Source organism: Rhopalosiphum maidis, chromosome 1, assembly GCF_003676215.2.
Source record: "Rhopalosiphum maidis isolate BTI-1 chromosome 1, ASM367621v3, whole genome shotgun sequence".
NCBI lineage: Eukaryota > Metazoa > Arthropoda > Insecta > Hemiptera > Aphididae > Rhopalosiphum > Rhopalosiphum maidis.
Window position 1 is genome coordinate 25,234,806 of NC_040877.1, and position 53,919 is coordinate 25,288,724.

At 27.4% G+C, this 53,919-nt stretch overlaps 5 protein-coding genes across 8 annotated transcripts in view; 4 read left to right on the top strand and 1 right to left on the bottom strand.

Moving 5' to 3' along the window:
* The window catches only part of LOC113547885 (eukaryotic translation initiation factor 2 subunit 1), a 2,619-nt gene extending 2,197 nt beyond the window's left edge, over window positions 1-422 (bottom strand). Inside the window, exons 1-2 of one of the 4 annotated variants that reach the window (XM_026948452.1) lie at window positions 357-422; window positions 1-144 (exon numbers count right to left, since the gene is read on the bottom strand). The exon at window positions 1-144 is cut by the window's left edge and continues 103 nt beyond it. In XM_026948452.1, coding sequence (XP_026804253.1) covers window positions 1-135 — 135 coding nt within the window. In that variant the 5' untranslated portion in view covers window positions 136-144; window positions 357-422. Of the gene's footprint in view, window positions 145-216 lie in introns of all 4 variants that reach the window. The other 3 variants (XM_026948454.1, XM_026948451.1, XM_026948453.1) reach the window with 3 other exon arrangements.
* Window positions 423-8,678: 8,256 nt separating this feature from the next.
* On the top strand, window positions 8,679-12,480 carry LOC113548004 (protein daughter of sevenless). Its single transcript, XM_026948631.1, has 6 exons — window positions 8,679-8,897; window positions 9,597-9,725; window positions 9,851-10,028; window positions 10,091-10,987; window positions 11,053-11,204; window positions 11,921-12,480. Exons 1-6 carry the CDS (start codon window positions 8,805-8,807, stop codon window positions 12,248-12,250), a joined length of 1,779 nt encoding a protein of 592 aa, XP_026804432.1. The 5' UTR covers window positions 8,679-8,804; the 3' UTR covers window positions 12,251-12,480.
* Window positions 12,481-16,151: 3,671 nt separating this feature from the next.
* On the top strand, window positions 16,152-24,973 carry LOC113560501 (sarcoplasmic calcium-binding protein). Its single transcript, XM_026966407.1, is given in 7 exon segments — window positions 16,152-16,184; window positions 18,904-18,927; window positions 19,446-19,565; window positions 21,343-21,510; window positions 22,871-23,014; window positions 24,175-24,255; window positions 24,809-24,973. Coding segments are annotated over 7 exon segments (735 nt in total).
* A 3,761-nt stretch (window positions 24,974-28,734) lies between these two features.
* LOC113559954 (endothelin-converting enzyme homolog) lies at window positions 28,735-44,142 on the top strand. The gene is given in 16 exon segments (XM_026965752.1): window positions 28,735-29,406; window positions 39,257-39,364; window positions 39,455-39,653; window positions 39,800-39,924; window positions 39,926-40,004; window positions 40,425-40,705; window positions 41,626-41,724; window positions 41,937-42,107; window positions 42,218-42,366; window positions 42,447-42,669; window positions 42,739-42,862; window positions 42,923-43,079; window positions 43,138-43,316; window positions 43,474-43,620; window positions 43,680-43,822; window positions 43,881-44,142. Coding segments are annotated over 15 exon segments (2,361 nt in total). The 5' UTR covers window positions 28,735-29,406; the 3' UTR covers window positions 44,058-44,142.
* Window positions 44,143-45,591: 1,449 nt separating this feature from the next.
* Window positions 45,592-51,597, top strand: LOC113550222. The gene is made up of 6 exons (XM_026951931.1): window positions 45,592-45,732; window positions 47,226-47,617; window positions 48,479-48,875; window positions 49,096-49,286; window positions 49,944-50,235; window positions 51,394-51,597. Exons 1-6 carry the CDS (start codon window positions 45,592-45,594, stop codon window positions 51,595-51,597), a joined length of 1,617 nt encoding a protein of 538 aa, XP_026807732.1.
* The last annotated feature ends 2,322 nt before the right edge of the window (window positions 51,598-53,919 follow it).

The window sequence follows — 53,919 nt, forward strand, 5'->3', positions numbered from 1 at the left end:
TATCATACCCTCGATATTGTTGTATTCCAGAAGATGTACATAAGCACCCATCTCTTCAATACTACGAACGTTGACCATGACGACATCGTCAATTTCTGGATAGCGTTCCGCATAAAACCGACACGACAACGGCATTTTAACCTACTAACAAAAACAATATTAAAATTTGTATTCGATTTTGTGTAAACAGATACCTAATTCTCATCAATCACATACTTATTTGAAATTGACAAATACACTAGGTTCTTGTTCGTATATTATAAAACTAATAACTATAAATATTCTATTTCTTATACAAAACAAAATCGACCTAATATCGCAAGGTAAAAATAAAGAAATTTAAATAAAATTAATACCTGAGATTTACTCCCGAATCCTAAATTCCTGACGCAATCACAAAAAGATTAAATTCTAAAAACATAACCTCACATTCACACAGACACTATGGTCATAGTATCACGTGATATGTGTTACGGTTTCGTATGATTTCTTCCATGATTATTCTCATGTTAGCACTTAATTTGAGGGCCGGGCTGCAATTACCTGCGTATAGAAACTAGACATATCGGCCAAATTGGGTGACTCTACAGTCTACAGATACATAAGAATTTGTATATATGTATTAGTATTTTTATATATCAGTGGGTGACTATATTGTTCAGTGATATTACCATTCTGCACATGAAATAAAACCCATTAGCAGGGCCTGATTTAATAAAATTAGGGCCAAGTGCATAATTTTTTTTGAGGCTCTCAAGTCAAAAAAATGTTATAGAAAAATTCTACATAGGGGGGGGGAGGGAATTTTAAAAATAAAAAAAAATATATTTATATGTTAAATGTGTTAAATACCAAAATACCTATCCCAGAACTCATAAAATATTTGTACATTATTTCATGTACTATAAATAGAATTTAATTACTTGGTCTAGTAAATTAAGGACAATGAAAAGACAATACTAATTTAATAACATAACAAAATTATACATTATTCAATTATCAAAAATATTTAAGGATTTTATTATATAAATTTAAATTAAAATAAATTAATTTCAATCTTCCATAAAATTATAAAAATGAAAAATAACTTATTAATATAACAATTTATTCTATATAATTAAAATTAAATAAAAAATGACAAATTTCTATTTACATTTTATCATAAAAGAGTTTAAAATTTAAAATTAGTTATTAGGTATCAAATATTTCTGATGTTCAAACAATTTTCTATTATTATTATTTTAATATTTTGTGATGGTAACTTATTAGCACTGGGGTATGGAATGACAAAAATAACCAAAATTCAACCGACAATTTAATGATAAGAATATACTAAAGTCTGAACATTGACAGTTGGTATTACATTTTATAAAATACATTTTTGTGGAATTAATTAAAAAAAATAATTTTCTACAACTTACAGAGCCCTGGGCCCCCAGAAATTTGGGACCAAGAGCAAGTGCTCTATCTACACTTGCATAAATCAGGGCCTGCCCATTAGTGAATCTGGCCATAGGATTGGTGTATACATCTGGAGCGAAAATTTAAATTTTTACAGATTTTTTCTTAATATGGTATAAGTAATAGATACTCATAATATGGTAACAAACAGTTTAATATTTAATTACATTTCATAGCAGGGGCGTAATTAAGGGGGATGAGAGGGATAAATCTCCTTAAAGCCTTATTTTACTAATATTTATCTATACTTTTAATTTAATAGTAATCCTAATATAATATTATAAATAAGAAGTGTAAATAGAATTTATTTAAGGTTGTTTTTGCTTTTTTTGGAACGAAATAAAGTTTACACTTTTGCACTTAAAAAAAATATAATCCCCCCTCACTCCACAGACATATTCTTAAGACATAACACTTAATTCTAGACATAGTCTATCCACTGAAGTAGATACCTAATACCTTTTAAGTATATCGCCATTGGAAAACAACGAAATCACAAATTAAAAATTTCCAAAAAGAAAATAGGTAGGTCCAATACATTGTAGTTATAATTAAATGGTTAATGCATCACAACTTGTAGACTTGATGAAATACTTTTATAATTTTAAAATTGAATTAGTAATGTTAATGTTTTTCCATAATTTAATTTTTATTGTTTGTCTATCATATTTTATTTTATATATTTCATACGGACTGTCTAATTACAATCATATCATAATATAAATTACATAATAAATCATTTAAAAATTTTAACTGCTAATTTAACATTACTTTTAAATTCATATAAGCTATTACAAATGAAACTATGTTATACTTATTAGTTATTAGCTAATATTATCATGTAATTTATTACTAATTTAGTGATTTTGACATTAAAATAAAAATAAAAATAAACTATTATTGATAATAGTTCAAAACTGCATATAACTTTAAATATAATTTATTAGATTATTATGACGTATTTCTATAAAGTCCAAATTTAAACAATTAAGTAAATGTACATACAATGAATGTGGAACTCTATAAATATTACAATTAAAAAATACAAATCGTAAAAATTGTTTTTTTTTATGTACAGTGAAGCGAGAAAGGAAATAAATAATAATAATATATTTGTACCTACACTAATGCATTTGCTGGTGTCAGTAAGCGACACACGTGTTTACATTTATAATAACGCTACTCAGTACTCATCATAGTTTATTCTTCATAGATTCTCCAAGCAGATCCCTTCTATGGAAGTATCACTTCAATTCACTTTACTTTTAATGCTTTTAAATTATACTACCAAGTGCCAGTTATCTGCACAATAAGTATTATAAGTACCTATTGTGGGAAAATTGTATACAATAATTCTTACCTATACAAATAATTATTTGACAATCCATAACGATATTTAAAAAATATATTACAGTCGTGGATTTTTGAGATGTTTTATATTTATTTTTGTTAAAGCAATGATTGCATTTTTTAAGACCTACAGGCTAGAAATATTAATATTAATCTATTTACACTATACTGGAATTGCAATATGTTATTTAAAAACCAATAAATAAGCTGAAACACTTAAATTTGCAATTAGTATTAATTAGCTAATTATTGTTCTGGGATCCGGGAATATATACGATTTACAAACATATTATTTAAAATACTGTTCTGGACGCTCTGGTCCCCAAAATGGAAACTGTACACTAACATAGAATGTTGTCCGGCGTATAGTATAGGCGAAGTAGGTTACGTTACTGTCATTTTTTAGTATATTTGGTGTATTTTATTCATTTTCGTACTTTTTTTTACATAATATATTTGCATTTTTCTTGTTGAAAGTTACATTTTATTTTTATTGTAACATATTCATTATCTTTATCGTTTTTTGTCGTGTAATATATGTTGTCGTATAATATTATACGTCTATAAAAATAATATTTATAACGAGTGTGACATCGTATACTCGGTTGTGTCTCAATGTATACAAGGCACCAAACGTTTATAATGCAAAAAATTCAACCACAAGATAGGCGCAATGACAATGATTATAGTTCATAAGAGCACTTAACAATCGCATATTAAAAGGCGACCGAATTCCCAAGTCGTACGCTCCGCGACCGCCTACCGTATCCAAGTTGCCAGCTAGAAGGACCCATCGACAATGTTTATTCACATGTGCGTCACGCGGTCACCACTTGCATCGTTATGGTTGTTTCCAGTATCTCTGGTTGAGCGACGATGACATCCAAACTTAGGTAAAGTTGATTAGCGTTAAGGATGTGCAGAATAAACTGCTCTCACGTACGAAAAATGCAACGATAATTGATAGAACTTCCGAAAAACGAAAACACGATCTTATCGTCCTGCTTAAAAACCGCCATCTTCAGTTATAAAGAAAACGCAAGGTGCAGAGGATCTGGTGGAGCTAGTCAAAACCATCTGTTAATTACAATATAAAATATCATCATCAAAATAGGTATGTTGAGTATGAGTAATATGATAAATGAGAGTGACCGTCTTTTTTTTTCATCCCGCTTTATACGAATACAATGATATTAATTTTGGAGTTGTAATGAATGATCCTAGAATAGCGCGTGGCACAAGACCCAAGTTCACCCTAAACAATTTTTTGTTTATTGTGAAATAATAATAATAATCACTACATATTATTCGTGGTTTTAGACTTCTTGTCTTTTACTAATTATTATTATTTGTTGTTGTTATAATCTACTTTTCCGGTGCCATCTGCTAATAATAATACCGTACATCCAGTACAGTACTACAGTAGATTAAACTAATTTTCTCAAAAAAAAAAATCGTATATATGCGTATCATATTAATTCGTAAGAAAATAAATTTTCGCCTACTATGAAAAAAAAAATGGAAACTATAAAGTTTGAATCTAATTTTTAACTGTGGTAAGAAAAACTTAAGAGAAACCTTGTAATAATTATCAAGATTTTTTACTCAAATAAAAGATATAGGTAACTTTAGGTATTTATTTAAATTATTGTCGATAAACAAATTTCCCTGAGTCTAAAAACTTAAAAATTGAACGAAAGATTCCACACAAGTTTTATGTACATATAATTTTATATGAATTAGAAGTTTAAATATTAACAAAGTTCAAGTATATTTTGGTAAGAAGTTGAAACTTTTATGAATATTATTATTTATTTTATTAGCGGCATGTTCCCGTGTACTTTATTGCGCGTAAAAATGCATCAGTGTTCAATATTGTTGCCTAATGCTAAACATTTAGTGTAACCCGAGTGTATAAACAATAATTTCAAACGAAATGAGGCGCCCATATATAGATTAGTTGTATTTTGATGTGGTACAAATTGCATCTATATTCGAAAAATATAAATATTCATTTAAATACTAATTTTTAATAATAATTATTAATAATCGTTTTTTTCATCTATATTACTAAGGTAACCTACAAATCAACAAGACTAATTATGTTTATATTTATTTTAATAGGTACGTAAAAACCATTTTTTGAGAATCGCAATGGGCTATTGAAGAATTACAATTAATATACATATAAACGTTTTCCGGACTCTGCGAACCATTTAGTAAACAAACCGTGAAAATAGGTCTAATAGGTCCTGAGTCTATGTTAATCTAGGACGGATAAACCAACATCCATTTTTATATAATATGTAAGATATACACAATGACAATTTGTAAAATATGCAGATTAATTTTAAAGCTATTGCATATATTTAAACCATGAACCTGTCCACATTGTTTTACATTAAGGTGATATTATATTATAAGTTAAAAGTTAATAACATATTAATTTAATATAAATAAATACTATTATAATAATTAATAATTAAATATCAATAATATGATAATGCAATGTTTTCAACAAAAATTATACAAAAATAAATTACTTCGACAGGATTATAAAAAAAAAACACATCATGAAATAATATATACTTGAATAATATAGCAAGTTGACTGTTCAGATATCTCTGTTCAGAATGTTTTTTTGTATAGAACGATATTATAAATCATTGAATTCAAAAATACGATACCGTTATAGTGACCCACTCGACACCTATATACTGTACAGTAGAGAGATACCTTGCACTAGAGCACTAGACCACCTTTCTTATTACTGCGGTTTCGGTGGTTGATGGACTTACCAGTCTTTTGCTCCGACGCGATTTTCGTCTTGCATTTACTTAACAGCTTTAAGCGAATATGGTGGTCTTTATGCTGGACTCTGAGATCGTGTTTTTCGGACGTTCTGGCAATCGTCTTCGAATTCTTCGTATTACGTGAGAGCAGTCGATCCTGCAACTCCTTCGTGTACATCAACTCCATGTAAGTTTGGACGTTATCGTAGTTCCACCAGGGATACTTGATACAGCCATAACGCTGCGAGTGGCTGCCGCAGGACGCACATATAGACACGCGTTGTCGGTGGATCTTGCTGGCCCACAACCTGAACACGGCGGACGGTCGCGACTGTAAATGTTAACCATAATATACATATTGCTTTTTATTAGAGTTTAAATTATTGCTGAATGTTAGGTTGGACAGTGGCGTATCCAGAGGGGAGCGACAGGGGCAATGGCCCTCCCCATTGGCCGTATTTGTTATTTTTTTTTTAAAGATTTATATTTTTTATTTGTATACATGAACGCATACAGTGTGTGCCCCACGTTGGCTGCCACATGGCCACCGGCGACCTAAATAATTTTATTTATTGTAAAGCTGATAGGGTGGTCAGTGACCTAAACTGAATTACTTTTCAGAGGCCGCTTGAGTCGCCGGCTATCAAATTCGACATTATCTTAAATGGACTTTATTTTAATTCGACTTTGAGATAGAAAAATAAAGTTTTTCCCGTAGCGTAGACAACAAAAAGTAAATAGTTTTTAAAAAAGATGATTAAAATATAAATTATGTAAAAATATTGTGCTTTGTGCTTTGAAATGACTTAGGTCGCCGACGGTCATGTGGCAGCCAACGTTGATATTATCGAATATTATCTATGTTTGTAATGCAAATACAAATGTTCATTGTAGCTATAATACAAATTATACTTCAATAAAAATAATTTATATAATACATAAAAATATATAATAAAAAGGTACGGTTTTTATATTTTTAGTCTTAGTCTTAACGGCATGTGCTAAGCGTTGACTGTTTTACACATGCGTAACATATTAAAATTTATAATAAAATTAGAGTAAATTGATTAATTATGTACAAACAATTAGTGTACAATTTAGTTAAGATTATTATCTAGGGCATTTCGGAGTCGGAACTTACTTCAAAATTAAAATATCAATAAAACATTCCAATATGACTGGATAATAATTTTATCTTAATTTATAAATTTACTCTAGTTTTAAAATAACATTATTAAATGGATTATTCTGAATTCAAAATTTCCCATGTTACTCGTGTGTGAGATAGAGTGATAGAGACAACAATTGCGGATTTTGTTATAGATTTTAAAATGTAGTCGGCAAATTTATAAATTTATATCTCTCCCCCCCAACAATATTTGCTAACCTCAGCCGTGGATATACATCGTAACGTTTTCCAATGAAAATGACTACGTTGAGCTGTTAATATTAAATAACATAGGCAGTCAACTAAACTTTAACTGATAATCAGTGTTCAACAAATGTATCTATCTGGGAATACTGTAAGTTATAAAAATAATATTTTTGAATATAACGGGAATTAATATAGTATAAATATGGCATACTAACGATCTATATTAATGAATAATCTAGATATATGCTATAATAAGTAATTTGAATAGATCGTTTGACGTTTGGGTATAATGTATAATCTAATTGCCTCCGCGAAAACACCCGGAGGTAATTTGAGAGAAAAATGTTACCTACCTACCAATATTTGGGGCTCTGGGAAGCTATCGGGAGTCCGCATACAGCAGTGGTGAGAGGCCAACCTGACGAGGAATGAAAAAAAGAGAAACGTTATAGATCAGCAGTCTGCGGCTCTTAAACTTTTGTGAAATACGAACCCCAGATGAAAATTTTTTTTAAATTGTGGACCCTCCATTATCAATTTCTTTCCAATACATTTTTTTTACAAAATATCTCATTTTAGATATGTATCAAGACTGGAACCACTATAGGTCACCGCGGACCTTTGGCATGAGTACCCCACTGACCCCCAGAAGACCACATACCACAGATCACAGTTTATGAACCATTGATATTTGTTATAGACAATTATGTATAATATAATTTTTCTTAATCTAAACACTGTTTACAATTAGTATCTAATAAAAGTAAAAAAAACTTCCAAAACATTAAGTAGTCATTAACACAACAATACATCTAAATATCCGTAAAGAGTAAAAACATTTGAGTTATTGGATACAGAAGTAATGCTAGTACACTTATACAGAAAGACTAGAAAGTAAAGTATACATATTTGTATACTTAAAGAAATAGTCTTTAAAGCATATCTTGCTTTAAGTTTAAATAATGTATTATAAGTTATTACATTTTACATTATTAACACGAGAAAATATATTCATATTTTTATAATAATATAATATAATATATTTTTTTATATATATTTGTTATGATTATTATATAATATATAGCTGAATAACCCGGCTTCGCCCGTGTGTAGTTTTTGCTTTCTCATAATTAAATTCTTAAATCAACACACATTGTTGTGTTTTAAAGACGAAAAAAATTTATTTTATAATTTATAGAATAGAATTGAGCATTGAGCTAGTCGGTTAGGTGTTTTACGCTTCTGAACAATTCATATCTACACGCCGATAAGATACACACACACAAAAAAAAAGGGTCAGGTTACAGGTAGCTGGAAACTCTCGGGAAGCCGTGCCGTACTGTTATTCCCATTTTCACCGATTTCAAACCTTTATAATCAACATTTTGGAAATCCGGCGACGTGGCGACACTCAGACAGGTATTTGAAACAACTCTGTGAATTAAAATTGGAAAAAGTTAATTAGCGTCGTCACAAAATTGGTACATAAAAATAACCTGTTCTTTTATATATATAAGGATATAAGGATATTATCTATGTTTAAAGCAGATATCAGCTGTAACCGTGGTTATAATTGTTGTCGCAATGTCGCCAAACCTTACTCGTTATCTACATCAGCTGATTAGACTACACTGTAATTTTACATTGTGACCAACACCAATATTGATATCGTCAGAAATTTCCAAGAAATGTTTTTTTATTTTATTTTTTTCATTTCAGAATTTGCGTTCTTTGCTTTAAAATTGTGACATGTTATGATGTCAACCAAAACATGTAGTTATGTTTAAGTAACAAATGGGACTGAACATCAACGGTCTCGTCTGACCATGTCTTCTGAAAATCTGGAAATTGTACACGAAGGATGGTTGACAAAATCACCTCCTGCAAAGAGAGTCCTAAAAGCAGTCAGTGTAAAATTGGTAAGTTCAATTATTCACTTTTATTTTTATTAGTATTTATATATTTACAATATAATTAATTGCTTCTTATTTGCTTCATGTTTTTTTCTCACACTAAGCAATTGATTGGCATATACCTACGATTAGTTCTAAAAAATAATAGAAAATGTATCTTCTTATACATTTATAACTTAATTAAATTAAGTAAATTAATTCTTTGATGAATATGTATATGTCTCCTGCTAAAGCGCTGGAAGACATCAGTAATAAGTAACCACTAGGAAAGGAAATAGATATCTGTAATCTAAAAAACTAGATTTATAAAGATACTTTTGTTCGAGTAATTTATTGAATCATTATTATAAAATGTAATACTAGTCAATAACAGTACTTATTCACTAAGAGTCATATAGTTCAAAGAATTGAGAAAAAATAAATAACATTTTTGTATTTTTACGTTTCAATAACGTTAGAAAAATAATTATTCAACATAGTCAATAAAATTTAACAGTTTTAAATAGTTTTAATAATGAATTTAATATATTTTAAGTTCCATATAAGCTTTTTATTTGTATACATTTTATGCTATGTTATCTTATATACATATTGTGCTTATATCATAATAATTTTTACATAATGTGATCTTATGATACATTAGTAATGGATAATGATTATTTATTATAAATTTTTTATAATAATTAAATTATGTTTAAACTTTAGAAATGGCGTAGAAGATGGTTTGTGTTACGCCATTCTGGTGAATTACCTGGTCAATATTTCCTTGCTTATTATACAGATAAAAGTCGCAGAAAGATGAAGGGTCGAATAGATTTAGATCAATGTGAACAAGTAAGATGTATTACTTATTATTTGCTTTAAATGATCAATAGATTTAATTGAAAATATTATTTTAAATAGACTAGTCAATAATTAATGAACGCTCAATAACAATATATATTTTTTTGATTTGTTAGGTTGATGCTGGATTAAGATTTGAAGATCGCAAATCAAAATATCATTACATGTTTGATATAAAAACACCAAAAAGAACATATTATTTGGCAGCAGAATCAGAAGAAGATATGAATAAATGGGTTGATTTTGTATGTCATGTTTGTGGCCTTAAACCGTTTACAGTAGATGAAAATGCTGGTAAATATTTTATTTAAACTAAATGTTTTTAATTACTTATATTTGACTTTATTCTATTATAGATTTTGAATGTCCATCTGTCAATAATATATGTAGACCATTTCCTCTTAGTGTTGAAGAACACGATGAAGAACATTCATCTCCTGATTCGCCAACAAGCACATCTTCTAGCCATTACATTCCTATAAGTGAATGTATATCTGGAAAGCCATTACTTCCAATTCTTCCTCGTTCAACTATAGAAGAGTCTTATGATTTACCTCGACGTATAAGACCTCCGCCGCGTCTTTCAGAATCACCTCCACCAAGTCCTGGTTCAGAATCGGTGTTTACTGATGATGAATCAATAAATGGTAGCACATTGAGTCGGCCATCTGTCAATTGGCAAACGTTTCCTCGTTTATCTCAAAACTCGCCAGACTTGCCAGTAGCAGCCAATAGAAGGTTTACCAAAATATTACCAGAAGGATGTTTAACAGCACCACCAAGGCCACCAAAACCATCTCACCTAATAGAAACTTCAACAAAAACCGATAAACTAGTTGAACCTTTAACAGGAGATGAAACTTATGACTTTCCAAGGTCCCATCAAATGACACCACCTCAAGCACAGCCTAGGACACATCGTAGACATTGTTATACAAATGCAGCCCCAGGTCAAGTTTCTGGTAATATTTTCACTTATGATTTTGTGGAAGACTGTGGAGTAAAAGTTGAAGAAGGTAAAACTGTAGAATTAGAATCTCCGAGTTTTATAAATTCACCTTCTGCAACTGCCAATGTAAGTTCTGCTTCATTGGAGCAAACTCCTCCTGCTGTTAATCGTCAATTAAAGCCAGGCAGAAAGTTTTCCGACACTTCTGCTGAACTCTCGCCATTGACTCCATTAGCTAATCCACCAATTGTAAACCGAAGGCTAAAACCTACTCAAATTAAAAAAAACCAAGATTCCTTTTTTGGTAAATATATTTATATATATATTTATTTACATATTATATTTATTTTAACATGCATTAATTTTTAGATACAACTAGTACTCTAAGGTTATGTCCACCACCAATGGGTAGTTTGAGTCGTCAAAAATCTCGTATAGGACCCAATGTTGTTCCTACAAGTTTTGAACCTCGAATCCATAGGCGGCATTCAGCATCTGATGATCGACTAGCTTCAGACAAAGTAATAATTTTATTTTTTCCTAATACAATAAAACAATTTGTTATTTGTATAGGTAGTAGAATAAACTGATTTTAAAACCATAATTAGAAATTATTACATTTTGGTTGAACTTAAGTTAGGAAGGAATTATAGTCAGCTGAATTTTGCATAGAAACACTTATACATTATAATAACTGGAAGTAGCAGTTATTGAAAGCTCAGGAAAATAAACAATGTAAAAATGTGTTTTTCCCCTGCACAACATTTAAGTGTATGTTAAAAATCTCAAATGGCTACAACATCCAAACTAATTCTAACTCAATATCTTATTGCAATTTCAAAATCATTAGTTTATTTAAAATCAATCACTAATTAATTTTGGAACAAAAACTTGTTGTTGCAAATATGTTAATATATTATTTTTCAATAATTAAGAGTTCTCTAGCTGAGCCACTTGACTGGTGGTCAATAAATCTTTGATTTTTTAAACCAGCAATCTTTTACTGGGTGTTATTTTTTGCATTTATTTTAGTTTTAATCACCAATGTAACTATTGGTAATTGTAGTGTTTTATTTTATACAGTTTTTTTTTTTAAATTTTAAAATGGGTAAATATCTGCCACTTCGAGCATTAGCATTAGTAGTCAGTTTTTGTTCTCACATCTAGGTATAAATAGACAAAGCTCCAATAATTTATAACTTATTATTCCTAATGTTTTATTTATTTATATTTTTAGGTATCCTCATATCAAATCAATAAGATTTCATCAAACTCACGGTATCTAGCTGAAGCGAGTCGTTTCAATGATATCCAATATTTAGATCTAGAATTTGAGTCTTGTGACAAACAATATGCAGTAGGTAATCGAACAACTGCTAAAGCAACCACCAAGAAGAAATCATGTAATGTTGGCAGTCAATTCACTTTAGTAATGCATGACTATTCTATGATTGATGGTGCATACCCATACAAAACAGTAGATTTTTTGAAGACTGCTGCTTTGTCAATGACTAGAAAACGTGCTGAGCAAGAACGACGATTTGGTAGACAAAACATGGTAAATTAAATATTTATAGAGTGCTTAATTATGATCACTAAATGCTTAACTTTTCACATATTTTAAGTTAAGCAATCATTGAGCAACTATTGGCTCTTAACATTTACATATCTTAGATCAATCAAAGCTTATAATTGTAATTCTTATATAACTAAGGGCTTTCATGTTGAAACTATACGAAATTATATAAATATTAAATACATTAATATAGTCTATATGTTAAATTATTTAATATAATTTATGAACAATACTTGTTAAAAAAAAACCAATATTTTTTCAATTTTTCTTTAACAATTAGAAAGTTTGGACATATAATTTTAGTTAATTATTAAATAATACTAAAGTGCATATCATTTTTAATTATTATAAATTACCTATTTAATTCAAGAACAAAAAATTAATTTACTCCTCAAGGTATTTAGAATATAACATTCAATTAAAAAAAATAGTGTCACTAAACTCATAAAATTATTTTTTTAATAATTTATCACCAATTTTTTCTTAAAAAAATATTGTCAATTAATTAATGTATGAATGATAATCAAAATATTAATATAATTGGGTGTTTTTTAGTAGGTAATAAAATCAATTTAACATGTTTTGTAAGAATACATAATAGTACATTTTTCTGTATGTAATTAATAAACATATCTTTATGAACAGGTTATTTTACATATTTTTGATAATATTAAATATTAAGTGCACATAAACAAATTCATTAACTTGATTAGGGTTTGCCATTTTATATAGGTATAATCATACAAGCTTATAATTTAGATTTTGTTATGATATTTATTTTAATATGAATCCTAATATGTAAAATTATATATTTGATATTTTTGTGTGACTTAAGTAATCTTAATTTAATACTTAATATTCTGTTACTTAACTGATAAAAAATCTATACTACCCATATCATTATGTACTGTTTCTAAATTAATAGCCACATCAAATTATTTCAAATTTTTATTAAAAACTAAACTTTATACATTTTTATAAATTGGTATGATCAAACCTTCAAGTAATGTTGGTGACTTTTGTTGTTCATATAATAATTTTTTTTATTAATTAAAACTGTTTATTTCCTAATTTTTTTTTTTTGTCCCCCATATTTAATTTTTTTTAAGGAAATTGAACCAAAACTATTTTGTAAAATGTTTATACAAACTTGTTATGATTTTTAGGTGAATTTATGTTTTCATTAAATTTTAATGTATGTGTATAAATTGACTATACATTTGTTTATGATTTATTATATAATTATTAATATTTTGGCTTATGTGACCTCCCATTGAAGTACTCGTGTAATCTTGTTATCCATTTATAATATAAGAAGACAATCTCATTACAAATATGTACGCATTATTTTGATTATATTTACTTATACTGTAGTCAAATTATAATTATTATTTTATTTATTATATTTATACACAATTTAAAATGTTTAATTACCTAATATGTTCATTATTTTTATAACATTTATATAATACGATTTAAAAACAATACCTTAATGCGATTAGGCAAAAGTAAATAGCCTAAGTTATTTTCTGATATATTTAGACTGTTAAAACTATATATTTTTAAAGTTTATACGTATTATTATTTTTATTAAAATTACCAAAAAAATTATATATATATATATATATTGATATTAAATTTTATTTTATATTGCCATTATTGTTTTATTTCTTTTTTCCATGTCTCATAATTCTATTTAAACGTGTGTATTAAATTATTAAATATAAGTTATTTTTTAGGTATAGTCGTATCAGACAAGTATATAAGAGGCCATATCCAGTGGCGCTGAACTCATGTCATGTGAAGTGATCGCTTCACATTTTAAATGGGTGTATCATATAAATTGTGTGGTTAGGACAAAAATTATAGATTTAACTTCACAAAAAAAGTCAGTTCGGCACTACTGGTTGTGTCATTTGTGTAACAGCACATTTGACTATTATATCACATATTCCTGTATGGTTGTATCGTATAATGCTTTTAATTATTTAATTGTTAACTTTATACATATCTAACATTTAATAATGGTTTATTCCTTATAGGTTTTATTGTTAATTCATTCCATTCTAAAAACAAAGATTGAGGCCAGTAGATGTTTAATTTTTTCTTTTAACTTTCGTACTAGTTTAACATTAAAATGAAGTATGTGTGAACTTAATTTAAATAATAATAATCAATGATAATGTAATTAATTAACTAATCTAAATGGTATCATTGGTATCAACTATTAATTTACCATATAATTTTTAAGTTTCTTCTTAGTATAATTTTTTAACATTGTTCTTTGTTCTTAAGAATAATGGTTTATAATTTATATAACATTAATTATGAAAATAATAAAAAGCTTCAAAAAATTAATTTCATGAAAAAAAATTATCATACTATAGGATTCTAATTTGGTTTTTGACCAAAAAAAATTGCTATTTTTCACCAACTCCATACCATTGTTGATCTTATTGTTATCTCCTTTGAAACAAAAAAAAATTTCAGCTATAGTTCTTGATGTTGCGCTAGTATTTTACTCAGTAATGAGTAATGTAAACAGTATATAATATATAATATTTTTTTTTGTTTGTTAACAATATTATAGACTTAATAATCATGAATTTTATACTGTACTAAAAATTATTTAGTGTAACACCAGTTACAAGTTGAATTTTTGAACGAATATTTTTAGTTAACTTTCGTATTTTTAGTATTTCGAACTCTATAGTGATGATATTGACTAAAATTAATGCTGTGAAAAATGAAAACTATTTTATTATAGTTATTATACATTTATACATAGCAAGAAAATAATAAATGTATGTTCACATGTTATGTATTACAATACAATGTGTATATTTAATTTTAAATATTAAACCAAAATTTATATTTATTTTTATGTAATGTATTATTTTTTTTACATAGGTACTTAGATTTATAACAATTTCAAAAAAAAATTTTTAATTTCAAAAACCTTTTGTCATACAGTTTCAACAAATGTATGTCTTATGTACATTAAACTCGATTTTATGTACTATGTACTTATAAAATATAAATATCCATAGTTTTTAATTCACAAATAAGAAAAAGTATTTTTAAAAATTGTATGGGTTCTAAGTATAAGTATAAGTATGAGCCTTTCAGTCTCTAAAAGAAATTTAAGTCTACGCACGCCACTCTTAGACTGGAAGGCTGCTCTAAACATTTTTTTATAACTTCCTAATCCCCCCCCCCTATTTAAGATAAGGAAAATATATTGAGCGGCTACTTTATATTTTACAAAGAAGAATATTTCATGTTTATTGATTCGATTAGTTTTAACTATTAATAATTTATTCAAAAATAATAATATTAAAAATCTATCCAGTCAATATGCAGGAAATATTCTTTTTTGTGAAATGTAACATAATAATAGGCGCCTTTGCCCTAAATTGAACTAGTGAGTCGTAATCTTATAAATACGGAATATTTTTGTCCCCATATTATGTGCGAGATAGACAGAAAAAAAAATGTTGGACGTTGGTGTGACAGCCCTTAATGTTTTCAGTGAAAATAAATGGCTATACGTATTTATGTTTATATTCTTTATGATTATATAATAATTACATAGTCCAGTCTTTACTCTTTATTAAATAAATAATCGATAAATGTATTTATTTTATGCACTTTGACATGTTTATAGCTTAATACATTTGAGACATTTACTCAAATTGAACCATTAGGTATGTATTTTGTACCTTATTCCATAATAATCATTAATCTAAACAAATAAAAACATGTCATGTTTATGGTACACCTATTCTTGATTTATTATATCTTTTACAGCCATCAGACCAATTGATGCTTTGGTTTTCTATAAGCTATTAAATAGAAAAAATAATTTTGATTCGTAATTTTTTTATACAAGATGTTCAACTCTACAAGATTTGTATTTCATATGGTAAGTCTTACAAAAAGTTGATAATTTTAAATAATAGCATTTAATTTAAATGAGAGTATATACCTCATGGTCAATTGGTTATGGGAATTTAATAATATTTAAAATGGTCAATAATTATACATTGATTACATTGTATGAATTCTGTATATTATATAAAAAATATTCTATACATTATACTGCCATTGTTTTATACAATTTTTAAATCATGTGTTTTTTTTGAAGCGTTAGATAATTATTATGCTTTGGTCATCAACTTTGAGCGAGGTTACTGATAGAAAATAAATTTTAATTGATAGGTACCTACTTTGAAGGGTGGGGTAAGTTGAAAATGCTAAGTAGGTACTTAAAAAAAAACAAATAAGAGAATAATTGGAACTTTCACGTAAAACCAGTTTTGTTTTTAATTTAAAATGTAATAAGTAGAGAATTGTTCACTAAATATTATTATCGATTCCTAATAGGTTAATGAATTAATCTTCGACATATTTAGGCTATTTTTGATACCTAGGTACTTAACTTTTTGGTTTTTTTTCGATGTATGTATGATAAAATGTTTGTCTTTGTCTAATAACTAAAAAAGATTAAAATGTAATTCAATGACAACTGACTAGTTACATTGGTACAAAAATGTCTAAAACTTATACAGCAAAGCGATTTCCTTGGTTTCATAATATTATTCATTACTTATTTAACAATTTAATTATTACAGATGCAATAAAAATATGTACCTACATAGGTGATGTATTACAAAAATTCTATAATGGGTGAGGGGGAAAATATATATTATATAGATATATATTTTTATTCATTATCCGACCATCAATTCCTAACGTTGCTGCTCCTACCAATAGCATAATTATATAACTCATCATGTTTAATTCATCAATTATATTTTACAAATGTTTCACATGTTTTATTATTTTTATTTATAACCCTCCTAAGGATACAATATTTTATGAATATAAGTATCGTATACGAAAAAAAATACAAAAACAAATAAGTCTTCCCGCATGTCATTATTCGTAATCGTGTTATGTGGGCAGGTAGGTAGGTATAATCAATGGTATCATAGACTTAAAACTAGCTTATAGTTCTACTATGCGATAGGTTTTTAATACCAATAATAAATAATAATACAGATGAAAATAGGAATCAACCGTTTATTGGAATAAGCACAAAAAAAATTCCTAATCACATATTATGTTACTAATATTAAATTGACCTTATATACCTAGTTAGATTAGAATCAACAAGTACCGAATAATTAAATCACTTTTATTAACATTTTTTTTAATCGATTTCGTGGCTTTTCAAATCGGTTTAAGTAATAAAACCAATTTTATTTTTATATCAGTGTAATATATCGTTGTAGGTACGTCGCGTCGTTAAAATATTAATATCGTCACGTCATTCAGTTTGTTTTAATTCGTTGTCGGGAAAACGAAAAGATTTATTAATAAAAGAAAATAAAGATATACGTTTAAAATTAGAAAAATGTTCGCAAAGAAAATCCGCATCAGCTCTAAAAATTTTCCAGCTTACATTTAACAAAATTTTTAAATATCGTAATTAAATCATTAAATATGGTGAATACAATTTGCATAACACACCTTAGGTACATATAGCCATATAGGTTTTAGTTTCAGGCTAATACAGTAAAACTTCCATACAACGAATTTCCATTTTACTATTTTTCTGTTTAACGAAATATTTTTAAGAACTATGACCTTCATTGTTAATTAATACGTAATTCTATTTAACAAATTCTTCCATATAACGATTTTTATTTGTTGCTTATTCGACTTCGTTATATGAAAGTTGGAAGTTTCACTGTATATCAAAATCAAATTAGAGAGACATTCAATTCCAATCTGTAATTGATAATTTCTTTTCTTTATTTTCAATGTATTGTTTTAAATATTTTTTATCTAATTTTAAGTATATACAAATAATTGTAAAAAGATAAAAATGTTTTATGGAATCAAATTTGCGCAGATACCTTTGTGAGGTTATGGGTATTTTTCAGTCGTGTAAATCGTATGTCTATCTAATGCGTTTTCATCGACGCGAGTACGGGACGACGACAGTTCGATTTTTAGTCGTTTATCTTTCTGAAACGCTATTAGCATTTAAATAGAATTTATTCTTTTTATCCAATTTATACATATTACACAGTCAGTCCGACCGGATATTACAGCGTCGTGTGCCGATCATTTGATGTTTTCTTATTTTTCATGTTTTTTTTTATTTTACTGATACAGTAAAACATTATACATATGTATATTTATGTGATCCTATTCTTACAAATTGAAATAACGTGACGTCGTCAATGGTGTCAACCATTTTAAAGTATAACTGCAAATACATTATATAGGTATCAAGTATTGTTCGAGGTCTTACTTTTATCACGGGGTATAAAATAATATGAATGTTTATGTGCAATCGGTACGTTTTATAATAGGTAACTACCAAATAAATCGTTTATATAGAAATTGATCTAGTATTATTTTCATTATAATTGTTTATTTGAGCTTTTAACTTTTAATCAGAGCAGGTATCTACACGCGTCATTAAACGTGTTGACAGAAAAAACATACATCATAACAGTATACTCGTATAAAACCATATTATTAAATCGTCAATAACAATAAAGTAGAAATACAATAGTGTTGTTTATGCATAATAATAGAATACAGCATGTCATGAGCTCCAGTGTTAGTACTCGTTGCCGTCTGTTAAGCAGGTAGATATTATGATAAATTTCAATACTTTATTTGCCTCTTAATTTTTACTGTTGAGACTTAAAACTAATTATTAAAATTCTTAATGGAAAATAGTACCAAATTCAACCTATAAAAATAAAGCATTTATTTTTAACTGGCGATCTCAAATTTTTAAGTAGACCAAAAACAAATAATTAAATTTTTTTAATTTTAGTTAAAATATAAGCTATAAGTTATTGAGAAACGACAAATAACTACAATATATATGTATATTAAATAGTTATAGATATAAACTAACAAGAATGGCTTTTCCTTGTCATTTTTTTGACGTGATATTGTTTTCTGGAATCCCTTTTTTTTGCCAGATAAAGTAGCCCAATATCTGGATTTAAAACCATCCCAATATGTAACTATAAGTACGCCATTGGTAGTATTTATTTACCTATATAAACTAGGTGGGTACCTAGACAAACTTTTTTTCAATCCATTTGAATTTACAAGCTTTTAATTGTTTTAAATTATTTATTGTCATAACTAGAGATCTGCTGCAGTCAATTACTGTGTGAAAACTGTTTATAATGGAAATAAGTTTATAATAAGCAGAAAATTATTCGAGAACGACCAGTGTACGCAAAAGAACAATGCAACCACAACCACAGTAAGAATAATACTTTATCGGAATTATCGTGTATAATATTACTATAATAATAACCTCATTTAGAAGATACCTAATTATAATACATTAATACGTTAAGGTAGGTACTAGCTAGGGTAATACCACTTTGCTAATACCTATATACTTGTTATTTGTATTAGTGTACAACTGTATAAATATATCACTAATACATAAAAAAAAACCTTAGAATATTGAATTATAATTATTTTAATTATACGCATCATGTATTGCATGGAGTGTGGTTGATGAATCACTTTATTTTTTTTTTTTTTAAATCAATTACCTTCAGTGGCGTAAATGAAAATGTTTTATTATTTATAAATTATAAGTATTATGACATCTATTTAGGAGATGAACAAATAAAATAAATCATATTTTCATGAAGAGTCAGCTGAGTCTAAGAGTAATTATAGTCTTACCTTATTAATTTGCGGAGTGATGTCAAGGTGAAATTGTTAATTGGCATTATCCTATACACGCCAACTTTATAATTATTTTCCAATTTAAAATTAAAATAAATAATATATCTTTTTGAATTCAATTATTTACTGCCTATAAAATCACATTAAATGTTTTAATAAAAATGTATAAATATATATATATATATATATATTTATTAAAATATTAATTTACCTATATGGCTAAATATGTGTACTTTGTAGAAATTATAATATTACCAATTAGAAGGTGCAATAGTGAAATCAGTTATCACTGTCATACACACATATATAGTGTAGTATTATAGCTGTATAGTGTATATGTACCTATAAAGTTATAACTACTCATTGTATTTCATTCATTATGATTTTTATTTTTGACCTATTAAAAACAATATAAGTATTTGTGTTACTGTGTTAGGTTGAAACTTAAAAGCTTTTTTTAATATTTTGATTTATAAGAAGTTTTTAATTATTTAAAAAAAATTTTACGTCATTGCATCGCGTCATTTGTACACAAGGGTGTGAATTTTTACCTCATAGTTGAATCTTGTATGTAATGTATTGGCAATTATATACTTAATTTAATGACAAATTTAAATGATACTTAATTGACGTCCTAATAAAGTGGTAAAATGATGTCTATGAAACGTGGTCGTCAATTTTACTATACTATAATATGCCTATCGTCTATATACTTTATATATTGCGCGAGACAGATGAGATGAGTGATTGCACTATTGCGTCATTTTAATCTTTGTAAGTGGTTAATAATATTTATGTAACATTGAAGTTGCTTAAACTTTGATAGAATTGCCATGCAAACATATCGCAAAACCAAAAGTAAATATGTACAAAATAATGACAAATAATAATAATAATAAAATAAAATATTCTTTTAGGAATTATAATAGTTACAAGATATATTTAAGTTAATAATGTTCAAACATACATTTTATATCTACTTATTATCTTTCATCGTGTTATCAAAATTATATAATAATCACATAATACTGTATAATTCTTAATTTAAAATATATATTTTTAATGTATTCACTAATTTTGTATATAATATATTCAATATACATACATAACATATTGGAAGCCGTACCATACAGAAAACTACCGTTTCTGAATCTACTGGTACTGCTTATTCCTTGTTTACTTCCCTCCGACAGTGTACTCCAGAGGGCAGATAATTATTTATTTATTAATTATACCTCCACTAAATATTAAATGTGCTATGCGTAAGCGTATAACATATACATTATACATTACAGTTTTTTAAATATGTATTTTGTTTACTTAACATTTTTTAATAGGAACCGGACATTAAATGGGTATCGAATTTGACTCTTTATCACGAGCTATTGGATGTGAACAATGACGGTGTTGTATCTATTGAAGATTTAAAGGAGCTGACCGAACGTTTTTCAAAATTAAACAACATGACGGACGAACAAAGTTTTTTGTTTAGCAGAGTAATTGAAGTACGATTAAAGATTATAAATTATAGTAACCATACCTACGTTTTGTTTTGTACAGGATTGACTTTTATTTAAGTTTTGTGTCCTGTTGTTCTGATAAAACTTCTTTTTGGACGCCTTTTGTCCAGTATTTTCAAGTCTATCCCGTATTAATCGCGTGTTTTGCCTTACCTACTGTTAATTTATAAATTTATTCTATAAGAAAATCATTTTTTTTTTTAAATTTGTATGATATTATTGAATAGAATATTTGAATCTATACTTTTCAGTTGTAATTTTGAATTTTTGTTTTTACCATAATTATTCCTACATGAAATCATTGTCGGAGACATAAACTGTATACGTAATAGTATTATATTTACCGACCAAAAAATACATTTCTTTCAGAACACCCCAAATTATTAAATTTAATCAGTTCTTCAGAAAATATGCAATATGAAATAGTAAAGACATGTTAGAATAATCATCATCAAAATGAATAAACAAGTTTTTAAAAAAAAAGTAAAGTACACGAATAAAGAATTTGAGGAATTATAAGAATATTGCTACTGTGGCAGGCATTTTGGTAAATATCCAAAAAGCCATAGTAATAGGTTAGAAAATACATTTTTCAGATTTAAAGTTTTGATGGCATTGCAATTGTCTCAAGGCGAGTGTCTTTTTAACAAAATTGGCTAAATATATCAATTTTAAACTTGGGATTTAACCTGTAAGCTTATCTCCTATAAGTTATTTGGGTATCGTTTTACCAGTAAACTATTAAACAGTAAAGTTAGTCGTTATCGACCAAATACCATTGAAATAACTCATTAGCACACATAATATAAAGACCAACTACATTTGTATTACAATGTATAAACTATAATCTTGTCTTATATCATAAAATAAGATAATTCTTAAAATAAATTGTATCATACAAAATATCATGTATTGCTTTAAATTACTGGTGGGCGGCGGCCACCGAGCTTTATGAATTTTAATAACTATTTAATTTACTAAACTTTAAACTAAAATTTACTAATTTTTGTTTAATTAAAAGTCATTCTATTTGCTTTAAGAAGATAAAATAAGTTTTGTAACAGTTTTTTAAGGATTGTTAAAAATCATAATTTCATTCGATTTTAGTATAGCAAATATTAACAATTTTTCGTATAAATGGCCTGGACAACGACACCCACCCCCGGAAGCCCGTGCCCAGAGCTCTGAGCCCCCTCTGCCCTCGTCCTCTCGAAGGTCCTGATATCTGTTATATATACACATATTTAAATAAAAAACTGCAAGATATTTTTAAATATGATTTACTTGATATAATATTTTTTATATTTTCCATATAAATATATAAAATTTAAATATCCCGTTATAGAACTTATGGTACAAACATTGGGGATGCATTGATCCATTCGATTACGTTACGGTAGAGAAATATTTGAAGTATATTCAATACGTAAAACAAAACGACGAGGGTCTGAAAGATGAAGTTATTCAACTTTTACCATATTTGTTTAAGGTACGTAATTAATTAGTAAAACATATTAATATACTATGCCTGTTATCCCTAGGGTAGGCTTCGCGCTGGATTCGGAGCTTAACAGGCTCCGCGTTTTTTGACATATTATATGCATGTTGCAATATACCCAAATTAATTTTCCCCGATGTATTGTTTAGATATTATATATGTATACTATTTTAAACTTATGATTATTGAGCATTTACAAAAATACAATTATTATAGAATTATTTGATGTTTAAACTTATTATAAATATATTTTTTATTGTATTTATATAAACTATAAGTAAGCAATTAACTTATACGCATTATAATATGGATAGTATTAATATGATTTAATAATACTAATTAGTAATTGTACAAAATTGTACAATACTTTAATGACTGCTGTTATAGTGTTTAGATGCATATATTAGTTATTGGTAAATTATTTAAAGGGCAGAGAGCATAACATTCACTCGCATTATATTTTTAAAATCTGTATGTAAAAATACATAAATTAAATATATAGTAGTAATAGTACTGATGATATACTATTAAGAAAAATCTTCGTTGAATATTTTAAGTTTTAGTTGTAATAACATGTATAACAATTAATTTGATTATAAGAATTATACGTATAATAACTAATTACGTAGGTATATTTAACTAATATATTACATATATACATTATATTTTTAGAGAAATTCATATACTCGTATATATTTAATATAGTTTTTAAAAAATGATTCTTAAAATTTTAATTTTTAATTATCTTGAATTTCAAATATACGCTGTTTATTTATATGATAGCATATTTGCATTATCTAATATTTAATTACATAATTTTTGAAATCAGATACTCTGAATAATTTTTATAAATAATAAATTTAAATAGTTAAGTGTTTTTATGTATTACTCGATTTCAATAAACTATTTATTTTATTTAGCTTAACGCATAGATATACTTTTTAGTTTTTAATAATTATAACTAATTAACATAAATATTTAACAATGTCCAATACTAATATATAATAAATTTATTTGAATAAATTTCAATATAACTCGCCTTAGGGTTTAAAGTACTTATTAGCATAAAAATGTTTGTAATCTTAGAAATCGATTTTGATTTATTTCAACTATTACTGCAAAAATAATTAAAACCATTGTTTTCCACACAGACTGTTGATAAAGACCAAAATGGTGACATTTCAAAAGAAGAATATATTAAATTTTTAGAATGTATTGGGACATCAAAGAAGGTAATACATAATTACATACAAATTACAATCAACATATTATTGTGTTTATTTTGAATTCTTGGTCTTAAATATGGCTGTGAATTTAATGAATATTCATATACATAAATGTTATTTTAAATTCAAATTAAAAGTACGAGTTGCAAGACAAAATTTTTTTCGCATATATTTAAACTTTTTAAACCAATGTGCTAATTATAATATTTTATTGCATAATTAGTGAAATAAAATACACGGATAACTAACATATATTTAAAATTAAAAGCTCATTTTTCATACATTTTTTTTTATCAAGTTTATCTATTTATTTTTCGTAATTTAGATTTGTTTATTTTATACACGGTTTTTAATATTTTAGGAATACTTTTTATTGGTCCATACCAAGTCATGAATAAATAATATTGTAAATTTATTGTATGAAGCATTGACATTTTTAGTGCATATTTCACTAATTGTTAGTGCATAACTTCATGCATGTTTCGTGGTTTCTTAGAGTATTAGAATACATGCAGATAATCAGTCGATATTCATTTTGCATTTTCGGCTTGTTATACAGGCCAACTTAATAAAGTCATTGGGCATTGTAAACGACAAAGATGAAATGATTAAACTGGAAGATTTAATGTTGGTTATAAAAAAGCATTTGTTTCACAATAAAGATAAAATGTAAGATCAAGATGCAACAATAAACAACGGCAACGTCAGCTATAAGTACAACTAACAATAATTATAACATAATCTATTGTGTACACTTAGCTATAATAATTTGTATAATGTTTATACATAATGTATGTGATTATACATAAATAATTATTTAATAATTTAACATAATATACTTCAATACTTGCTTATTTTGATATTAATATTACCTATGCCTACTTGTCAATTGTCATTAAACATTGAAGATATTATCTAAAATATTTGTTTTACTTATTTACCCATCTATCATAGAACTTTATTGTAGGTATGTAATATGAATACGAGAATTAAATTTGCAACGGTTATTGCCAATTTATATTATTGTATTATATTATAATAAAATATAAATTTTGCATCTAATAAACCTTATACATTTACGAAATTACGTGTATGATTTGCTATTTTAATTTACTTATTGTGTAAATAAGAGTGCATTTTTAACCGATTTATATTGTCCATTTGTCAGTATTATCACGAGGCAACAGTTCAACGTTTATAAAAGGTAAGTTTTGCATTTTAAAAACGAAAAGTATAGTAACCTAACTATACGGTAGCTATATGTATATGCTATAAGTATAATACATTTTTTAGTTTGACTATATAATAAATCATATGATTATTATCGTTTATGCGATTGATTTATAACCGTGTTCAATAAGACTTATCGTTATTTACCGTAAAACTACACAGGTATACCTACACTACCTATGCATATATACAGGAATTAGACATTTGGCAACAGTTATGATATTTTTATACGGATATTAATTTCAAGTAATAGCGACGATGTCGAATTTTTTGAAAATTAAAATATAACGTAGTGTGATGTGAATAACCTGTATACTTAATTACGAATTACATATAAATAGTAATAAAAACTAAGATAAATTTAGTATCTATACAATACCCTCATATAGGCAAATAATATATTCTATATATTTAAATATTTCTAATACAACGTGTATATTAATCTAGATTTTAAACGGTCTGAATTCGTAAATAATAAATTTAACTAGGCTTAAATTCGATTATGTCACACGACTCGTATAACTGCATTATTGCAATTAGAGAGTGTGGTGTTTGAACAATATTGTTCTCTTTGAGAATTTGAAATTATAATCATATTGGTGTCCATGTTGGACAATATGAAGTTGATATTGTTTTCGTAAATAATAATGGACGAGAACGGGAATATAGTACATAATGTATTACCTATGTAAGTCTTGTATGTTTATAAGTATTCATGTAAACGGTTAAAAGTTTAACATTTGTTACAGTTTCAAAATAAAAAAAAAACTCGATGATAATGCAGGTATCTTTAATTTAATTTTTAACTCGTCTTTTGTAAGTGTTTGACTGAAAGAAATAAAACATGTTCTAAGTTATAACAAATAATGCACGTAGATCGTACTGCCAAGTCGCATCCGGTATGAATGATTTGTGTACCTAAAATATATCACAATATAAATTATAATATATTGTGACTCGGGCCACGCATTGTAGGGACAATAATTATTATTAACGAACGGAGTACGTTTTATTGTCATTCAAACGATGTGGCAACAATCTAAAGTGTAACTCTAAAGGCTTCATACATAATATTGTATAATATTAATAATAAAATGTATACCTACAAATATATTATATGATATAGCCATACAGACACATTGAATAGATTACGTAGAACCTCATATTCTCATAATCATCCTTGGAAGTGGGAGGAAGCAGTCAAGCAGACTCCGGACTTCGTGGTTTATTACTTAGATTTGTGTTTGAATTTTATCGCGTTCCATAAAAATAATAAGAAAATTGATATTTAAAATTAAATTATTTCATATCATAAAATGTTATGTTTTATGTAGAAATAATGCCAAAAAAAATCCTTAAAACTAAATTAAAAATTTTCGTGTGAAGCATCATATTTTAGATATTATAATAGAGAAAATATCGTAAGAAAAAGGTAGAAAACCAAGAGGTACAGTAATACTTTAAAAAAATTCTGGAGATTTTGTTCCGTGCACTACTCGTGTATCCTTAATTTGCTCCTAGGAGATATGTTATCGTCTATTATTGCTATATACTAATATTATATTGCTTTTTCCGTATAATGCAAAAACTATATTAATTTTTCTGCTTCCATACTAAATGATGGACAATTTTTCTGAAATATTTTGACTTCGAATGTATTTATAAGTGATTTGTAAATTTATAATTCGTAAGGCCCCGCAAATCATACTAATGGTATAATATATATAACGCGTGTAATGTATTTATATTTAGCAGGTAAATGTCACAATGGTTAATTTTTAAAAAGATAGTGGGGGGTGTGTCAAAAATGTTTTCAAAAATTGCAATCATTTTTTAATTAGATAACAAAATATTTATATAGATGTTATAATACCTTTAGTATGTCTAAGTCCTAGGTGAGTTATAGATATTATAGAATCTATGGGGACATTAAATGCACCCCATAAAAAATATTGGGTTTTAAATATAATTAGGGAAGAAGATTTCTACCATTTGCATATTTTCTGTATGCAACCATAATAAAAAGCGCTTGCTAAAAACACATTTGTTTCATGGTACGAGTTATGATACATTTCATATTACATATTATGCAGTCTTTATAAAGGTAAATTTTGCTATTTTAGAACTATTTTGCACGTTTTCTTTTAAACAACTTTTATTAAATCAGTTATTTATATCATTTGATAATTTGAAAATGTTCACACGCTTCTAAGTGGCTGCGGTTCAATTAAGACAATTGGATTGAAAATATTTGAGTCATATTGCAATTGCAGTTTGTAGGTGTCTTATATTATGTCGTTCTTGTTTTAGATATTATTTATTTTTAACAATTATTATTAATTAAATAACTATAAAAAAAAAAAAAATTTTAATGTACTTAATATACTGCAGCACATTTTAGGATTTTTGAGTGCATTTATACATGTATAATATATATTTATAAACGTCAGATTTTTCTGTCTTTCGCAGTGCTTTTTTGGGGCTGATATGATATTATGTCCTCTGTCCAGATCACGCGATCACAATAAATTGCATTTGTGTATTATAATATAATTAATATATTATTGTAAGGTATTATATTGTATCTGAGATGAAGATATACAGTTTGTCGAAAATTTCGTTAACTAACCTATAGACTCGCGGCGATGAATATACCTAATATTACAATAACAATATACAATAAGACGATTAGTTCGTTTTTGGTCGAGGCGGCTTATTGTTGTAGTATAGGTTGCGCTTACGAGCCCGTTCTTGTTTCAAGTGGCCACTTATGCGCAACCGTAAATACGTTAAAACCGTTTACACGGTGTGCGCCAAACTGCAAATACTATAATATCGTACAGGTATATACAGCGTAATTGCGGTGCGCCCATAAAACGGATTGAAATTCGCGTACGGTTTTTTTCTCGGTAATACCATAATATTGTACACTGCGTGTAAGTGCGAATATTATTATAAATGTATACACGTTTTTGACAGGGACGAGTGCCAAAACAATCCACACGTTACGGCGTCGGTGGGCCGACGGGGGAAAAATAGCAACGTCAAGTGAAAAAATGGAGAAAAAAAAACGCGCGCACGTTAATCGGGCCAAAGGCGGTGGCAGCGGCGAGCGCGCTCGTGGATCAATATCGGTCCGGTGACGGATCGCGGTGAGTCGAACGCGCGCGCGGCACAGCTAACGCAGCCGCCGATATCGCACCACCAGTCACCGCTACTACTACTACTATTCTACTATTCTACTATTCTACTACTACTACTACTACTACTACTACTACTACTACTACAACGATTGCTGTTGCTGTTGCGCTGCTAAGACTACATTGCAACACACACGCGTACACGTTAGAATAAAATAATAGTTATAATAGTGTATAATAATAATAATAACAACGACAACAATAATCGCAAACAAGCACGCTCGCGAATCGTGCAGCCTGCAAAACCCGAACCCAGCAGAGTGTGGTGGCGGCAGAAGGAAAACATAACAACCAATATATTGTATTGCGCGTATGTACTACGACCGAAAACTCGATTGAAACAAAATAATAAACAGTACAGTACGCCTCTCAGTCGAATTTCCGGCGCGACACAGTCGGCGGTGCGTTCCGTGTATCGTGACACGAGCGCATGTGAGACGAAATAAATTCAACAAAAAAAACCCGACAGCGGAAAAGCCGGCCGCCCGCCCGCCGAGAGTCCCGACTCGTGCGCGCGTGACACAATAATCGCGCGGACGCTATGACGACCGCTGCCGCCGCTGCCGCCGCCGCCGCCGCCGCCGCAGCTACCACCTGATCGCCGGCGCAGACGACGTGGGCCCGCAGCACTATGACGACGACGATTCGCCGCGGTTGAAGTGGTCGACCGTCCCGACCTTCCGCTCATTCCCGGATCCCGTGACGCACAAACGACGTCTAGTCCAAGGTAAAATGCACACTCAGCACAATATAAATACACAGGTTACGCCTAGCCATGTACGCTTGTAGTATAATGATATATACGGTCGCGCGTATAAGCACTGCGCGTAACGCTCGCGTGTCCTATGCCCGTCGATTTGTGCTTTTCGGTCGCGCAACAATGTAACGATAATTATTTATTGTTGTCGAGCTCGCGTGGTCGGCGAATATCGCCGCCTCTCCGCGCGCGCACCCCTCCCCCACCCCCTCCCTTCCAGCCACTCGCCACAAACGCCACTTTGCGGGCACACTATGTACACATTATGCGCGTTTGGCTTTTGAAAGCGGTGCTTCGAACTTCGACAACAATAATATTATACAGACCGCCGGGGTCATCGATAACATTTCGTCATAAAATGATTATGTCCATCGCGTTAGGCCGTCAAACATACACTGATCGACGACGCGATTGCGCGGCCCCCCGAGATATTCAACCCTTATATTATTATTATGTCAGACACTACATAAACCTCGCCCGGGAAAACGGTTCCGGCGATATGACGGTCGCGCGTACCTCTTGAATGTTATGTGCACATAGGGGGTGGGTAAAAGCTAGGCATATATTTTATTACGTTAGGTGCGAAATCGGCGATCGAGAAAGTTCGGGGGGAGAGGGCTTTTATGCGAGGACGCCCACTGATGGCATGCTTTACTGCGTGCCGATTTGAATGTCGCGAGTTTTCAAATTAAAAACATAACATGTAAACAGGTACGAGACAAAATAATAATATTTACAGTGGAAAATTAGGAAAGTTTCGGAAGTCCATACTCTGGTTATAATAATATACTGTTCTCGCGGTATACAAGCTAGCGCCGCGCCGCCGCGGTATAATATTCAGCACTTCAGCAAAGATATCGATGTTTTCCGACTTAACTATAACTTTTAGCTTCTTATATTTACGACTTTTGAGACTTGTCACCCTACGGCCGGTATTCGTATTGAAAACGAAACAAGTCTGACGACGCAAACTTGTTCTCCGCACAATATAATATAATAACAATGAAATAGCAGCGTACAACGTGTTCAGATAAATCGCTTTTCTTTTTAATTTATCATAGTCCAAAAAGATCGATTACAACCAATTATTGGAACAGTTTCCCAATTACATTGTGATAATAATCTTATAAAATTTAAAATATTAGTACATTACGAATGAAACAAAATTAACGAACGTAACGTTTGCCTAAACAGCACCCGCCACAATACGTTATTCATAAGCGAACGTAGATTAAATTTCGGCTGCAGGTTTAGCGTATTAATTGTATTCTTATCTTATTTTAACATATTACAATATTTACACATTACACTATCTATGTAATAATGTTCATTGTTCAATGCGCGTATATAATAAAAAAAATATGTTTCTCCTACAGCATCCGGCGTATCGTTGTGACGTTATTCGGCCATTCTATGTTACGACGCTGTAAATTGCACAATCACCGCACGTTTATTTCCGTCCTAAAAAGTAAAAACCAATCGATGATAATATTGTGTTCGTATTGCCATAATCAGACGACCGTTTCGTTTGCACTATAATGCTGAAACATCAGTAAATATAATTATCATACTCTAAATTCGATATCGTTTTGCGATTACAAGCCAATTTTCAAATATTAATTTCACTATACCTAATACTATAGCGTACAAGTCTTTTAAATAGATACCAGGGCATCTTTTGATGGAAAACTTAAGGAGCGGACTTTGGCTCGCTTATAAAGTTAAAAATGTTTGAAATATCCATACATTTATCGGCAAATTACTCGAACGTGTAACAAGATTTTGGCGACTTTACAACGGACAAAGCGTCTTAAAACCCCTCCTCTATATTGACTACTACAAATGATTTATTATTTTATTCAGAGTTTAAAAATTTAAAGACACCTGTAATAACGCATGTAAATGTTTAATATATACCTACTAAAAATAATAATGTCGTTACTGTTATAGCGTTCAACACGTAGATTACCGTTCATTGATAGAAGATAATCCAACTATACAATTTAAATATTAAACAAATTACTTCTAATAGGTACAAGTTTGAAAGCAATGAAAGCTTGGTAATTCCTAAATCAATTCTTAAAATGTTTAGTATCTATCACTCTATCTTGTATAAAAATGATAATATTCGTCACGCGTAATTCTGTAATATACTTAGTACCTGCTCTAAAATTTAGATTAATTTCATAAAGTGTACGGACATTAGTAAAGGTATCAGCAGGGCGTATGTTATTAGGAAATAATATTTGATTTGATTTTTATATAAAAAATAGGGACAATAAAATCATAAACGCTACTGCCCTTGACAATATTTCATAATAACGATGGTGTTCATTGCGCGCCCTCTCTATTACCGCTAAGCACGTTATGAGAAATTGTACTTATAATACGTATCTTTGGTTATAATTCTACTAATAATCCGATATATACATTATGGTATCAATAGCTTATGTATAAATAAGATTCTCAAGTTTTACAAATACATGATAACTATTTTTCTTAGTTATCCATAAATATTTTATTACAAATTTATTTACGTACACGATTTAAAAAATAAATGCTCTACAATTTTTCTGTAAGACATTATAATAATATTGCGGGAGTTTTCGCTCTAAATATGTCTGCGATTACCCAGGCTGCTAACCTCTAGCTTATGTTGTATTGTATTACACATAAAGATAATAATAATAGGTGTAAAAAAAGAAGATATCAAATGTAATTTTGTGCCAGTATACCAGCTATCGCACACATGTGCCTATAGGCTATAATCTATATTAAATTTACAATTAACAAACTTTTAGTCAACAAAACTCGTATTTAAATGAATACCTCCATACTACAAACTATGTAGTGTGGAGGTATTAATATGTAGTACATATAGAATCGCTTGTACTAAACATTACAAAATATAAAATAATGACACTTAAGTATTTTCGTACGTCGGTTATTATTTTTTCACGCGTAAGTCAAGTTAAAAACTATATAGAAATAACTTTCATATAGTGAGTTTGTGAGTTTCGCGGAGGTTTCTACGTCGAAACACTTATCTCTGCCAAAACAATGGCTGTATTATTCTGAATATAAATGAAACCATGCAGGGGCATACCTCCAGTAGTCCAACTATATGACCCACGATTTAGTTCGATTTTTAATCAGAATGATAACCTAGTATACGTAAATATTATGTAGGCATTGTTATTTATTATCACTCTCAATAAATTAAATCATACGCAAAAAAACACCGATTTTAATTTACAAAAAATAATGTTTATTATAAATAAATATGCCATCGTTTGATATATTTTTATAACTTCTGTCTCACAAATCAACACATATTATAGGGTGATTCTAGATTCACTATAAGCATACTCACCACCATTTTTTATTTGATAACCAATTTATTCAAATTCTTCAGATTTTTGTACTACTTAACAGAGACGTATTTAGTGGGATTGGGGCAGGAGAGGCTTGGGCCCCGGTAGGTAAATTTTGAATTTTGGAGAGCATTTTGATATAATACGGTATCTAGGTTTTTCTTACCTGGGGTGCAAAATTCCTAAATACGTCTCTGCTACTCGGGGAGTGTCATATTATGGTGATACAAACTTCAGTTTTTTACACGAAACATCCCTTTTTTTACTGAAATTATTCAGTGGATAATTTTGACCTATACCTAATTTAAATATTCTAACGAGTAGTGTTTTTATTTATCCAAATATACATATTAAGGATAATAGTTCTTAAGTATATGGTTTTACAAAAATATAAAATAATATTGGATCTAGTTTTTATTATAGTTTGACCATTTTTACAAATTATAAATGATTATATCAATGGTGTTCATTACACAAATTTTCAAATCGCCATAAACCCCATATCTTATAATCCCGTAATCATATGAACCTATAAATTATTCATGGTATCCAAACAAAGTTCAATAATTCAAAAACAACTTGTTCGTATTTTATTTTGGTAAGTAAAACATTTCAGAAAATGTTAACACTAAATAATTTATAGTTAAATATAGGGGAGATGATTTTCATTCGAAAAACAGATGCATGTATCTCCACAGGACACTCTTTAATGAATAAGTTCAAATAATCTTAACAATTTGAAAGTATGTATAATGTATATAGTCTTAACACTTAAGTATATTTACTTAAAAAATTAGATTTTGAATAACTGTATTTTTTTTTTTTTAAAAGGGAGGTTCAGAATGCTTGGTGATGGTGAATCACTCTATATAATATACGTATGTACTTAGTTTCTAAACAACATAAAAATAAATAGCTGTACTACGAAAAACTTTAAACTCAATCGATCCTCTACAATTGTATTACCTAAACGGGATAAAAACGTCATAAAATTACAATTTGTAAATAATTTCTTCAGATTTTTGCTAAGTATTACAGACAGTTCATTAAATTAATAATATTTTATACTTAAACAGTAAATACACTTGTATTTATTTTAACTCAACATGCGCCTACCCTATCTTTCTTTACCGCGAGCCTATGACACGCCCGCGTTATTTTAATGACTCGCGCAACTGTCCAAATAAAAAAGATCATTTCTAGGAATTGTTTAGGGTTAACAAGAAAAAGGTCATCAAATAAATTGACACAAAGGGGAAATAAAATTGAACCAAATATTTTTATTTAACTGGTGAGTGCAGAAAATAAAAAGGTTCGCCGTCCCTGCTTTACGGCCTATAGGTTAGTCTACAATACATATAAAATAATAAATTATAAGTTTAATATATAATTACATTTTTTCAAAAACTATTTTAGTGTTTGAATCATATTTGAACATAAAATTTATCAAATGATTAATGAAGATATATATTTTTTTATTTAAGAATGAAAATTAAAAATGTATAATCATTAATATTATGTAGTTATATTATTGTATTTTGTTCTTTTTTCTTGTTCATTAAAATTATCTATTTAATAAATATTTGTTAAATATATGTTGTATATACTTCATATAAATGATAATAATATGTATATGACATAATGTTTGTTAATTATATCCACCAACAACTTACTTTTAAAAATAAAAACACAAACAATAAATTATATTTCCAAAATATATTTTAGGATTTTAGATTCTGAGCGAAGTGATAGTTTGACTAGTATGAGTACCTACTTTATCTACTAGCTACCCAAACAAAAAAAAATTCAGTTTTAGTCAAAGGTTATTATTGTTGTAATTTAAAAAATATTATTTATACAGTGGACTTGAAACGTTTTGTCACTATACGTATACTGCTATTAATTAATGTATATACTGAATTACTAACAAATAAAAAATATTTTGATTAATTTTAAAATATTTATACCACAAACAGCAGGAACTTATTCACATTATTTTGGTACGTCGCTAATTCAATATTACATTAATTAATAACTGCTAGTAGTTAGTACTTAGTATTTTATGAATTATTATTATTTATTTTATAATAAAGTATAATGTCTTTTTAATAAAAAATAAATCAACCTTCAGCCTTCTGTATTACTTATAGTAGAAAAATAAATTACTGATAACTATATATTAAACAAATATATTATAATATCATTAAGAATATAGGCTTACAGACGGTCTCCATTTTAAATCGATTTCCATTGTATAGGTACATTATTTTATCATTGAATTTAAATTGCAAACATCCATTACAGACATATTCAATCACTCGATACCTACCATACAGGATAATACCAACTACAGAACTTGTGATTTAGCTGATTTTAACAACCTTCTCATCCCTTTTTAATTGTGATCCTTTTGTCAAACATACAATTTTAAGTGCGCTGATATTTTTAATAATTTATTTTTAATTTACAAAATGTAAAATAATAATAATAAATAATAAATAATAATACCTAATGATAATAATATTTACTATATTTATAAAATATATTATATATTGGTAAATGGTACCTATTTATAATATTTGTACATGAAAAATTGCCTTAAAGCGAATCTATATACCTTATTGATATTTTATATAATATCATCATATAACCTAGTACCAACCGAATAGCAATCTATTCACATTTTAGAATAGGTACGGGTATCTAATATGTTTAAGTCAAAATATTAAAATATCAAAAATAAAACAAAAATAAAAAAACTTTAAAATTAATTGTATTAAAAAAATACTAGAACTAGAAGATACTACTCTAATATTAAACGTAGGAATGAGTAATGACTACTGATAACTATAGGTAAAATTAATATTTTAACTATTAGTATTTAAAAAAAAATATAGATTATTGTTTTAAGAAATTAACCTTTTAACTGATATATTAGCATTAATTATTCCACAGTTTGTTTGATCAGTCGGTCTCTTGAATAATCATATTTAGTTATTATTACTACAATCTTAAATTACACTTCTAGAACGTTGATTATCTTGAACCATAAAATAACCTTTAGTATATTAAAAATTGTATTCACTGTGAATAATATACATTGAAAATTAATTCCACGTATCATCTTTATGTTTAAATGTATTAATTTTACATAGTTTTTAATGGACTTTGTTTTTAATTATAGATGTACACACTACGCCAATTAATTTAATTTGATCGTGCAATTTATTATTAATGTAACCACGCAGACCTCTATGATGATTATATTGATAAATTTGTATGAGCAATTAAACTAATACTAGTATTATATAATAGTAGCGGTATTCTAATTTTGAAAACAACGAAATAAATACTAATTAGTTACTACAACTAAAATTTTTTCAACTAATTTTTTTTTTAAATAACATCAAAATACTTGCATACAAAATGTATACATGCTGAGCCTGTTTAGCGCAAACTTGTTAATTTTATTACCTAACCAGTAATATTTGTAATAATACTTGTACGCAACTATCATCGCATTTTCTGATGATTTAAAAAAAATGTTGAGTATTGATACAATTGATTTCTATAAAAAATTTTAATTAGTCTGACCTTATTAATATTGTCACTTAAATACTTGATCTAATAATTTGGGTCTCCTATTGAATATTTTTTAGTGTCAAACTATGACTTACATATGGTGCCTTAACCTTGTCAACTTAAGTTGTACTAGCCAATGTTCAGATCTGCTTCATCATAATAATGACATTCATGATTTTGGATTTACTGTATATATGCAGATATACATAAATTGCCCCCCTTGACCTCCCAGTTTACGCCAATTTGTATATCCTTCACTAAATAAAATCTTAACCTTCATATCGAAATTCTTATTGTCAAGCTTTAAAAATGGTAGGTTACTTTAAACGTATTACATTCAAATATAAGTTATATATGCTTCTATTAAAACTCTTTATTGTACACTTGTTCAATCAATTATTGAATGGCTCAGTTTTTTGAAACTTCCATAGCTCATACGAGTCATACTACAAAGGTCTATAAGCAATTAGAAAAATTTCAACACAAATTTCTTAAACATACAGCATTTTACTCATAATCTACCTATGACTATATGACCCTATTTTCCATAAACTGAATTTAGGCAGTTTAACCGATCGCGCAGACTTTTGGCTAATATTGACTTTCTGCAAAAACTTCTCTTCAATAAAATTGATAGCCCAATAATAATTTTCAAACACAATTTTAATATTCTATCTTGGATTATCTCTTCAATTATTTTTTTCATTTCTGCTCTACTAATATCTAATTACTAACTCAATGAAATTATTATGTCTATTGGCAATACTTACCCTTTTTCTTTTGTTTTAAATGTATGTTTACTTTGTATTTAATTTAATCTCATATGGCAATGTATTTGTTTGCCTCGTCTTTATTTAAAATAATCTTTTATTGTGCATGTTATAATATATATATTTGTAAAATGTAATATATTGTTGTATATCTTGGACGTAAATCTGCTTTTTACTTTCTTACCTATATATTTATACATACATGTCGTAGGCATAAAGTCAAATCAGGCATTTTACTAAATGCCTAGGTGAATATCCAAATAATTTAATTTTTATGCAATTTTACTATTCGTCTAAACTTTTGGTTAAATTCCTATTTCAAGTCAGGCAAATAACAAAAATGACATTTTGTATTATTTTAAAACTTTAACTACCAATTGTTTTAAAATTTAAATTATAAATGAACATAGGTGTAAACTATACTAATTAGGTGTGATAGAACGAGTAAAAAATATGAATAAAAAAGTTATATTATTATAACAATTTTTTTTTAATTTTTAGTTATTACTTGTTGTTACATGTTATTGTTTGATGGGATTTGTTAGAAAAATTAACATTATTTTTAAAACAAAAACACCATCTAGTTAAATTTTTAAAATTGTATAATATGTATAATTTTTTTTTATTATTTGCCTGACTTGAAATAGGCATTTATTAAATTCTTGTTATGGTATAAAAAGATAATAATTAGTTTCTGAAAAATAAAATATATACGTGTGATATAGACACGTGTAATGATGCATTCATACTACAGCTAGGTGATCACGCGTGTAGTTTTATTATTGTTTCGGCTGGAATTTATTATTTTGGAATAAAAATAAGCGGACTATATAATGATTGATTAAATGCTTTTATTTTATTTTACTTAATCATATAAAATTCTTGGTAATGAAACGACTAATTTATTAGATCGTGTGCTATAATACGTCATTGTCACTGACGTGACATTAAAACTGGTGACTCTTGACCTTACCTACCCGACCCGGGTAAATTACTCGACTATCAATAATCAATATTGTATATACTGTATACAGACAATAACTTTAAACATTAAACTAATTGTGCAAGTGTATAGTAATTTTAAAAACACTGAATAAAAAAACGCCGAAAACTATATATCGCGTTTAAACAATATAATATACTGCGAGATAAGATACTAAATAGCCGCAATCACGTCATGACGACCACGCATGGTCCATCATGGACTGATACACGCATATAGCACAACACATGGCCAAGGAGACGATAGCGTCGATGACGGACAAATGTGTAAACTCGGCTTATATTTAACTTTTTTTTATTTAACAACTATGCCCGGCAATAAATGGTAATAAAAATAATTAAATAAAATTTTAAACTTGGTCAGATAATTTTTACCAGCATAAACTAAAGAAATAAGTTCGACACGGTTTTATTTAAAAATAATAAATAAAATACATGTTATTATTATGTTATTGTAAACACTATTTGTTATTGAAATATAATTTAACAAACTTTCATTAATTTAGACAAATCAATTAATTTTCATATTGAAATTTTAAAAATAATCGTCACAGTTATCGTGCATTTATTATGAAATAGTTTTTGGAGGATCGTAAGTATTACCTTTTTGTTGTTTCTGCAGGGTATATCGTAAATGGATAAATAGTTCTCAATAATATTATGAGTGAATACCTAATTAGACATGAGAAGTTCAGGGCCCTTTTCTATCCTAAATATCAATTGTTTACAATTACATTAGACCTCTGTTACCCTAACTAAAATGAGTGTCACGGACTCTTAGAGGGCCGTGAACTACAAGTTAAGAACCGCTAGCATAGTGTACCTATAGCATGATTAGGTTAAAGGATTATTATTTATTATAAAAAGGGTATACAATAATAGCAATTAAATAATACCCTTGTAGAATGAATTCACCATGTGAACATTATTCTACTGTGTTTTCTAATAATAATAATTAATAAATAAAAACAAACAATTTCTTATAATTTATAATTGTTGCTGTAATTGTTATTTGTTTGATGATTTGAATAGTTATATCTTAAATTTATAACATCGTGATTCGATTCATTGATTTTAAACGATTTTGTGTAGATGGCACATTACAAGCACAAAGTATTCGAAGAGGAGACATCGAGCATGGGCTCGGTTCATTTGACAGAAGGAGTGACGGCATCCTCTACACACATCCGTTTTTATACAGTAATAATTTAGATACTATATGAAATGAAATATTGAAAAAAATACATTACACGTTGGTATAATAATTTGAAAAAATGTATTGTTCAACAGGGCAAACCTAAAAATATTTGGTCTCGATTGAAAAACAGAACGTCGTTGGAAAAAGTTCTCCTCGCCTTAACCTTACTTAATGGCGTGATATTGCTATTCATCATTATGTTACCGGTGCGTCAGGAAAAGTGTAATCCCCCCGCACACCAAATTCCAGATATATACGAAGAAACCGATTCTTTAGTTAGTACCGGACAAGGTGAGCTTCAAAGTGCCGTTAAACGCATTTGCATACATTTTTTGAAATGCAACGACGTTCTAAAGTAAAAAACTACGCTGAACATGAACATGTGATAACTGAATTTTTACTAAACTTAAGAATTATAATCAATTGGTTGTCCACAGATTATTGTATGAAGGAGACATGCGTAACGACGGCAGCGGCTATAATTAAAAGTATGGACACGAAATCCGACCCTTGCCAGGACTTCTACCAGTACGCTTGTGGTCAGTGGATAAAAGCGAATCCAGGTACCAGACGGCAGATCTATGTGGGGCATGTTTAATGAGTTGGAAATGAACAATCAACTTATAGTCAAAAACTCATTAGGTGCGACGTTGTTTTTTTATAATTTGCTTTATATGTCAACAAATTACCGAGTATTGTATTATTCGACCTTGAATATTGATTTAATTAATTTTCATTAGTTTAATATTAAATTATCTATTATGAATTTTACTATTTTTCCAGAACTAGTTTGGATCAATAATTATTTCTTAAAATTTAACATGTTTACTGTTTGATAAACTTTTATTCAAATTTATGTTGGCTTACGACTTATAAGTTATCACTAAGTCATCTTAACTATCTTCATTCATTGGCATTAGTTTTTTTCCAACCGATGCTTAGTATTTGATTCTTAATTTTTTATTATTACCACTCGCAAGAAATCTATATTTTCTAAACAATAAATAATTAATGGATTCGTGAATTTGTAAGTTATATTATAAGATAATATTATTTTTATAGAAGCAATTCCTATGAACACTAGTAGCAAAGCTGAACTCAAAGCCAAAATGTATTTTACGGCTTGCATGGATCCAAATAATACAATCGAAACATTAGGTGCCAAACCATTACTGGACCTTATTAAAGATATTGGCGGTTGGAATATATCAGGAACATGGAATGTATCTTCGTGGAAGCTACAAAAAACTTTAGAAATTGTTCATAATCGGTTCAATATGGCTGGACTATTCTATTGGATGGTCGGCGAAGATGACAGAAATTCAAGCAGGCACGTAATTCAAGTTAGTATTAAAAAAATATGCAACTATAGTAATTTCAAAAGTCCTATAGTATAGGTACACTGTGATTCACCGAGCATCCTCAGTTCTTCACTGTTTAATCACTTGATAATACATTTATTTAAATCTGATTTTTGTAAACTTTAAGTGTTCTTAAATATCATATTTCATTAAACAACATACTTAAATTTATATATAATTTAAGGAATGTTCTAAGGTCGCTAGTGATACAAACTCATCACTTTTTATATTTTAAATTAATATAAATTAATAAAAGTACGTAATTTTTTTTTTTTTTTTGAATATTGATGCATTTTAATCAACATTTTAACAGATAGTTTTTGAGTTACCTAACTGCTTATAAATTTTAAATGCAAATAAATGTTCTAATATAAAATATAAAATAGGATTGTTATTTGGTCACATATACTACTTATTAGTTATTATATTATTAATAATAACTTATTATAATTGGACAGTTTTTAAAAATTTAAATGCTAAAATTATATTGATTTAGTACCTACTATAATTTGAATACGTCATAGACCTAGTATCTTTTAAACCTATTGATTATTATTGTGGACTAATATCATTAGAACATAAAGTTTAACAAATCAGAAACTTATCGTTCAAATTTTGATTTATATTTTAAATATATACATCAACATTTTTTAAACGTATTATTAATTAAAATAAAATATAGTAGGTTCTCTTTTGAAAAAAAAATACACCACAGAATGCTTCTTAAAAAGTATAAAAAAAATCGGAACTTTCTAAAATATAGTTTTTCTGTATTTTAGAAGTAGAATTTGAATAAATAGATACATAATGTTATCACTAGAAAAATCATTTGTTAAGATGCTTTGTGAATCTCTCAATTTAAATAATTTTAACTATATTTTTTGTATGTGTATGCTATGTAGATTGACGAAGGTGGGCTGACATTACCAACTAGAGATTTTTATTTGAACGTTACAGCAAACCAAAAATTATTAGATACATATTTGGATTATATGACAACGGTGAGCTTATAATTTATTCATATATTTTGTGGTTTATTTTAATTAAGAGTGTACATTTTTTTTAGTTATTATTACAATGTATCAATGTATATTAAATTTGTTGTTATTTCTAATACTAATCAATAACTTTACTTAAAAATTACTCATTTGTTATCATAACTTAACACATTATTCATTAGTTGAATTAGAATTGTTTATTTTTGAGGTTTTAGATTGGAACATTATTAGGTGGTGAACCAAATTCAACAAGACTTCAAATGAAAGAAGTAATTAAATTTGAAACACGTTTGGCTATGTTTACGGAACCTGATGAAAATAGGCGCGATGAAGAAAAAGCCTATCATATTATGCCTATTAGTGAACTACAGAATTTAGCTCCATTCGTAAGTATACTGGTTTTAAAAAAAAATGTATTTCTTTACTTATGTAAATTTTAAACTCCCCCTTTTCACAAATTACATATTATACTAAATATTTATAAATGCTTATTTAGATTCAATGGAATCACTACTTCAATGCAGCTTTTCGATTAGTCGATAGAAAAATTACAATTAAGGAAAATGTCGTGGTATACTCTCCTTCGTTCATGTCGAACCTTTCTGCATTAATTACAGAGTATAGTAAATCTCCGGAAAATAAGACGTAAAAACATTTACTTTTAAAAATCTTAATTTAAATTTTACGAATAGTTAACTAATTATTGATTATTTTATAAACAATAGAGTAATTAACAACTATCTGGTGTGGCAAACCGTCAGGACCGTTACTCCTTATTTATCAAAAGTTTTTCGAGACGCTTATAAAGGACTACGAAAAGCATTATTAGGATCAGAAGGTGGCGAAGAACCTTGGCGGTACTGTATTAGCGATACAAACAATGTATTGGGATTTGCTTTGGGCGCATTATATGTCCGCGAAGTTTTTCACGGACAGTCGAAAAAACTAGTAAGTACTAGGTACTTAAAAATAAACTAAAATAAAGAAATCAGAAACTAAATATTATAAGTTTTTTAGGCTGAAGATATGATTAATGAAATAAGAACAGCATTTAAGGATAATTTCAAAAATTTGAAATGGATGGATAAAGAAACACTTATTGAAGCCGAAAAAAAAGCAGATGCTATAACAGATATGATTGGTAATATATAAACGGATTAAAATCTATAAACGAAAAATATTCATTGTGAAAATATTTTAGGTTTTCCAGATTATATAATGGATTCAAATCAGTTGGATGATAAATACCAGAATTTGACTGTACGTTCTGACGAATATTTTGAAAACAACTTACGTGCTATTCAATTTAATTTGTTGCAGTATTTATATAAGCTTGATCAACCTGTCAATCGTTCAAAGTAAAAACATAATTTACATTCAATTTAATAACAACTTAATTTATCGATTTTATTTCAGATGGAGTATGACCCCTCCAACAGTAAACGCATACTACACACCAACCAAAAATCAAATAGTCTTCCCAGCGGGTATTTTACAGGCACCATTTTTTGATCAAATGCAACAGTCTTCCATAAACTATGGTGCTATGGGAGTAGTCATGGGACATGAACTCACCCATGCATTTGATGATGAAGGTAAATCTAACATCTAAATAATTTGTTCATAAATCATAATCTATAAGTAAACATTATTATGACTTATACAACACTGAAAACATCACAATTCTTAGTTTTTAATTATATTGAAATATGTCTGTTTAAATATTTGAATAAATAATTTTTAAATTGAAAGGTCGAGAATTTGATCGCTTTGGAAATTTACACCAGTGGTGGAATAATAAAACAGTAAACAAGTTTAAAGAAGCGACAGATTGTATGATCAAACAATATTCTAACTATAAAGTTAATGGTTATAATATAAATGGAAAACGTACATTAGGTATACTCAAATTTAATTGTATAAAATAATAAATTCTATAATAAAAAATTATACTCCAGGAGAGAATATTGCTGACAATGGTGGACTTAAAGCTGCATATCGTGCTTATATTAAGTTACTTGAAGAAAAGAAGGCTCAACCAAACCGTTTACCTGCTGTTCATCTTACAACGCAACAACTGTTTTTCGTCAGTTTTGCACAAGTTAGTTTAAACAATTAACAAAAAAAAGAATCTATTAAAATAATTCCTTATTTTTCAGGTATGGTGTTCATCAAGTACAGATGAATCTCTCAAATTACAAATGGAAAAAGATCTGCATTCGCCGTCCCAGTTTAGAGTAAACGGTCCACTGAGTAATTTTGAAGAATTTTCAAAAGTATTCAACTGTCAAATAGGAACACCTATGAATCCAGAAGAAAAATGTATTATATGGTAACATATTCAAATGTTGGAATAATTTCATTTGGCCTAAAAAAAAAAAAAATACATTAATTGAAAGTATAAAACATTTAAAAATTGTATAAGCATATTAACTACCTAAAAACATTTTTAACTTAAAATAGAACATATTATGACTATATATTATAAGTATTTAACAGGGCTAAGCATGCACTAACAAATTAAAAAACTTAAGTTAAGTTAATTAAATATTTTTATTGGAAGAGTCTTGTGTTATCTTTTTAGATTTTAAACTGGACAATATTTTAGAATAATGTATATTTTTATTTAATAAGAAATTATTTTTACTTGTAGAGGTTATGCTCTAAAAATGTCTTGTAAACCCAGTCAATAGATTATACTTGTATACCTATTTTATTTACAAGACATGTTATTTGTTTATTTTGAATAAGTTACTCTACACGTGAATCCAAATGAACCATGTACATTCATTATGACTATTCACAAACAAATACTCAATGTTCAAAATCATTAACGTTTTTAAATAGTCATTAATCCTTACAAACATTAAACCAATTAGCAAAACTGCAGTACTTATGCTCTTCGCTTTGAATGTGATAACACTGATAACCAACACAACCAATTTCCTTTGACGAGGAATGTGAATCAAAACAAATACTTACCAAACATCATGGTAAGATAGTTTAAGATAAATTAAAACAATGTAATTGAAATTTTAAATCGTAATACATAATCTTACAATACCATTTACGTCATAAATATACTTGTTGATTCATTAATAGAAACAAAAATGCAATTATAAATTATTCCTTTCCGCGTCTAACATAAAAAATTGATCAATCACACATTTTTACTTAAACAATAATGTGTAAAATAAAAATTAAGTATTTTTAAGATTATATTAAATAGGGGTCACAAAATAGGTTGGAAATAAAGTTACATTTCTTACATAAAATTAAGTTGTTTTCGGTTATTTAATTTTTAACTAGTGTTAAGTTAAATTATAATTAATTTGCAAGTATTATTTTATTTTTTGTTAAAGTGATATTCCATAAAAAAAATAATAATACTTGAGTCTTAACTTTTTTGAATCATCGAAAAATATAACTAAATTTTAATTAAATCAATTGTTTGTATTAACTTAACTTAACGAGTTAAAAAATGTTTAACTTGCTTAGCCTTGAGGATTTATAAATAATTAAAATATGATGTACTTTTTTTTTTACATTTTTCATTAATTGCTTCTTTGAAGATTCCCGTGAATGTTATTGTTTATTTTTTTACTAGTATTATGTTATCTTATTTTTATTGATGTTTTTATTAATTTAATAATATGTTTTATTTTATCTTTAATAAATGAAATATTATACCAGCACACAACGTTATGATTTATATTATATATTATATAATAAGTATATAATAATTCCGTTTCCCAAACAACAATCAACAGTATATCACTGATTTATTTTAGTTGAATTTTTTGTTTGAAATTGAAATAAAAATAATATATTATATGAATTAAACATTAATAGAAATATTTGAATTCAAACATGTCGAGTATGGAAGAATATCTCAAAATAGGTAAAAACACAACATCTGATATACTTACTCAACATTTCTTCTTATACATTTCGCATATAAAACGAGCATTAGACAATTTCAATCAACGTATGGATAAAACAATTGTTCAGGTACTCGGTATATTTAATGGGTATCTATAAATGTATAATTTATAACAATTAACGACGAGTATAAGTATACGAGTGTAAATACAATTAAACAGATTATTTAAATACCTGCTAAAAATATCCTGAGATATTGGAAAGTGATTGTTTGGTATTTGGCTATATAGATTAGTGATTTTCAAGCTGCGTTCTATGAGATTTTATTCAAGAAATTAAATAAATATTTAAAAAAAGGTGGTGAAGTGGGTACCACTCTGTTGTACATTCGGTACATTAAACACACTTTAATAGGTGTGTTAAGTTAGTATTCCGGTAGGTCGATTATTTTTTTTCCGAAAACAGCATTCATTAAATTTATTATAAATTATAATATAATAAATAATTATATAATATATTATTATTATTATTATTATATTTATACCATAGAATATCGTTTGTTATTAACTTTTGTGTTTATTATACCTTACTAGTTACTGTAAATACGTAAGACAGTATTAATAATATTATGTATAAAAGTTTTAAATGACAAATAATGTTTTTTGAATTATAACAAAATAATTAATATCGCTAGGTATTAATCATTAAAATATTAAATTCGTCAAAATTTAAACTTTAAATATCTATAAACAGTAATTATGGTTGTATATTTTTTAGTTTTTTTAATTCCAGTATGAACTAAGTCTGAACTAAAAGGAACATTGTATTAAATTTTCAAACTTAAAACTTAAAATACCTACAAATAAAAAAAAGTTGTACCTATGAATTTTTATAATATTTATACTAATATAAGAATAGTAATTATATAATAAGATTTCTCGGTAAACTTGTTATAGGTAGAAAAACTAAAGAAGAATCTTGTTAAATTCTCAAATCTTAGATATAAAACGAAAATGTTTAAAGCATTTTTAACTACAAAATAATTTGTAAATTTTCAAAATGTTGAGGAATTTTGTTAAAATTATAACTTCAAACGATTAAAAAAAATACTTTAACTATAAATCTTCGATAGTTTTTAATTGGTAAATGTACAACTTAAAAGGAACCTACTATTAAGTTTTCTGACAATTTTGTCTAGCGATAAATTGTTTAATGGTAAATTGGTAACATCAAAATATTTTGAAAATAATTTTATGTTTAGGAAACATTAACATAAACCTTCTGTGAAAATTTCAAGTATCTAAGGTTATTCGTTTTTAATTAACATTAAAAAATTGATTTTTTTGCATAATTCTCGTTGTTCAATTCGGTAATTTTAGTAAGTACAACAAATAAATATACATCATTATAAAATCCATGCATTCATCACTCCACTATAAGAATCTAAAAAGTCGTAGAAAATTGTCGGTGTGCCGTAAATTTTTGTGAAGAATACAATGTGCCTTATTGTTTAACAAAAGTTAAGAAACCGCTGATATAGACAGTAATATCTATGTAAACTACTCTATGTTAAAATATTTTCGTAATATAATAATAATAGATATATTTCCCTATTTTTTTAGGCTTGGATTAATAAACTAATGGAAAACCCTCATCCAAATAATTTTAAAGCAGTTAAACGTAATATGTATTTAGCACAGTTACTAATACATTTATATGATGGAAAGTTACGAGCTCCATTTACAAGAATGCCATCTAATAAACCCTTAGAGACCTTTGACGAATTACCGTTATACGGGGAGCCGGATACTGCACTTGTGGAATACAACGTAACTCCTGAAATATTTAACAGAGAACTACCGTTAGATGAACTTAATTATATTTCATCGGATGAACGGACATATATAGCTGTTCAAAGTTTAGATGACGGTTTTACAGTATTCGGATATGTAGCAGTTACCATTGGACATGTAGGTACAGGTCCGCTGTGGTTGAATTCCCGAGGAGAATCGATGTAAATATATAAAATAAACAATTCAACTGTTATATGCAAATGAAATCAGTCTAAAACATACTTTTAATATTAAAGTTAAGAGGACACTATACCCGTATTTGTTATCTCCGTCATACAAGTGCGTAACACATTAAATACGAAATCTACGCTCAGTAGTTCACGTTTAACTTCATTAGCTTTAATATTAGAGTGAATCAATCTATTATAAAATTGAATGATAAAAACTTGAAATATGTAACAAAAAAATTTCAAAAATTTGAAGTTGTATTCGTATGTAGATTTCTTACGACAAATTTTATGTATAAGCAATTTTGCATGTACAAAATAGTATAAACTTTAAATATGGATTTATTATAAAAAATCAATATAATATGAACATAATGAACACAGATAAAGTTCTTACAATTAAGTTTCATAATGAATCAATTCATTCTAATATTAAAGCTAACAAAATTAATCGTGAACTTCTTAGTATAGATATGGTTAAATATGGTTTGTTATGTACTTGTAAGATGGAGACAACAAATGCGGTTGTATAAAGAGAAATCTAGACACTGGTACACAGAAAAATTTTGAGAACACATGCAATTAATAAAACCACCTTTTTTATTTGTATAAAACTTAAAAAAAAAAAAAATTTCTCTTGGAGGATGAATGATTAATAATTTGATGATTTGCAATAATTGTTTACTTATGAAACATCTAGGGAATTTTTTCAATTAAAAATTAGAGGAAATTATAAAAAAACACATTATATTTTTGCAACAGTAAAACTAAAATTTGACGGGAATTCAGAATTAGTTATTATTTGTAAATTAGGCACTAAATTAGCCAGTAATCATCTACTTATATTTTCTTTAGTAAAAGTCCAATTCCTACTTATCAAGATTTACCAGTAAGTTCTCCTTTAACAGAGAACTCACAAGAAATTGAGCTTGATATAATGGACAAGCAGGCAAGTAAAGGCCTAGACATTTTAGTAAAAGAAATATGGGATGTTTTATCTGGACGACATACCCCAGACGTCAGGGAACGTGCTGGTGGCTTTTATCGCACGCTATATACCACTATCAAACAAGAAATGCTTAATGAACAAAATAATCTACACTGGACCAAATGTCAAGATCCTTTTGTTAAACGGCTGATATTTTTCTTGATGGAAGATTTAATGGTTGACGGTATGCGTGACACTACGGTGTTCCGTCGATTTAATCAATTATCGATGTTAAAAAAACGAATCAAAGCTATTATAGTTGAAGTATGATTTTTAATCATGATCATTATTTTTTAAATATTATTATATACTAATAGCTTACAATTATTTATCAACATATAATGAATTACAAAAATAGTTAATATTTTGTATATAAATTTATTTTATCTCATTTCTCGTATTTTTATATCATATTATTGGCTGTTGATTAAAGCTATATTATTGAGCGCAGATGATCTAATTATGTAAAAGACCTGTTGTATAGATTGAAACCAGACAACGGTTTTTTAAAGAAGTCAAAAAGTCAATAACAATGCCTAAAATGCAATTATTTTTACATCCATCGATTAATAGTTCAAGCTTTGTATCTGAAATTATATTACAAGAAGCACTTAAAATGGGCCCAACAACTAAGGATTTTCTCTTAACACAGTATCCTTCCTGTGTGGTAAAAAAGTAAGCTGATATACATATAAACTTTGTTTTTAAAAACCAAATGTATTGTTGTTTACTTCTTTTTAGTTTTAAAATGCTTAAAGTGAAACAAAATTGATTGGTTTTAATATTTTTAATAATTTAAGCTTTAGCTTTAGGAGCATCTTAATTAATAACTACTATAATGTGCTTAATTATTTTTTTTTTATTGAATATAAATTTTATCGGCTGATATGTATATTTAATATCGCAATAAATTGAATAAATAATATGCAAAATATATAATTAAACTACTAAATTGAAAACTTTAATAATTTATACTTGTATATGTTTATATTGAGTCAAGTGTAAAAATATCGGTAAATCCTGGAATACACAAAACAATTTGGCTATACTCCAAATGATTGTTATAGTGAGAGGATTTTTACTAAGTTTAGTATATTTTGTTGGTTATATTTATAATACATGAATAAATTACTTAATTATACCTACTGCTAATATTCAGACACCCGAAAAATCAACCAAGAGACAATATAGAAAAATTAGACTAACTTATTTGACTTTTACAATGTAAAATATAAGTAAAAACTCATCAGCCAGTCAGTTTTTAATTTCTATGTAAAAATTTTTTTTGTTAAATTATATGTTCTTAGAATAATTAAGCTTGTGTAATTTTAGATTTAAGATAATGATTGTTAATGAAAAAAAACGCATAATACAGTTAATCAAAATGCGTTTAGATAATGTAACAAATGAAATGTATAAAGATTTTAAAGATTCGATAAGACAAGGTTTGCGTGATTATCAAGCGGCTCGAAATGAATGGCTTAGGGTTTGGCAAGTAATCAGAGAATACGAGGAAGTATTAAAAATTGAAGATTTGAAGTTGACTGCAAATTATAAAAATATCAACGATAAATTTTTGGAAATAATAAAAAATGAAATTGATATAGCGAAAAGACGTTTTAAGGTAAATATGTACGAGTATAGTACTCGTACATGTATAGATTAGTTAATACCGAAAATTTGCAACCCAGTCCGGATCCAATTTGTCATGAGTTTACAATTCGGCTCAATTCTGATAGCGGATATCTCAATTTTTTTTTAATAGTAACCTGCGCCCGGTTAATATTTTCATTTTCTTTTTTTAATTAGGTACACTAAAATATATTTTCACACAAATGATATATCTATAAAAATGCATTGTTTAAACTTTAATTATTTTTTAATATTTCAAAAGAAACCTATGAGGTTCCCTCTTAAATATTGTTCTCTATAAATTTCATAGTTAGTGTTTTTACTTTAAAACGACTTTTTGATGCCGTTTTGTTTATTTTCCGTGGACAAGTTTTTACTGCTAAAAATGACCAGTGTAGCGTCCTCTAAATATCAATCCTATGTCCCTATACAAGTTCTGTTGAAATATGGCGGAAAGTCCTAATCAGAGCATGGTGAGTTTTAAACATAGATGTAAGATACTAAGATATAATAAAGTGTCTATAGCTTAAAATCACGGATAAATATAACTTTTTATCCGTGCTTAAAATTAAATGTCTCGGCTTCCATTTTATTGAATCCGTCCTAGCCCATGCAGGTTTTTACTAACTAGAGATTAGACTAATAACTATGGAATATAATAATAGGTATAGAGTTATTTTTGTTTTTAGATTCTCAATAATAATATACAAACTTATTTTGACATTTCATATAGATTTTTAGTTTATTTTTAAGTCTTTCTCGTGATTTATATAACACTAATATAAACAATTTTTTATAATTATTTGTTTGAAATTTGAAAAAAGATTATGGTTTAAAGTAAAATCAAATAATAATTAACCAAATTCGAGTATACTTACACAAATTTTAAAATAAAACGAATTCAATCAATTTAATTTTTGAATATTATCAAATAACAAAATCTAGAAATAATATAATAAATATTCAAATCTCCGTGAATTCGGATTTTATTATATTTTTATTTAAAAACAAATTCTAACACATTTCAATAAATAATATACAATAAAATACCGAATTCAGAATAAATACAATTTTAAACTTTTAAACAATAAAAACTAAAACAACTCACATATATTAACTTATATAAATGTGTTATTTTATGGTATTTAAGAACACTAAAGAAAAAACCAACAAACTTGAAAATGACATTTATTTACTAAATAAAAAGATACATGAACGAAATGAAATACTTATATTGGAAAAAATGCACCTAGAAGAACAAAAAAAAATGTATAAAGATGAAATAACCAATGAAAACATAGAAATACAACTAAGAATAGTTACCATCGATCATTTGAAAACTATTATAAATTGACTTAAGAAATAGTGTTACCTATTAATAGTTTAATGTATAATATTATAAAAATAAATATATGTATAATTGATTTATGTATCCTAACTTACATACTATAATTACTATAATACTTATATTGGCTTAACTTGTGGAATTATTAACTGCAGCGTTTTGAAAATACTTTTTTATTACTTATACAATTGATAGATTTTGAGCGGAGTGATTAATTTATTGATCTTTTTTAAGGCATAAAAATGTTTTAATATTCAATACTGAGGGTTGTTTTTGGTCGCAAATTTGATACAGTTTGTACTTTGGAACCTCAAATGTAATAAAAGTGTTTTTCGAAATAACCATAATAAAATATTTAAAAAAAATATATTATGAAAACTACCACAATTTGTCTTTGTTTATTGTTGTAATTCCTAAATGAATAATCGAAAATAATTTAAATTATCAAATATATATATATATATCATAAATATAATATTATTTATTAATTAACGACAGTAGTATCCAAAATCACAAAAATTTAAGATTATTTTGTAGTTAAAAATCATACAAATTTTAATCTTAAAAGCTTGAAAATTCAAAAATGAATATATAATTTTTTATGTATTACTGGAATTAAAAAACAAATAGATATTACATTTTTACATATTATAAAGATGTAAACTATAAAGTCATATTATTGACGTAAAATAGCAATTTATCCTTGAACGATTTTTTTATATGTTGTTGTAAATGTTTAAAAAGTATTAATCGTAGAAATATCCCATTTACTTAAAATCATATTTTTTTTCAAAATATTTAGCTTTTAGATAAGTAATTATAAATTGTTGATTTTTTTTTTATGTCTAAGTTAATGAAAATTTGAAGTTTATTTAAAAAGCTGAAAATGTAGTATAAGATTCTACATTGATTGTTTTTATTTCAATCTAAATTTATCAAAAATACATAAGTACTATACAAATTTTTTGATATCTTCTGTACTATAATTTAATAATTAATACCTATACTATAGTACTGAAGTTATATGTATATTTTTCAAGCGTGAGTTTTTTTCTAATTTTTATTTATTGATAGGTATGGTTCATTAAAATTTAAAACTGATTTTAGTATACAGGTTTTGGTTAGTATTTCTTGTAATTTTTTGATGACGGAATATTTATTGGAATTTTAGATGAATGAATTGAATGACTTAAAAAATGATTACAGCTGAGTTAGATTGACTATTTGTTCATTTCTATGTTTTATATAAGTACCTATGTAAAATGTATATGTATCGAACTGTTCTATCGGAGATATCTACATTATTATATATTTCATTTCATTTCATACACCTATAAAATAAATACTGGATAAAAATTACTTATGTGGGGGTGCCCTGCCAGAATTTTTTATGGGGGAGGGGGCTAAATACTTTTAACTTGAGTTATTGAAAATCAAAAACAACAAATATACTAGTAACATATTAACGTTGGTTATATATGTTAATGTATTAGGCATACGTAAACTGCGCTCAGGTGACTTTTTTTTCCGTAAACTACGCCCAAAAATTTATCCATGTTAAAAAGGTATAATGCAAACTGCCCCAGACGACTTGAAGCTCAGTATCTTCCTGAAGTATGAGTTCAAGCTTTAGCGGAACCGAGATATTAACCACTAATGCATGCAAGTCTTTTCATTCTCACTTCATATTCTAGCTTTTATACAACTCATCCAAATATTTTCATGTTCATAGAAAAGTTAAAAGAAATATTACATATTTCTATATTATATATTAAACTAAATAGTATAAATGAACCCTTTAAATACCAAAAATTATAAATCCAAAAAAAAAAAGCGAAAAGTTACAAAATTTAATTAATAAATATAATAGTGGCCAAACTCCAATTTATGAATATGTATCAACAATATGTAATAATGTATTTATAATATTTGTAATTATTTTACTTTTTAATATTATATATATTTTTTAATACACTTGATAAAAATTCGGGTGCAGTTTACAATCGCCGAACGTATTTATTATTTTAAATAATTAAAATTTGTAAGACAATATTTCCATATTTAAATGTAAATATTTCAGAAGAATATAAAAAATATAGCCAATGGGGGTATAGCCCTTATAGCCCTCCGTGGCTACACCACCGGGCCCTGCAGGAGTTCAACTTCTAAATAAAATTATATAAAATATAAATATAATACTTGTATTTGATTTCATAGATATTATAATATTATAATATATTCTTATATTATCTATGTTTGATTTATGATTAAGGGGATTAAAAGCGGTGATTTTCTGTCTTTGTCTAACATACACGCAACATAGGATTATAG

Excerpts from the sequence above, each read along its gene's own strand:
- LOC113550222 (XM_026951931.1), top strand. The coding sequence starts at position 45,592 with ATGTCGAGTATGGAAGAATATCTCAAAATAGGTAAAAACACAACATCT. Across the intron at positions 45,733-47,225 it reads TGGATAAAACAATTGTTCAG|GCTTGGATTAATAAACTAAT; the intron begins GTACTCGGTATA and ends CTATTTTTTTAG. Across the intron at positions 49,287-49,943 it reads CCTTCCTGTGTGGTAAAAAA|ATTTAAGATAATGATTGTTA; the intron begins GTAAGCTGATAT and ends GTGTAATTTTAG.
- LOC113548004 (XM_026948631.1), top strand. The coding sequence starts at position 8,805 with ATGTCTTCTGAAAATCTGGAAATTGTACACGAAGGATGGTTGACAAAA. Across the intron at positions 9,726-9,850 it reads ATTTAGATCAATGTGAACAA|GTTGATGCTGGATTAAGATT; the intron begins GTAAGATGTATT and ends TTGATTTGTTAG. Across the intron at positions 10,029-10,090 it reads TACAGTAGATGAAAATGCTG|ATTTTGAATGTCCATCTGTC; the intron begins GTAAATATTTTA and ends ATTCTATTATAG.